Below are 72,089 nucleotides of genomic sequence, written 5' to 3'. Positions count from 1 at the left end.
AAATTGGTATATTCTTTCAGGATGGTGTTCTGGTTATATGAACCAAAGGTATTAAAAATACAATCGTGTGCTGCATAATGACATTTCGGTCAACAGTGGACTGCAAATAGGACGGTGGTCCCATGAGATTAGTACCATATAACCTGGGTGTGTAGTACACTGTCCCATCTAGGTTTGTGTAAGTAAACTCTGTGATGTTCACGCAGTGACGAAATCACCTCATGAGGCATTTCTCAGAACCCATCGTTAAGCGATGCGTGACTGTAGCGTAAACGTATCTGTAGAGATTTTCGTTCCTGCCGATGAGAACGCCTGACGGACTAAGGACAGAAGATGGAGGAACAGCAGGGTGTGGTACCCACCACTGGAAAAGCATCGCCCTCTCTCTTCTTCTGAGGGGTGACTGGGCCTCGGAAACCCTCTATAGAAGCTCAAGGACTGTCCTTGCCCAGATAAAGACAATGGTGAAAATTTTCCCTTTGTATTGAAAACAGGCATGCCACTGGACCTTTCCTGGGTGACAAACCAGGACAATATTGCGATCAAACTCTGTTGTTTGATTCCATCCATGGCATCTTCAAGCCTGTCACAGAGATTAAAAGTGACTCTAGCACAGATGTTTGCTAAAAACTCAAATGTTCTGGATGGTTCACAGGCCATCCTGTATAACTTGGGGTGTCTCAGCCGCTCCCCTGATGAGACGGCCCAACACCCCAAACTGTATAATGATGGACCAAAATTCTGCACCAACTTGGCCAGGTGACAAAACCAAGCTTTACAGCTGCCCAAGCCAGACTGAGGGCCTCCCGTATCAGATATTTTGTAACCTGTTCTGCTCTTACAGACTGACAGGAGTACCTGGAAAACAGAGCTGTCTGGGCCCTCACATTGCTGGTAGCAGAGGTCATAGAATACCTCCGATCTGGGCAGTTACAGGTTCAACTCCGACCCTATCTTTAAATCACACTGAATTTTTATCTTATGTGGTAACAAGATATATAAAGGGTTCCCACCTAAAAAGTCAGGACAATGTGGACCTGGATATCTGGCTCATTCTGTCACCAAATACTCCACCTTAAGTGCCAACCAGTTACAAACTTGGGCTCTTTTATTCATAAAGTCATGCTGCACAAAATATTGCACAAGAAATCATAAAAACCCTGCTTGGGTGTCACCACTCTAAATTCTTTTCAGTGTTGAAGACCTTATTCCAAGCTTTGGAACTTATGAAATAGAAAGAGTGGCTTTAAATCTTTCCATGGAGACAGAACAAGAGTTTAACACCACCATGCAAACTTTGGAAATACTCCAGTCCGAAGTTAACAGCTTAGCCCCTGTTGTGCTCCAAAGTTGTCGTGCCCTAGATACACTGACTACCCAGCAAGGAGGAGCTCGTTCGATCATTGGTGAAAATAGTTGCTTCTGTGTAAATCAAACAGGACAAGTAGTGTGTCACTTACATCTGTTAAAAAAGAAGGTTAACACTTTCCATCAGATAAATGAAGCAGAGGCTTTTCATTGGACTGATCTATTCCAAGGTTGGGAGACTGGTTTAATGGGTTGGGGGGAAATGTGCTTCAATTTGTTCTTTTCTGTTTGTTCATCCTCATTCTAATCTATATTCTTTTCTCCCTTTGCAGATTTCCTACCACTCAGCTACTAACCTGATCTTTCTCTCCCAAGCCACCAGCTCAGCTTTTAATATGGGAAACTGCCGGGAAAGTTTCAGAGGAGGAAATTGACAGGATCATTACAGACCACCCAAAATATGGACCCGCCCCAAAATATGCCAAAACGGCGTATTGATTATTTTGAATTAAAGTTACTTGAGAAAGTCAGCAAGAAGGACACTATGACGCTCGTCTCTGTCCACCTGAGAGCAGGAAATACATCTCCCACGTGAAAGGTCCCCTCCCTGCACCAGGTGGTAGACAAGACATGCTTAGTGCCAGAGATACAGAATTCAGGGCAGAGGAGGCTATGTAAACAAACTGCTTAGTTTCTTCACTAATTAGCACCCAATCCTAAGTTTCTGTGTCTTGTCAGTTCTTCACAAATTTATTCTTTCTTTGTCTAAAAGGTATATAAAGAGCCTTCGTTGGTCACTTCTTGGGTTCCATATCTATGAGACCTCCATACATACATAATTAAATTTAGTTTTATTCCCTCCTGTTAATCTGACTTGTGTCAATTTAATTATTAAACCATCCAATAGAACCAAGTGGGATAGGGGGAAACTTTCCCCTCCCCAGTGAGGGCGGCAGAACGGCTAGAAACTGCCTGCCTTCAAGCAGCCCCGTGAACACAGGGACTGAACTGACCTCAGTTATTTGGACTGACCTGGGGGAAGGCGGCACTAAACCTTCCCAGTCAGTGGGAGACCGTGCCGGGGCCCTGTCCACTGTGCTGCCTGACCAACCAATGTCCAGCTGGTGGTCCCTAGCAACTTGGCACTCTATTTCCTGGGGAGTTATGTGTGTCCTCTGGGAATCCTGTGTTGTGTGTGGGAAAGGCAGGCAGTCACTTGCTCTCTAGTGAAAACACTGATTTATACGTAGGGACATTAATCAGAAACATTCAAACACTGAAGGAAAGACCCCTTCAGTGCACATAGCCCCCACACATGTACGCTGTGGGGGTTTTACTAAATGGGAGATGTTCCCTTAGGAACCAGTAGGAAATTTGTCCCTGACTCCTGCTGAAGTTATCAACGACCTCACCTCAGCCTGAGAGGCATTCAGGGGAGTTTCAACTCACTGGCTATCGCTGTATGGATAACAGAGTTTGCCGAGCCTTCCTTCCTTGCAGGCCGAGGCCAAGTCTGCAAATTGTTAGCATAGCCAGCTGTCCTTGGGTATGTGCCTTGGACCAGGTAGAAAAGGTTGCTACAGAAACATGAGGAGGAAGCCACCTGGCTTTCCAAGAGAGACCCTAACGGTTTTGGGACTCAGATGCCTGAATCCTAGATCTTGGGGTGTTCTTCTGAGACCAAAGCTACAGGTTCATTTCCTCCTTTTGCTCAGTGTCCTGCTGATCACAGCCCTGATTAAATGTTGCCTGAGGGGCTGGCCCGGTGGCACAGCGGTGAAGTTCGCATGTTCCTCTTCAGAAGCCCGGGGTTCGCCAGTTCAGATCCCGGGTGCTAACATGGCACCAATTGGCAAACCATGCTGCGGTTGGCGTCCCACATATAAAGTGGAGGAAGATGGGCACAGATGTTAGCTCAGGGCCAGTCTTCCTCAGCAAAAAGAGGAGGATTGGCAGCAGGTGTTAGCTCAGGGCTAATCTACCTCAAACAAACAAACAAAAATGTTGTCTGAGACAAGCCAAAAGGATTTGGTGAGCGCCAATGCCAATCTCAGTTTGACAGGTTAGAGTGGCGTGATGTGGCACACGCTTAGGAAAATCCCCCAGGGGCTAAAATTCTTTTAAGAACAAGGGGTAGAATTGTGGGGAAATAGAACTTCGTGGGATTTCTCGGTGATTCTGTAAAAAGCCCTGGCCCTCTACGACTGTTGGTGCAGTATGAGATTTAGATCTGCAGCCGTTTGTCTAGTTAATTGCCCTGATCTGCAAGGATTAATAATAATCCCTAGCAGAACCAAATAGTTGCAGCCCAGAGTAGGTCCTCTGAGGTGCACTACCTCTGAGGTGCCCTATCTCCTTAGGTATTTACATTTCAAGGAGGAATGAGGCCCAGGAAGGTGGAGAGGTCTCCAGGTCTGGCTCCTGGAGAGATTTTATTTACATACCAAAGGGCTGGAGTAAGGCAGAGAGCCTTCCCAGGAGAGGAGGGCAGCTGACCCTGCCCCTTCACAAGGAGCAGGGAAAGTCAGTCTTCTGTCCTTCACCTACTGGTACAGGACAAGCGATCAGATGTCACCACGTCACCCCAGGGGGAAGACTGAGCAAGCGGAATAATGCACTGTGAGATATTTAATAAGAGCTCTGTCTCTATCAGAATGCCTTGGGTGTGCATTCAGGATAAAGTTAAAGAATATGAAAAGCCCAGCCCAGCCAAAAGGAGAGAGTGTCTTGAGGAGATCACTTTATATTAACGCCAAGAAGAATGAGAAATTAAGTCATCAGTGACCTTTAAGTAGTTTCAGGGGAATGGGGGAAAGAGAAGCCTTACTGGAGATGGTGGGGATAAATTGTCAATGAGGAAACGGGCAAATCTTTCAAGAAGTGTGTCATGGGAAATAAGATCATCTGGTACAAGAGAGAGGGAAGAAATAAGGTGAGCAGTTTAAGGAAAGAGTGAAGAAAAGCGATGCTAATTAACTCAATAAAAGAAGCAAGGTCACTGGGCACTGCGTGATCTTCAGCAGCTCTTGGATGTCTGGGTGAAGGTGAGGCGGAAGCATGGCAATTAATCTCCTGTGTAGTTGGGGTTTTGCTGAGTAAGAACATTGGAAGGGCAGAAAGAAAGGAGAATAAAGGATGTAAGTAAGAGTTATTAAAATTTTAGCTTTTGGAATTGTTGGGAAGAAAATATTTCCCGTACCCTCTTAGATTTAGTGATACAGATCTGCAAATTAAATAGACAAAAGCAGATAAGCATGAGAAAAAAACTTTTAATCATGCACTACTACATGCAAGAGATCACAAAGAATGTGACTCAAGGGGGTGGTTAGAATTTGGGGCTTATATACCATTTTTTTAACTTAAAAATTATTTTATTGATGTCATATTGGTTCATAACGTTGTGTAATTTCAGATGTACGTTATTTATCAGTTTCGGTATAGACTGCATCGTGCTCACTCCTGTTCTGTCGCCGTATAAATGTGCCCCTTTATCTCTTTCGCCCTCCCCCTGCCCTCTTCCCCTCTGGTCACCACTAATCTGCTCTCCTTATCTATGTGTTTGTTTATCTTCCACAAATGAGTGAAATCATATGGCATTTGTTTTTCTCTGTCTGGCTGATTTTGCTTAACATAATACCCTCAAGGTCCGTTCATGTTGCCATAAGTGGCACGATTTTGTCTTTTTTAGGGCTGAGTAGTATTCCATTGTATATATAAACCATTCATCAGTTGACAAGCACTTGGGTTGTCTCCACCTCTTGGCTATTGTGAATAATGCTGTAATGAACATAGAGGTGCATAAATCTCTTTATATTGCTTATTTCATGTTCTTTGGATAAATACTCAGTAGTGGGATATCTGGATCTTACAGTATTTGGGTTTTTTTTTTTTTTAAGGGAGATTAGCCCTGAACTAACATTTGCTGCCAATCCTCCTCTTTTTGCTGAGGAAGACTGGCCCTGAGCTAACATCCATGCCCATCTTCCTCTACTTTACACGTGGGACACCTACCACAGCATGGCTTGCCAAGCAGTGCCATGTCCACACCAGGGATCCGAACCCGTGAACCCCGGGCCGCCAAAGCGGAACATGCACACTTAACCGCTGCGTCACCGGGCCGGCCCCTATATTTTTAACTTTTGAGAAATCTCCATACTTAGTTTTCCAAATTGGCTGCACCAGTTTGCATTGCCATTAACAATGTATGAGGGTTCCCTTTTCTCCACATCCTCTCCAACATTTGTTATTTTTGGTCTTGTTAATTATTCTGACAGGTGTAAGGTGATATCTCATTGTAGTTTTGATTTACATTTCCCTAATAATTAGTGATGTTGAACATATTCTCACGTGCCTGTTGGCCATCTGTATATCTTATTTGGAAAAATGTCTGTTCATATCCTCCAACCATTTTTTGATCAGGTTGTTTGTTTTTTTGTTGTTGAGTTGTATTAATTCTTTATATATTTTGGAAATTAACCCCTTGTTGGATACATGATTTGCAAATATTTTCTCCCAGTTAATGGGTTGTCTTTTCATTTTGTTCCTGGTTTCCTTGGCCTTGCAGAAGTTCTTGAGTCTGATGTTGTCCCATTTGTTAATTTTTTCTTTTGTTTCTCTTGCCTGAGTAGACATGGTATTTGGAAAGATACTGCTAAGATTAATGTCAGGGTTTACTGCCTATATTTTCCTCTAGGAGTTTTATGGTCTCAGGTCTTATATTCAAGTCTTTAATCCATTTTGAGTTAATTTTTGTGTATGGTATAAGATAATGATCTACTTTCATTCTTTTGCAAGTGGTTGCCCAGTTTTCCTAACACCATTTATTGAAGACACTCTTTTCTCCATGGAGTCTTCTTGCCTCCTTCGTCTGAGATGAGCTGTCCGTAGATGTGTGGTTTTATTTCTGGGCTTTCAATACTATTCCATTGATCTGTGTGTCTGTTTTTGTGCCAGTACCATGCTGTTTTGGTTACTATAGCTTTGCAGTATATTTTGAAATCAGGGAGTGTGATACCTCCAGCTTTGTTTTTTTTTTTTTTTCAGGATTGCTTTGGCTATTTGGGGTCCTTTGCTGTTCCATATAAATTTTTGGATTCTTTGTTCTATTTCCAAGAAGGATGTCATTGGGATTCTGATTGGGATTGCGTTGAAGCTGTAGATTGCTTTAGGTACCGTGGACATTTTAACTACATTTATTCTTCCAGCCCATGAGCATGGAATATCCTTCCATTTCTTTATGTCTTCTTCAATTTCTTTCAATAATATCTTATAGTTTTCAGAGTACGGGTCTTTCACCTCCTTGGTTAAATTTATTCCTAGATATTTCATTCTTTTTGTTGTGAATATAAATGGCATTATATTCTTGAGTTCTCTTTCTGCTAGTTCATATTAGTATATAGAAATGCAAGTGATTTTTGTAAGTTGATTTTGTACCCTGCAACATGGCTGTAGTTGTTAATTATTTCTAATAGTTTTCTGGTAGATTCTTTAGGGTTTTCTATATTACAGAATCACGTCATGCACAAACAGCAAGAGTTTTACTCTTCCTTTCCAGTTTGGATACCTTTTATTTCTTTTTCTTGCCTCATTGTTCTGACCAAAACCTCCAGTACTATGTTATAAGAGTGGTAAGAGTGAGCATTAGATATCATTTAACAGATGAAAGGGAGGAGGAGACAGACACCTTCAGGAAAACAAATAAGTTCTCACTGAGAGGTCGGGGAGAAAGGCATTTATGGGAAAACAAATGACACTTAGGAGAGATAAATGGGACCTTAGGCGAATAGATGGGAGATATGGTCGTTTTGTGACAATGTTTGAGTTGGTGCTAACTTCTCCTCTTCAATAGGATTAGATTTGCTTTATGACAATCAAGTTCTTTTGAGTTCTTTTGGGAGGCTCTGCTTTTAGGCCAATAAAAGGTTTCAGGAACTCAAATGTCTTCAGCTATAAATAATTTTCATGCCACAGGGGCATTCTGAACCCCTTCAGAATCTAAGTAGGAGGAAGATGAAAATGAAGGCAAAAGGCAACAAGAACACAGCCACTTTCTCTGGACCCTGAATTGTCTGTGACTGTGAGAACATAAATTGCTTCCATTTGTTGGGGCTCTAGAGGAAGTGGTGTCTTAGAGTTTAAATCTAATTTCGGATAAGACAAGAGGTGAAAGGAATTGAAGGGGTTCAGAACAGGCTTCCCCAAGATGTGCCACTTTGGCATGTGGAATATTGTGAGCTAAAGGTAATCAAGACCCTGTGGATTGAGAAGCATTTACCTCTCCTTTAAAGAATTTAAATTGGGAGCCTTGCCCATAATAAGAGTTATTATCAGAAATAAATTTTTATGACCTATCTGTATGGCAGGGTAAACCTCTAATTATTGAACATCTGCTCTTCTAATCATCCTGTGAATTACCCTCCTCCCCGTGAGGCCTCAGCCCCTATCCCATTCCTTAGCTCAAGATGGAATGTATATCTCATTTTACCTTTTTGTCTCTGAACCTTTAAAGTAAGTGAGATCTCTGACCCCCTTGTGTATGTAGGGTTCCCAAATTTATGCAATTAAATTTTATTTTCTTTTATTAACCTGTCTCATATCAATTTAATTCTTAGACCTACCAGGAGAACCTAGTAGGGTAGAGAAAAATTTCTTCCTCCCCCACAGTTGGTGTAGCCATCAGGATAAACTTCCCTGACTGGACATTGTTCCCTCCAGGGATGCTGAAGCTGAGAGAACATGGACATCTGACGAGTGCCAGCAGAAGATAAGAATTCTTGCCCTATCAGAATTCTGGATCTCTGCCTGCTGCAAGGTCTATCGGAAGCAAGAGCGATAAGAATCTTTTTTTCTCTTTTCTAAATTTAGATTAGCAGGAGAAAATATTTGTTAAATTAGTTTCTTGGGCAAAAGCAACTCTGGTCAAGATTTGAGATAAGTACTTCTGTTTTCTGTTGATCTCATTCCTCCCACAGATGGTGGTTGTTTTCTTTCCTCTCAACCAGCCAGATGGTGTATATGCATAAGGCAGGCAGCCGAGACGGCTGTGGCTCTGTGCTTAGGGAATCTCACCTTGTTCTGTTCAAGAGTGGGGGAAGCACATGACTCCCTGTGTTTTGGAATGGTTGTTTAAAACCAGGCCCCTCATATTCACCGCCTTTACTTTCTTAGGCTAACTCTGGGAGTGAACGTTTTGCGTCTTGGGAGGACTGCATCCTTTGCACTCTCTTTTGAGGATGCCTCTTGCGTCCATGGGTAAGCCATAAAAAGGCTTTTGGTTTGAGTCACTATTAAGATCCTACTTGTCAATGGCCAGAGGATGGATCCTTTGAATTGGAAAAACTTCTAAATTGGATAAAAAGATTTTTTGGAGAGCTCTTGTATTGGTATAACAGTGACAAATAGAAATGGCAAGCAATAGGATATATTGGAGTATATGAGGAAGCCATTTGGCGTAAACCTAATTCTGCCTGACTTTGTTTTTTCCAAAAGGGCCTGACTGTGACCATTGAGCACACATTGCATATCTGCTTTAAACATTTCCTATGGCAAGAACAAATGCCCTTAAGATAAAGGAGCAACTTCCCCCCACATTGGCATTTCCTTAGGGATAAGCATCTTTCCTTAGGCTAGGAACTGATTGCTGTGCTCACCTTGCCTTTGACCACCCAGCTCACCTTTGACCACCCAGCTCGAGACAGCAGACCTGCCACCCTGCTGTGTTCACCGAGACAGCAGACCTACCTGCTGTGTCCATCAATCGCTGTGCCGACAGAGCAGTCTCGTGACTATTGTAAAAGGGACATTTCAATCATATGTGAAACATCCTGTTTGGGGGTATATAACCACTCTGTACACCCTACTTCTTTGGTGTCCTTTCTTCCTTCGGCAAGAAAGGCCCCGGGCCATGGTCCTCACATTTTAGCTCAGAATAAACTCACCCAAATTTTCATTTCTGGATTGGTTAAGGATTATTTTCGTCGACAACAGCTAGCCATTGAGATTCCTTTAATAAGAAAGAAGGACAGAAATTAGAACAAAAATCACAGTCAACTCAGACCCCTTCCGATTTGCCTTCAGACATTTGCAGATACTGTGAAAAATCAGGACATTGGAAATACAATTGTCTGGCACTTAAAAAAAAATAATATAACAGCTAGACTTAGGGACTCCGTAACAAGATCAAAGAACAGAAATTTAGGCTTAAAACAAAAATCCAATGTAAAACCCCCTGCTTAAAATCCAGCCCCATCTGCTTGTTTTAGTTTCCCTTTTTCTACAAGATTTACAGAGAACACTCTAGCCCAGTCTCTAAGTGTTCACAGGTCACTCATCTAAATGCTGAAGCCTGGGGAAGGAAGTTAGCAGAAGCGCCTGGGACACGCACTGAGACTCGCTTTGCTGGGCTCTAGGATCAGGCGCTGTCAGCTTCAGGCCTTCCCATGCAATGTGTCCTGCAGATACATCCCAGAAGCCCATCCAAAGAATTTGTATTCCTGGGGCAACAACAGATCTTTTGAATTCTAAAGCCTTTTACTTCCACTTTCAGAAGATCCTACCAAATGTAGACAAGAGTTAGAAAGATCAGTGGCCGTTGTAGTGCCCAGTCAAGAGAGGAAAATGAAATTTAGTGTTGTCCCTTCCTTTCCAAATCCAGATCCATTGGTTACTGAGCCCTTCTCCCCTAGGGATGACTACTGCCTTCTTTCTCGTCTCGTTCTGTGTCCTGAGGGCTGGGCTTGGCTTTCCGTCTGCCTGGGACATGCAGGCTGCTGGTTTTTTCCTTTTGCCTATCTTTGGGAGTGACTCTGAATCTTAGGAGTATAGTAACCTTTGAAGATGCCTCTTGGGTCCGGGGAATTGTTTGATACTGCCAGAAATATTTACTCTTTGTCCTGGCTGAAAATTAGCAAGATTTAAAAAGGATTTTTTTTTTTTTTTTTTTAAGCAGCTCTATGGTCAAAAATTGGCCAAATTGAAAGCTGGTAGTCAGAGCCTGATAGGAAATGTTTTTGTATAGGCCTTTTTCCCTAAGTTAAAATAAAACTATGTAGCCAGAAAGAAAAAAGCAAATTAAGGATAATGTAGTTAGACTGGTAGATCAACCTATGATGTCATTTAAGTTATAACCCAATTTCTGAGCAACTGAGAGCACTGTCCTTATCTTATAAATCTTCAATCTAGACCGTCCCCAATTCCTAAGGCTGAAGGGGAAAAAAAGGGGCAAACAGCTATAGAAGTACCCTTACTCAAAATCTAGCATCTTAATTGTCTTCTCCATAAATATTAGTAGAAAAAAAGCTTTAGCCATCTATGTAATCTTAATTTATTCCATCTGCCAGAAACACAATTTGAACCCAACTATTCTTTCATAACTAGTGAGGTTTGCATTACTGTACTTAATTCATGGCAGTAACTTTAAAACAGTAGCTATGGGGTCTCTATGTATATGTGTCTCTGTATGTATGTTGTAAATGTGTGATATTTTTCTACTTCTGCATGGTTTTATCAAATTTAGTTTAGAAGAGAGCTCTCTTTAATTGGCATAAAAACAAACAAGCACTATATAAATTAAGTACACTCTTAAAAATATAATGGAAATCAACCCAAATGAATTTCAGGATCATGTGATCTAGGAAAATATTTGGTAATGAAGCTAATTTAAGTTTGTTGATTAATTTAAAAAGGCGTGTCCTTAGAGTTATCAGCATTAAATATAAAACTTTTGTCCTACCTAGGTGTATTAAAAGTCAAATAAATTTTTATTATCTCTATTACAAAATTTGGCAGCAAAAAATTGATGGTTGACTTTGTCTAGTGTCTCATGAAGTTTTTGTGGGTAATCTAAGCATAATTGTTGTGAACAAACAACCTAAATAGATATTATAAGCAAAATTAAAAGGTTTTTAGGTGAACTTTTTGACAACAATTGTGTGTTATGGTATGTGTACTTAAAAATAGCTTCCAAAATCTTTTTGGTAACTTGAAACTTTAGAGTTTTGCCAGGTTAAGTTAAATGATGGGAATTTATTCATAGATCATTTCCAAATAAGAGAAAATACTGAAACATTAATTGCTATGGAAGACTAAGTTTACCTACTTTTGACCTCATTAGAGAGAAACTAAAAGGTAGATTTGGGGCTGTTAGCAAACATGTCTTGTGCTTTATTGAAAGACTGCACTATGAAGAAGGATGTTTCTAGAAATTATGAAATTAATTCATAAATTTGCTGATTTAAAGATTGCTGCTATGGCAGATAGTTCATAATGGTTGACCTCTTAGTTTTCACTGGAAATTAAGGTTTCTAAGGGTTGAAATTTCTAATTAATACTTGTAGTTAAAACCACTAAGGTAATAAGGGAAATATCTTAGTATAAAATGTGTGTTTTTAGTGGGAAAAAAAAAAGACAGATGGAATGCCTAGAACAAAATCTGAATGTAAAGAAAAATAAGTTATGGGGCCAGCTTGGTGGCATAGTGGTTAAGTTCATGTGCTCCACTTTGGTGGCCCAGGGTTCGCAGATTCAGATCCCAGGTGCAGACCTAGCACTGCTCGTCAAGCCACACTGTGGTGGCATCCCACATAAAATAGAGGAAGATTGGCACAGCTGTTAGGTCAGCAACAATCTTCCTCACAAAAAAAATAATAATAATAAGTTATAGGTTTATGGAAAAGGAATCCTGAGAAAGAGTTTTATACATAGTCGAGCTGGCTAAGACTGGAATGAATTTAATTAAGTAAACGAGTTTTAATATCAAAAGTAAACTGGTGCAAAATTAGAATTTGATTTTTCTCTCTATTAAAATGACAGGGTTTCCTTGGGCTTTTAGTGTGCTCTTGATAAAGAGATTATGAAAGGTTTTTTTCTTTACCTTTGAGTAGTCTACCTAAAAGGCAGAGGTTCTATGTTTTATCAAAATAATTTCCTGTATTGTTTTTATCAGATCTTTATTTACAAAAACTGTTTTTCTTACAACCATTTAACTTTATATAATGGCCTGAAAGTCTTTAATTGTCACCATGGTTAAATGGATAACTGAGCATTGTTTCATGGTGACTTATGATCCTATTTGACCAAGTGTTTTAAAACCTTTTGATATGTTTGACAAACTTCAATCTGCTGCACTTTCCCTACATTGCCCATGCTGGTAGCTTTGTGGATCTTCCCAAGATCTCTGTCTCGGATGTTGTACTCAGGTCCCTCACACTCCATGCCCATACTGTCCCTCCGCGGGCTGATGGAGGAGCCCAAGGGCAACTTTCGCTTCTCACTGCCTCCTGAGCCCAACGCTAGAGCTATAGATCAGCCAACCAGGTCTTGCCACAACATTCCAGCAGTGAAGTTCCAGGATTTGAAATCTTTCAGCCCAGAATAACTGTAGCCAAGCAACGCAACTAAACACGAGTGCATGTGCGCACCTCAGAAGTCTCCATGGAGTTTAGCCAATGCAACAACAGGAAGCTGTTTTCATGGTTTCAGAGACTGTGGCCATGTGTGTCATCAAGTACAGACCTGGGAGGAGAAACCAATGCTCATCCTCCAGATGAAATGAAATGCATTTCTGCAAGACTCTGAGCCCTCCCCTTTGGACCAACCTTGCCTTTACGTCTTCTTGACTTTATTTTGCTTTTATTTTCCCCCAATTAAATCTTTAATCAATCCAAGATTTATTGTGGAGCATGATATAACATTTAAGAACTTGTTTGCCAGCCCACACACAGACCCATCAGCAGAAGGGAGGGCCTGACTGATGGGGATTGAACACAACCCCTGTTGAATCTTTGGATAATGCTAAGCTATGCAGACACAGTAGTAACCCTTGGGAAGCAAGACTTAACATTTTTAAAAATAAGCAGAGACATCAATGGCTGCATACTGTAGTAGAGACAGACTTCACAAATTTACTGAATGCAAGTTACTCAACAAAACAAGAACAACGCTCTGGGGAGACAATCAGAATTCGTAATTGCTTCATTATCTGAAATTCAACAAGACAGCAAAGAAACAAGTGTGACCCTGACTAAGGAAGAAAAGCATTAAATATAAACAGTCCGAGTATCTCCAGTAGTTGGATTTAGCAGAGAGCAGAAAGCAGCTATTACGAACATCTTCAAAGAACTAATGGAAGTCACATTTAAAGAATTAATGAAAATGTTGATGAAAATGATGCAATGCATGAAGAATGTCAAAAAAGAGATAGAAAGTAGGGCTGGCCCCGTGGCCGAGTGGTTAAGTTCGCGCACTCCATAGCAGGCGGCCCAGTGTTTCGTTGGTTCCAATCCTGGGCGCGGACATGGCACTGCTCATCAGACCACGCTGAGGCAGCGTCCCACATGCCACAACTAGAAGAACCCACAACGAAGAATACACAACTATGTACCGGGGGGCTTTGGGGAGAAAAAGGAAAAAAATAAAATCTTTAAAAAAAAAAAAAAGAGATAGAAAGTATATGAAAGAACCAAATGGAAACTTGGAACTGAAAAATAATACATCTGAAATGAAAAATTTGGTTGATTTGAGATGGCAGAAGAATCGGTGAACTTAAAGAAGGATCAACAGAAATTATTCAGTCTGAAGAGGAGACGAGGAAAGAACAACGAAGAAAATGAACAAAGCTTTAGAGATCAGTTCAACATCAAATATATCAATACGTGTGTAACAAGAATACCAGAAGGAAAAGAGAGAAACAAGAGGGCAGATAAACATATTTGAAAGAAATAACTGCCAAAAACTTCTTAAATTTGATGAAAAACATTAATCTACAGATCCAAGAAGCTCAACAATCCCAAGGAGGAAAACCACATGGAGACCCACACCTAAACACATTATAGGCCAACTCTTAAAAGAGAAGGCTAAGAAAAAAAATCTTGAAAGCAGCAAGAAAAAACCCATTTATCACTAGAGGAGACCAAAATTATAATTAACAGCTGACTGTTAAGTTGTAACATATGATGACGAGAGCAAAGAGAAGGGAAGAAAAGGAGATAGATAGGAATAAAGTTCCTACATTTTACCAGAATTAAATCCATATTATTTTGAAGTAGACTGTGATAAGTTACAATGCATATTGTCATACCTAGAGTGACCACTCAGATATAACTCAAAACAGGAGGACCAGAGTGATCACTTTAGATAAGGGAAAAACAAAAAAGAAATAGCAAAATGGCAGATGTAAAAACAATTCTATCAATACTAAATATGAATGAACTGAACACCTCACTCAAATAATTGAGACTGTCAGACTGGATTAAAAAAAGCAAGATCCATTTGATAAAGTCTTGTGTTCAGAGTACACGATCTTTTACAACACATAAGAAGACAAACAACCCCAAAAAAGGGGTGGCTTCTCCAAAGAAGATATAGAAACGGCCAACAGCATAGGAGAGGATGCTCAACGTCACTAGTCCTAGAGAAATGAGATGCTACTTTGTATCCACTAGTATGGCCTTATCAAAAAGACAGACTAAAAGAAGTACTGTAGACGACGTGGAGAAACTGCAACCCTCCTACATTGGTGGCTGGAAAATAAAATTGTATAGTTACTTTGAAAAGAGTTCTTCAGGTTCTTAAAAAGTTCAACAGAAACTTACTGCATGACGGGCAATTTCAATTCTAGAAGTCTACCCAAGAGAAATGAAAACACGTGGTCACACAAAGATGTATACACACACACACACACAAATATATACACAGAGAGAGGGAGATGCAAGGAGGGAGGAGAGGAGAAAGGAATAGGGGAATAAAAAAAATGGGACAAATGAAAATAATTAGTGAATCTAATCAAGGGTATATGGGAGTGGCTTGTATTATCCTGGTAACGTTTCTGTAAGTTTGAAAGTACATCAAAATTTAAAATTACCAAAAAAAGAGCGAGAATATATCCTGTAGCATGCTCCCTCTATCAACTTCTTCAATGAAGACTATAGATGGCTTATAAGTTATTAGAAAAGTGTAGGTAATTTTAATAAAATCACTTCAAGAATATAATTTGAGGGGTCAGCCCCAAGGTGTAATGGTTAAGTTCAGCATGCTCCACTTTGGCAGCCCAAATTAGCAGCTTGGGATCCCAGGTGTGGATCCACACCACTCATCAGCCATGCTGTGGTGGTGACCCACATATAAAAAAAATTGGAGGAAGTTTGGCACAGATGTTAGCTCAGGGCTTATCTTCCTCATGTTAGAAAAAAGAAGAAGATTGGCGATAGATGTTAGCTCAGGGCCCATCTGCCTCAGCCAAAAAAAAAAAAGCATATAATTTTGTTGTAAAACCAACACAATGTGATTTAAAATAATTTTTCTATTGATTTAAATAAACTCACCTGTAAATCCTGTAACAAGACATGAATATTCACAAAATCCAAATGAAACCTTTTCATTTCTAATTCAGGGTAATTCAAAAGTTCACTTGGAATCTGTACAGTTCATTGACCTCCCCGCCTTCCAGGGACACTGGGATCTGGGGCCTATGAGAAAGAATATGTCTGGGTTCGGGGCCAAAGATGGCCACTTCGACCCTGATCCCAAGGCACAAGTTACTGAGACAATGTCCTGTGTCATGTTCCTTGTCTGAGCTGGCCACCTCGACGGGCACCTGACCAGACTATAGAAACGTCCCATCCGTGGGAACAAGAAGAAATAACTCAAAGTATCTAAATGTCTGAAACCCTGAGTCAGAACCTAGAGAAACCTTAGGGTAAAAGGGAGTCACAGGCATAGAATAATTGCGAGTCTCCCTGAGGAGAGGACGCTTTGCCTCAGACCCGGACAATCGGCACTCCCGCCCGCTTACAAACTGTTGGGACTTCCCCAGCTGCTGGTGGTGTGGATGTTGTAAGGACAGATTTGTTGTTCTTTGTTTCCATGCTCCTTGTTCTGTTGCGTTTTATCAATAAACTCTGATTGCTTAAACAACCAAGTAGCCTTGGCGGTACCTGTCATTTCTTGCCCTTTGCAGCTGTGGACAACAGAAGGGGACTGAGTTTTTGGTTTTATTTTGCTTTTAATACCAACCATAATCATATAATTATTCACAATTTGCGATATGTTACTTGTTATTTAACAAAATACTATTGCTTTGAAATAAATTTCATTAGTCAGAGTGATAGTAATATTTTTTTAAAAGACCATGAAAATGCAAGCTGCATTTGTAAAAGGTTGTAATCATCTAAATTCTGATTTTATCTGTACATTTACAATTCTTTACTCTTAGATTTTCAAAAAACCATTTTATATATGGTCAATGTGGAGTATAATTAAGTTCATCTTAGTGAAGTTTCCACTGATGTATGTATGAATATGGTTTACCAACAGCCAAATAGCATCATTTCTTTTTTTCTTTTTTGAGGAAGATTAGCACTGAGCTAAGATCTGCCACCAATCCTCCTCTTTTTGCTGAGGAAGATTGGCCCTGAGCTAACATCCATAGCTATCTTCCCCTATTTTGTATGTGGGACACTGCCATAGCATGGCTTGATGAGCCGTGTGTAAGTCCACGCCCAGGATCCAAACCCATGAACCTCAGGCTGCTGAAGTGGAGTGCATGAACTTAACCACTACACCACCGGGCTGGCCCAGGATAGTTTCTCTTCTTTTTTTCATATGAGGATGTTATTCTGTTTTTTTTTATTAAGTTCACAATAGTTTACATCATTGTGAAATTTCAGTTGTATGTTATTTCTTGTCAGTCACCATATAGGTGTTCCCCTTTGCCCCCTGTGCCCCCCGACTCCCCTCCCCCTGGTAACCACTGGACTGTTTTCTTTGTCCATGTGTTTGTTTATATTCCACACATGAGTGAATTCATGTGGTCTTTGCCTTTCTCAGTCTGGCTTATTTCGCTCAGCATAATTTTCTCCAGGTCCAGCCATGTTGTTGCAAATGAGATGATTTTGTCTTTTTTTTATAGCTGAGTAGTATTCCATTGTATATGTATATACCACATCTTCCTTATCCAATCAGCGGTTGATAGGCACTTGGATTGCTTCCATGTCTTGGCTACTGCGAATAGTGCTGCAATGAACATAGGGGTGCATGTGTTACTTTGGATTGTTGATTTCAAGTTCTTTGGGTAGATACCCAGGAGTGGGATAGCTGAGTCATACAGTATTTCTATTTTTAGCATCATTTCTTCATCAAAGATAAATGGTACTATCTGGAAATAAAGACAATCCCTCAACAGTTTCACTTTGCTAAGTAAAAATACTTCCCAGGAGCTAAAGGCACAGTTTTTATTCACATCTAGTAATAACCAACCATAAAATCATTACTTATTTTTGGCTTGATACCTGATGGACATTTCTCAAACAAGCTGTTTTCAATCCTCATAGCTCTTTATTTTATTTATTTGCTCTTTGCAGGAGGTGTCCATCATGAGAATAACCAAAATTAGATAACTATGACAAAAGACTGACAAAGTATTTCACACCCTTGAGTGATGTCAAGTCGAGAATGGAGGGAAAGCATTGCAAAAGGAGATTCCTGCAATGCTACTTATCTTCTTGCAATAAACCCAGTAAGGCCTCCGTTCCAAGAGAGCTACCATCTCACTTCCAATTTCTTCCCCTCAAGAATAATCTGAATCTCCTTGGCATCCAAAGTCTCATAGGTCAACAAAGCTTCTGCTAGATTCTTGCGCTCTTTTGCATGAGTCTTCAAGATATGTTTCGCTCGTTCATATGAGTCCTGAAATAGTAGATACGTAAGAGGCAGAAAATTTAGGAGAAGCAAAAACCATAAATGAGAAAAGAAAAAAACTTTATGTACCTTAAAAAATGTGAAATCTACTGATTCCTATTTATAAAAACTAAAGGCATTTACAAACTTGGTTCCCAAATATAATTCTTTCATACTTTCAAGTGTTCTATTTTTAACCTCAAAATCTATCACACAGATAACTGCGGACTTCTTAGACAAAAAGCTACCTAAAAAAAATTAAAATATGGGTTGTACTTGTCTACTTTTAAAATAAGGTCTGCGATCATAAAAATCTATCTTTCTATTCAATATATATGTTAAAAAGGAAAGAAAGTTTGCTCCTTTTGACTCAAGATTTCACCAATTTATTCAATCTAAAATGGCCAGAAAGGATATACTTTTCCATTCTTTTACTTGGTAACACTCACTTGTCAATTGGTGACACCTGTAACACAGTATTATTGCAGATCCTGATTTTCATATATTTGATTTGATTTTTGCAACCCACGTGAAATTTGTCACTTAAATCCTTCAACTGTCTTTCCAAAAGTAAGTTTGGATTAAGTTTATCAGCTCATGATTAATGGCACTAATAATAGTTCATTTTTGGCAATGTCACAACATTTGCCTGTACAATGTCTATGCCAATATTTGAATATTTAATCATATTTTTGCCCTTATAAAATTGGGTGGAAAGTGTAAAAATGAATTTACCAACACCAAGAAGCATAGGTCATATAAACACAACACAATCATTAGACATTCTGAACGTAATCTTTATGTTCAAGTGAAATAATCAAATTAAAGAAAATATATAAAATATTTCAAAGATATCATGAAAGATTGCAACTAAAAACAAGAATAAATTACCAATAACCCTTTAAAACTCTCCTGGAATGAAGTCCCTACTTTGTAACATGTAAGACTACCATCAGGTTTTTATGCTTTTAAATCTCGTACACATTTGAACCTAAAACACTCCTAACCAGCAGTCCTGTCTCCCTCATAATTATGCCCTTTAAGTGGAAAGGTCGCCTACTATCTTTCCAACCTATCATTTCAGAAGAAAAGGATCCAATTTTTGCTATTCTGTTTTCTGAGTTTTTGGAAATGTGTTATAGAAAAGAAAGAGTATTTCCAAGCTATAGGAGTGCTTGCGTATAGATAATTTACTCAGAGTAATATATATAGTATACATAAAGGGAGGAAAAGAGAATGAAGGTTCTGCGAAGGCAGAGATTCTGCCTCTTCTGAAATGCCTTCTCCACCCTTCCATTACATAAACTTTGCCCATCCCTAACCACTCTAAAGCATTTCTTCCACCTCCTTGAATTACTCAAAGCCTGGGAGCCCGCTTCCTCTAACCCCTCAGGGGCAGTTACCTATCGCTCTTATACCAGGTACTTCAGGGTAAAGAGGTAAGCTCTTTGCCCCCATCACCAAATAGAACTCAATTTTTAAAAATGTCTTTAAACCAGCCAACACAATTTGAAGGAAAGCCACGCTTTACAGCCAACCTGTTGTAATGTGATCAGTTCCAAATAGAAGCTCCTCGGCCACTCTTCCTCCCACACTAACATCCATTTGTGCAAGCAGCTGAGCTCAAGTCTCATTCCATCTGTCATTCTCAGGCAGCAGGGACACCTAGAAAGTTAAAAAACAGAGAAAAACCTCAGACATGGGTTTGAAATGTATATTAATAATCAGAACGATCACTGGTCTCTCATGACCTTACTTAACACCATGACGCTGAAAGCTCAAGGACATTTAGTAGAGACGGTCATCGGTGACTGATGACAAAACCAGCAATTGATAAAATAAGGAAAATTCTCTACAGCAAAAGTGCATTTTATAAACAAGAGGGAGATAATATTGCAATAGGACTGCTTTATCTCTAGTTGCACAGAAATGTTTAAAATATCTATAATTAGAAAGATATGGGAATGAAACTAGTACTTAATGAGAAAAATCTTAGAAAAACTATTGTTCTAGATCTCCAGTTTACTATAAAATATAAAATATAAATATAAATATATATAAATGTAAAATATATAAATATAAATAAAATACAAAATATAAATATAAAAATATAAAATATATAAAAGGATATAACTTGGGCATAGCCAGATGGGAGAGATGCACAGGGCAAGGTGTGAGGAAAGGGCACAGAGCCTCCACGTCCTCTCCAGGCGCACCACTCAACCTACAGCTCCACGTGTTCACCAACCCCTTTGCTCTCTGAACGCCGTCCTTTTGGTTTTTTATGGAGGCTTCCTAACCTAAGCATGGTTGATTAAATCACTGGCCATTTGGCAATTAAGCTCAATCTCCAGCACCTCTCTCCTGGGCCAAACTGAAATTTCCAACCCTCTAATCACACGGTTGGTTCTCTTGGCACCCAGCCCCCATCTTTAGGTGTATTCCAAAAGTTGCTTCATTAACATAAAAAAGATATGTCTATCACTCTCATCATTTATGAAATTCTAAGAGTTTTAGGAGCTCTGTGCTAGAAACGGAGATGAAGACCAAATAAATATTTCTTAATCACAATATCACCATATCCCCCGAGGCCCAAGGGACTTGGAGGGAGTGGTCTCCAGGACCTGGAGAGAGAGCAAACTAGGAGCAAAGGGCCCTGTGGCAGCACCTGGGATCTTGCTTGAGGGAAGGACCCAGGAACTAAGTGCTGACCTCTTGCTTCTCCTCATCTCCTACTGGTCCCCTTTGCCCAAGCACTACCAGAAGTCAGAGAGGAGGGTGACAAGGGAGCCTGAACACATTGTGGTCTGTACAGGTCAGCCGTCTTGGCAGAGGGCAGGAGGAGGTGGAGAGTGGATCTGGAGTAGAGATGGAGAACACACAGCACAAGGACTATAGGACCAAAAAACCCTACAAACACCATGAAATTTCCTAGACGAGACCCTTATCAACCAAAAGAGTATTGCCATATGTTCAGCCCCATATTGCAAAAGCTCCTGGAGGCAAAGGCAAGGAGGCACCCTCAAGCGTGGCGAAACTGCGTCTGTTCAAAGCAGCCAAGGACCATACGGGTTGCATTTCCAAAGCATGTTCTTAGATGCAGCTCTCAAAAAGAAATTCCGTATTACATGAACAAATGATTACCATAGTCAAATAAGTTCAGACGTTTCTGAGCTAAATTGGTTTTTCACTTCAAAGTTTCTGAAGTCCTTTACTACTCCTGTGTACAGCGGTTAATTTCCGAAAGGAAGGGCTCTGGGCAGCATTCTCTGGACCAGTGTGTTCTCTCCACTACACCTGAGTGCTGAGAACGGGCTGCTGCAGCTCGAGCTAGAATTCAACTCCGCCGCTGCCTGGCGCTGTGGGCACCGCAAGCCACGTAATTCCCTTGGATCTCGTTTTCCTTGCGTGCCCGAGTTAAGGAGCTGATCTTAGACGTTTATATTTTTAGGATGCAGTTGTCTATCCCAGAGTCAGAGTTAACCAGTAACTCTGAATTTCTCAGAGCAAAAAGGCTGAATCTTTGTGAGAACCTCAGAGCAACAGCTTCCTCGGAGGGCTCGCTGGTGTCTGTCTTCCCTTCTTGACCTAAATCTTAGTCCTGAACTCGTTTGTCATCAGTTACGCACAGCTCTGGTCCCTGGCACTGACACGTGCCAACCCTACAGCCTGCAGTGAATTACTCAGCCTGGGATTCTGGCCAGTCTGGTTCTACTTCCGTGACTCACTCATCTCCTTCTGTGACACTTCACTATTCTCCAAGGTCATCCCGCTGTGCCTGGGATCACATGTCCTTGTGGTTCTGAGCTCACCAGACCTCACCGGCAGCTCCACTCCTTCTGTCCTCAGCAGTTTTCTTCTGGCTGCTGATTTATTTTTCATACCATTTTGTTTATTCCTTATATCTTCCTCTTTTTTCCTACCAATATTGGAAAGAAGTTTTATTTGTCTCTCTTTCTTCTCAAAGCTGCTACTTCCCTCCTTCCCCGCCTCTCTCCATCCCCCGGGGCTCCCCTGTATTCCTTTGGGCAGAAGTTACCATTGCCTTCCGTGTTGGGACCTTGAAATCCATCCATCCGTTCAGCTGTGACACAGTAGCAAGTTAGCTGTCCACTAGGGTGACCACAGAATTTATCAGTCAAACTCGGATACTTTTGAGTGTGAAAGAGGTTGCTGTTAACAACTATGCCAGAATAGCGAGTGTAAAACAGGACTGTCTCAAACGGAGTTCTGTGATCACCCCATTGTTGACAGATAGATGACCTACCATACTGCCGAAATTCCATATAGTTTTCTTTTATGAGATGTGTTTATGTCCTAATCCTGCAGATTTGGAGCACTATTCCTGACACATGGTTTCTTGAGTCACATGTATTGCATGGCTCTGACTGTCCCCTAGACCAGCCAAATTCCTTCTCTAAATGACAAGTTCCCTAATGGATGGTTAAGCCTGCCGTCACATCCACGGTCAGTCACTGAAGTTGCAGTCCAGACAACAGCAGCATCTGCCTCCTTACCTGTTTTCCCTCCCCTTCCCCACGGTTCTTTGATCCCTCCCTTACCCACTCTGCCCCAACCTTCCAGCTGAATCTGATTGCCTTTCTTTTGGTGCTCCCACTGGCACCTACGGCAGCATTCACCAGGACCGTCCCAAAGTCAAGAGAAAGAACTTCTGGGTCATAACTACCCAGATGTTTACTAGCCTGCTTCTGCTGGGAGTTTTGTGTCCCTCTTCCTTGGCAGCTAGATTCTTTCTGTCAAGTGCCCACACTGATTTCAATAGTGTCTGCATATTGTTTTGATGGTAAGAGATAGAACCCCAACTAAAGCTAGTTTAGCCCCAAAGGGGAATTCATTGACTCAAGGATCTAAGAAAATTTTTGACAAGGTGAGGGACAGGGATGCAGCTGGGCCCGAGAAAAGACTGGAACCAGAGATTTGAGTGCCACCTGGCCTCTGCATCCCTCCTCCTATTTGGGGGCATCAGCTTGAGTCTCCCTCCTTGATGACTAGCATTACCATATGCCAGGAAATGTGGTTTCTGAGCTCCCAAGTTGTGCGTCTTAGTACTGTGCAGCCCAGTGTATATTTCCATTGGTTCCCAGGTGGAAACTTGGGGCACAACAACCAGGAGCCCCTGCAGTTACACTTGGCTGGGAGGGCAGAGCTGGTCTAGACAGATCTCCTGTCTGGAATATTGATGAGATCTCTGCTTGGATACGGGAGAGAGATGTCCTAACAGCTTGGTGTCAAGGTTTCTGCAGGAAACAGGTTTATTGGTGATCTATGCACATTGGTGGTTTCTCTTGCATTCTGATCCTTCTGCCAGTTTTTCTTGATGACTGGGTGCAGCAGAACTCCATATTTTGTTTAACTGATGTGCTTGGTGAATGCCTGGCACACCTGAGTGCTTTTGACACTGAGATCACTAACTTCATAGCTTTGAGTCTGCGGTCCGAAAGTCCAGGCGGGAACCGACTTGGATCTGACTCTCCATACCTAAGTGAATCAGCTTGAGCATGAGAGGGAAGAATCGGGGTAGTTTCCAGGAGAATGGATTTGCTGGGCTGGGCGTTCCAGAGGTTCCTCAATGCTGAGTCTCCTGGACCCCCAGGAACTGTCCGCTTGAGTTAGAGAAGTCCATCCAGCAGCTCCCACCTCTAATCCTCCTAACCCCTGGGCGATGTGACTTCTGCCTAGCATGCAGCCCTCCATTGGTAAACCTCATTCTAGCTTCCCTTCACGCTGTTGATTGAGCTTACTTGTGATTATCAGCTGCTAGTGAGCTTATATTATTTTAGGAAGGGCCTTACAAGCTGTCATTGCATAATTACCCCAGGCTAACACCGAACAAGCCAGAAACTGTCCCCGACACTCAACCTCCACCCAGTTTCTTCTAGCACAACAAACAGCTTCTCACTTCCTCCCCCTCTCATGTTCTCCAGTTCCTCCCTCAGTCAGGCTGTGGCCATCGCTTGTTGGCTTAGTCACATGCATGGCGACTTTCAGTTGAGTTTCACCACGTGGGGAGATGTACTCAGCTGAACTCACAAGTTTCCTTCACCTTTGACACCTTTCTTTCTGGCAACTTGAACTCTTTTTTCGGATAAAAGCTCAGGCTTCCTTTTGTCAAGCTGTGTGTATCCTTCTTTGAATTTCTCTTGGGGTCTCTTTCAAGGGCTTTGTTGACCATGGGCCCTTTGATCCACACCCACACACCACCACTTGATTTCTTCAGAATCCCCTTTCTCCTTCTGCCTCTTGTGCTTTATGGATCTAAACCAAGTGAGGCCGTCTTGTCCCCCTCCTGGCTGTCCTTCGCTGCTCCTTGGGGTTATCCCCACGACTTCTTCAGCATTCCTTCACATTTCTTCAGCATCCACTCATCCATCTTCTCTCCTTCCACTCCCATTCCTGCCTAAAACCTCTCTTGCAGGCTTTGCCCTCTATCACCAATGGAGTGGTCCCTGCCTGTCCTCTGGGCAGGTGCCACCGGTCCTGTGTTTCATTTCCCCTCTCACTCTGCACCACCTCTGCTGTGGCCTGCACATGGGTTGTTTATATAAATGTAACTTCCCTCCACCCAAAGGTTACCCCAGCATTTTTTTAACTCAAATCGCGGTTGTAGGCACTATGCTTGAAATACTATTCTCAACTCCACGGTTGAATTCAGAGAGTTTCCTCTTTTTTGTTGCATTTTTAAAACAACAAAGAGGTTCTTTGTCATGGTGAAAATAATACACGGACGCAATAGAAAATTGACAATTAAAATATTAACTTTTTGTTGTATACAGTATGTCCTTTCTGTTGTTTAAAAGGTACTGTTTTAAAAAAATATTTGTAATCGTGTCACACATACAGTTGTGGATCTTTGCATTAGCATTCATTATTAAAACTCGTTCGTCAAATATTCATTGAGCATTTTTGTGTGTGAAGGATTATCTCAGGCCCTGGGGATACAATGCCCCCCACCCTCCCTGAGCTCAAGGTCTAGAGTCGGAAACAGTGGGCAGTTAGGACTCTGTGAGGAGAGCACCGTGTTCTACGCCCCAGTCTGGTCTCGAAGGGCGTGGACAGGGAAGGCTTTTCTGAGTGTAGCGAGGTCCAAGCCAAGATCTGAAGAATTAGCAGGAGTTACCTGGGCGTTAGAGAAGGACTGGCGTAGGCAAAGGGAACAGCAGGTGTGCAGCGTGGAGGGGAAGGGACAGGAGAGGTTTTGAGGTTGATTCTAGGGGTAACAGACCATGTAATCTAGGTAATTGAGTTTGTGCTTTATCCTGAGAGCAGTGGAGACTTCCTTCTGAGCGTAACCAGATTTGCTGATCGCACATCTCTATCTGCAGTAAAGGAGCACAGATCAACTCCTTTGTATATGTATTAACTCTTCATAATATATATATATTTTTATTGATAACAGAAGATCCATAAGTAAATGTACCATAATTTACTTAGTCGTTTCCCTGCCGTTACTGATATTTTCTGCTGCAGTGAATACATTTCTCTTCAGCTCTCCTCTATACAAACTAAACCCCTTTTTGAACTCTAATTGAAGAGCCTCTTCTATGTAATTAACCCTATCTTTTATTGGTTGCAATTCTAGTTTATATTTCATGGCTCCCATCCAAGCCCCAAACTGGTCTACAAATTTAGCAGGGCCTATTAGGAATAGCAGCTAAATAGGAGCTCACACCTGGGCAAGACCATCAATGTTTACCTACCCACAGCCACTACCAAACTTCCCCGGGGCACTCAGTACCACAGGAGAGGTCCTCAGTGCGTGTCACATCACAAGGAAAGCCCCACGGACTGGATGGCCTGTGTTTCTGAAAGGAGTCGGGGGTCCTAGTGGAGAAGAAATAGCAATAAATGGACAGTGTACACACTGACCTAAAACATACTGAACACTCACACCCACAATTTTCACTCACTTCCTCTTTCTTTTGGACCTTTTTTTAGTTATCCCAGGTTGGTTCTTAATTACCATCAGTGAGCTTAGAAGAGGAAGGAAGCAAATACCACCCTTCTTGAGTAGTTGGACTATTTTAGGTCAGACGTGATGGATCCACAATTGAAGCTTTGAACTAGAAGCTCTGTTAAGCTTCACGCCGAAGTCGTAAATTACTTCACCCCATTTCTCTGGTTTGGGCGTGAGAGCCCAAACGTGTGCTGGCGATAACTATTTAGGTAAGGTGGCATCCTTCCTTTTTCTTGTTATTTTCTACTCATTGAAACTCCTCTTGCTATTTTGTCACCTTTCTTGACCACTTAGCTTCCTCTCAAATTAAATTTTATTTGTTAAGGAAATACCCTGTTTTCATGGTGTGTAGTTTCTTGCTAACTAGGCTGTGTACAACCATGACATTAAAGGCCACACCAAAGTTTATAAATCTTCCGGAAAACATACACTCATAAACTATTTCGTCCCTGGGACCTTTTTAGTGTATTTTTAAATCCCTTCTAAGTCTTATTAAAATTCCACATGCCTCTTTGTGCAGAAGGGGAGTTGCCAGATAGAAAAGTCCTTCATTCACTTATTCATTCACTCATCTGTTCCAGAAACGTCCATGAAAGAGCCCGCTATGCACGAGCTTTGTGGTGACCCCTCTGATCCACCAGGATCGGGCTGAAGCGAAGCAGGAGCCAGGTCCTAGCCCTTGTCTCAAACTTTGATCAAGAGTTCAGATGTTATTCAATGTTCTGAATACTCAACAAAGACAGACCCCTTTGTACAAGTTGCAAAGACGACCCTATCACAGTAGCACACCTACCATAACCCCCAGAGCAGATCATTTTCTAACACCCCCTTCCTCTATGTGACCAAATTATTTTCAGTCATGATTGTGAAACAAGATAAATAATAGCTGTGACTAGAAAAGAAGTACAGACGATGAAATGCTCTGTCATTGAACTTCAACTGTATAATAATGCCAGTAAAAACTTAAAATTAAAGTAAATACTACAATTCAAAAAAGAAAATGTAAAGATAATTGCATCAACTTTACAAATGTTAATTGCAGTAATGTATTTTAGAAAGAGAAAAAACTATCTTTTTTTCCATTGCAGTAAAGAATAATAAATTACCGTTTCTGTTCTGCAGCCGTAACTCCTGCAAATCTGTCAATGGCAGATTAATTTCTGATCGATTGTCTTTGCATGTTCATATTCAATCCATTCTTTCTTCACTCATAGTTGATTGAAGAACAATGCTTATTTTAATTTCAAAAAATTCCTTTCACATGAGTTAGGAAAAGAATAAAGTTTAGCTGTGATCCAAGTAAATCTCATTTCCCAATAAATTCCAGAAATTGCCAGACTGTCAATGTTTTTGTTTCTTGGAGACTGATTCCACTGGCTTTCAAAAGACTTCACGTTCAAAAAATGTCCATTATCTTCCAAATATCTTCTCTAGAAAATTCACCATAGATTTCTTCTCTATTTATTAAAAACGTCCATAGTTTTTCTTCTTCTACAAAAATCATAGAGTAAACATTGACATTATTTGATCCATTCCTTTAGAATGTGATTTAGAAAATTCATTCATTTAGAAAATGATTGGAGCATTGAAACATGACCCTTTGAGTTTTCTTCTGGCATTGTAAGGCAGGCATCTTTTCTCATATCTATGCTTTCTTCTTCAAAATTTAGTTCTATTCTCTACGTCAAACTCACTTGTTTATTTATATTTTGTTGTTGCAGAGGTAGAGGCCTTCTTCTTAAAATCTAAGACGATCCTCACAGCTTGCAAGTTGGGGTTGGTTTTTCAGAATCAGTCTTTGCGGTGTGCACAGCTTCATCTGAGCGCTCCATCTTCCCAGGGAAAGGCTTTTGGCTTGTTTCCTACAGTCTGCAGCATTTTTCACTGATGAGGTGAGATTACTAAGAATGAATAAAATGTTTTCATAATTCCAAAAACATCACCCATGAAGAAACACGCCCAAAAGAGTAAACTCTGCAAAGGTGCAGAGAGTGACTTGCAGAAGAAACGTGTAAAGACTTGATCAGTTTCTGAGATCTTTGCTGGACGCCCCCATGGACACTGATCGGAACTACAGTGTTGTCATTTCCTTGACCATGGCAGAGGTTTATGCTCAGTCCATCTGTATCCAACTGTTTCACAATTTCTTTGATGCCTTCAGTAGCAGTCTTCCCAGAAATAGAAAAGATGCCTAAAACTGATTACTTTAACTTGACCATCTTCAATATGGACACATCTGATCACTTCAAATGTTCAATAACCATGAAAAATATCAAGAGTGCTATAAAAAGAATGTCAATGTATTTAGCTTTTTTTAATGTCTACCACTATTTTTAGTTTGATGTAATTTCCCAGAAGATGAATGAATTGATTTTGAATTTTGGGGAAATATGCATGAAATAAAACTCTCTTCTAAAAGAATAGTATGTTTCATTTTTACAAAATGTTCTTTCAAAATCAGATAGCAATTTTAAGTCTATTTCCACCAATGCCAACAAATTTCTTTTGATTCCTGATCATATATCTGCTCTTTAAGTATAGAAAGGATTCGTTTGGCTAAAAATGTAATTAAGCCCAAATGATGATATAAAATTTCTCACTGTTTTTTCTTTCTTAATCTATTTTCGTTTGATGGATTTTAGGAGTTTCCATTCCACTGCCAGGATTTTCCATTTATCTAAAGCAAGAGAGATATGATTCAGCTATCTCACATTCAAGGACTTGAAGATTAAATTTCTACCAGATTTTAAGGCCAGTTATAAAGTTGGACATTCCCTTTTTTTTTTTTTTTTTGCAGGGGAAGATTCTCCCTCAGCTAACATCGGTTGCCAATCTTCCACCTTTTTTTGCCTTCCCCCACCCCATAGCCTCAGTACATAGTTGTGTATAGTTGCAAATTCTTCTAATTCTTCTATGTGAGCTGCCACCACAGCATAGCTGCTGACAGACGAGTAGTGTGGTTCCATGCTGGAGAACTGAACGCGGGCCGCCGAAGCAGAGCATGCTGAACTTTAACCCCAAGGTTAGGCCATCAGGGCTGACTTGGGACGTTCCATTTTTTAAAATCTTATCTGCAAGCAGTCTCCAACAAAAACAAAACAAATTAAAAAACATTCTAATAAACTCTCTATACTTCTCTGTACTTCTGTCCAAATGTTTACTTGGTAAACATTTATGAAACCATGAAGTTGTCAAATGTCAACTGATTATTTCATCTTTTCTCCTGTCTGTTGAACAGTAGAGAAAGGACCATCTTTATTGTGAGAGGCTCATTTTCCCTCTTAACCAGGTTATTGCTCAAGTCATATGAAACGGGTATTGGCCAAAAAAAAAAAATTCTATTTTCTTGATTCGTTTTTAGTTTGAAAACTAACAATTAGTAATTAAAATAGAAACCTCAATTTTAATTTTGAAGATATTACTCAAGTTTAAAACATTTCATGTATGGGCCAAAGTTTACACTCACCAAACAAAAATATTTTATCTCACAGTTGACACTCTATTTTACTGTTTCAAATTTTAAACACAAATAGGAACTCCACGTGGTCACATAGAATAACAGAATGGAAGTGACTCAAATTCTGTTTCTTCTTCTCTAAAACCCCTGGGCTATCAATCACTGTTCGTTTTGAATCTCCTGTTTAAACATAGGGATGTGTAAGACCAGAAGGGCTGGAGACACCAACCACGCCTGACTGAACTTTAACAATTAGGTGCCATTAAAAAACTTACTCTTGAAACAAATTCATGTGGCTGAGTTCCCTGTGGGGGTAACTTTGTAGTTAGTTCCCCAAATCAGCCACCATACAATGTTTATTAAAGGACCAGGGATGACTCCACGCTTACCAGGTCCTTAGAGCAGTCAAATTGACGCAGTCAGAAAGTAGAATGGTGGTCACCAGGGGCGGCTGGGATGGGGGATGGGAAGTTAAAGGTTAAAGGGTATAGAGTTTCAGTTTTGCAAGATGAAAATAGTTCTGTGGACGGACGGTGGTGATGGTTGCACAACAATGCAAATGCACTTAATGCCACTGAACTGCACACTTAAAAAGGGTAAATTTTATATTTTATGTGGTATATTTTACCACGATTTAAAAAACTAATAATTTCTTTCAAAAAACAACAAAAGGATAAGTAATTAACAGTGGCAACTTTAAGCTTCTCTGTATTATTAAAAGTCAACAGTAGCCACAGCAATTGTTTAGAAATTAGACTAACAAAAGATTTTTTTTTAGGAAGAAGCGTTTTGGCACCAAGTAGGGCATAGTCACCTCAAAAGCACATCAGCTTTGGGTGCATTTCATTATGGTTTGTGAGTTCTCTGTAGACACTGCACCCCCTCACTCCTACACTCTGGAAGACAGCTCCCACTGCCCCACCCTTGGTATGTCACCACTCTATCTTCCCATAGATAATAACCTTGGTCACACATGTCAAGATTAGAAAAGATGATTAAGTAGTGGGTTTTCCCAATCTCAACATGTCCTAACCGAAGCCCATGATCGCCCCATCCCGACCCCGCCCTAGATGACCTCTCTTCTCACCTCGCTCTCTCTGTCCCACTCACTGCCATTTCTTCAATCGTCCAGACTCAGAAACTTATGTTTCCCATCGGCTCGTTCCTCTCTTTCATCCCCGCATCCAGCAATATGCAACTCCTACCAGTTTTCCCAATGAAGCACAGCTTATGACTATCCTCTACCATATTCAAATCCAGGCTTGCATCACTCCTTTGCTGTATTTATTTAACAGTTTCTCAGCTAGACTCCCTGAATCCCACTTCTCTTTTTTCTAAAGTGCATGTATTGTTCTGCCTAGGCTGATCTTGCTTAGTGCTGCTTTCATCTCTAGACCTTCAATAGAAACTTCTTTCCTGCCACACCAAGGGGACACTGACCTGTCTGCTTTCAAGGCCTTTCAAAGTCAAACCCCACCTCACCCGTTTGCCGGTATTTCTCACAGTTCTTCTACTTCTGTTGGTCAGGACAACACCCTCAGTGCTCCACAAACCTGCCTTGTCTTCTTGCTCTTGGGCATTTGTCTACCTTCTATCCTGGCCTGCGGCAGCTTCCCTCTCCCCGGCCACATTCTACTCACCCTGCAAAGTCTCTCCTGGTGCTATAACCTTGAACAAGCTATACCGTCTCTCATCTAATTAAAAAAAAAAATAGCAGGAGTGAGAAAGACCTAGAGCAGGTGCTCTCTTGGACCCCATGTCAGAGATCTTCCAAATGCCCCTCCGGATCCAAACTCCTTATTTCTCCACCCAGTTCTTAGCCCCTGGGCACTGACCCGCATGAGCTACATGGGTAGACTGTTACTCTCTGGCTTCTGATTGGAGCTCTTACCCTCTTCTTTGTAAGATGGCCCTAGAGTTGGCCATTGGCTGTGCCCCTTGACCAAAGGTCATTGTTCGTTTGAAGGTAACCTCTTCTACATGATTGCACTTCTGAGTTCAGTAACTGCTCTTGTCCCTAAATTCCTCCAGCCTGGAGCTGGTAACAGTTGGGCTGCTACTAGCCCAGAGCTGTCGAATTAGCCCCCATGGTTCCCCTATAATGCTGTCTCTGGAAGAGTGCCACTGTGAGTGAATTTTTGTCAGATGACTATTTCTCTTGAATAGGATACCCTAGACTACCCTATCTCTTGGAATGCCCCATCTCTTTTCTTTTGGAACTCTGAATCAGATATCATTACACACCTCCTCAGATTCACTTGACCCCACTTGTCTCCTGCACCCTTGGATGCTTACTCATGGAGATCCCCCTCACTGCTGCCTATTGCCACGGCTGCCACCATCACATCTGCCAGCCCTGATCATCTCCAAGCCTCCACGAAGAGGAGTGCAAGCTCCAACATGGCCTGCATCGCTCCTGCTCTCGTGAGAGCCACAGCAGCTCTGATGCCCAGGCCTGACAGGACCTAGGTGGCTCTGGTCCCTCCACTCACTTAGGCATTTGGACGAAGTGCTAAACTGCAGCACTTGGAAATGGGCTTCCCTGGCAACCGCCCAGAGGTGTCTGGAGGCACAACCCAGAAGTTCAGGGAAGCTATCACTCATAGGAAAACCTTGACCAATAAGACAGGGGGTAGGAGGGAGAGAGAGAATGAATCCCTTTCCCTCCGTCCCTTCACTGGGCTGTTCTGGGACCTTGTGTTCTGTATGGGCTCTCCAAAGATATGCCATGTGTCTAAGCAACCAGCTGTGTCTTTTCCTGAAGTTGTGGCCTGTCCAGTAACACATGGCCTTTTATTTGCTTCCCATCCTTTTCTGTTTCACGTCCCTCTTCCCTCGCTCTCGCTGTCCTGGAATTGTACCTCCCATTAGCACTTAAGCTCTGCCTCGTGTTCCATTTTCTGGGAAGCCTACTCTTTCTAAGAAGGACTAACTGGTGCAGACCCCTTTCCAGTGTTATGAGTTATCACAGCTCTTCTTCCTTTGCCTTTGTCTTCGGTATGAACTCATACAGCACTCCATGCCACACAATTATGTCCTTAATTATGCTGAGTGACCTGGTTCCTATTTTTATGGGTCCTGATATTGTTGTACAACCAGATTGTAAACTCTTTTATGAGCTAAGACCACATTCTATACCTTTCTGTTTGTATTGAAGAAGAGGATACGGCCCAGGGACAGACATTATAATTCAAGTCACTTCATTTCTAGAGGTGGGAATAATATAGGAGCCATAGGATTTGGACTCCCCTCACAACAAGTTTTGGTAGGAAGCTTCTTTCTCCTCTTCCCTCCAGTGACATGGGGAAGAGGCAGAGTTTAGTGGTACAGGAATGAGCTTTGGAGTCAGATGGACCTGGGTTCAAGTCTCGGGTCTGCCATGAACCGACCGTGTATCTTCACATTACTTACCCAAACTGCCAGAGTCTCGGTTCTCTAGTTTACTAATGCTGTATACGTCAAAGTGGCTACCACAAATATCAGTCGCAACATCAGTGCTCAGCAAATAGTCTCCATTTCCTCTGAGCTTGCTCCCTTGCTTGACAAGATGAAACCTCCTATAACAATGGCTCACCAACTCTTTGGCCACTTCTAAGGGAACAGACTTTGCAAATCCCAAACACAGCCCCGCTGCCCAGGCCTGGGGTCTGGCTCACAGAAGACAGGTCTGACCCATTGTGGCCTCTGCTATCTGAGCCTCAATGATCAGAGCACATGGCGACCAAGGCGCATGAGGGAAACTAGCCCTCCCCAACACACCTGCCAACTCTTAGGTTAAGATTAGTTTGGAAGAGCTTTACTTTTAGGACATTTGGCATCGCTGTGCTGAATTCGCAATTTGCTGTGATTCTATCCATCCTAAACAGAAATAATAATGCCCAAACTACAGTACAGCTTACGTGAAAAAGAGTTTGATTCCCATAGTTAGCTAATTGGAACATGACTATATCTACCCACAAATGTACCCCACATTCTTGAACACACGGCTGGTCCTAGCAACATTCTTTGTCATTGTTAACTTTAGTGAGCAGCTCATGACTTTATTTTCTTGTACCAAATGCCATCAATTCTTCTGCTTTAACATCACCTCGATTTTACCTCCATGTGTAGAATCTCTTCTCCCTCCATCCTTTACCCTTGAGCCTATTCTCACCCACATACGTTACATCTCATGAGATCAACTGGAGACAGGATCAATAGAAGAGAAATTGATCAGTCTAGCCAAATAGTTCCTATCAATTCCCCCCCCCCCCCCAAACCTAGCATGAGTGTTAACTGCTATCTTGCTTTGCTTCTGGGATTTCCCAGGCCCTCGATAGCCAAGAAGGAAACAGTAAGTGGCAAACAGTAGTGTGGTCTGGAGGCAAGATCTTCATGTTACAAGAAGTCAAGGGCTTTGGTTCCCATCCCTGCTCTGTGAACAATTAAACGTGGACCTTAGCCAGATCTGTAAACCTGTTGCCATCCAATTTCCTTTCCTATAAAATGAATCTGAAAGATTCCAGTGGCTAGAAGCAGACCAGGAAGCCATTTGGTGCCACCCCTCAATTTCCAGTGGAGGAAAGGAAAGTAGGAGTAGAGCCAGACTAGCGCCCCCACTGCATGGCAGGAACGTCTGGGAAAAGGCTTTGTCTAAGACAGATTCAAGACGCGTGTTAAATAACATCACTCTTATGAATCACTTCTGTAATCACTGGGAAATATTCTGTAAAAGAAAAAGATGCAAAACTATGTATAAATTATGCCACCATGTGGGCGTGTTTTGTTGTTGTTTTACGTAATCACATATGTTTGTATATGCATAGGATATCTTTGCTAGCAGCAATTGTTTCTGGAGAGCAGAGCTGGGGAACTGGGAAGGGCAGGGGTGTCAGGAGGGAGAGGGCGAGGCTGAAGAGATAAATGAGGAAGGCGCTTGCCAAATCCTTCCTTTGGCTCTTACCTGCTGGCCAGACGAAAAAAGGAACTTTGGGTTTCAGTGAGAAAATCTGAACCAATTACCTGTTAGTTCTCTTTCTCTCCTGTGTAACTTAATTAAGATAGAAACAATTGGGGCTTTCTAGCTTGCTGGCCCTGGCAACGACTAACAAATAAGTCCACACAAGGAGGTTGTGAGAGGTACACGGAGTCTCCTGGGCCCTGAGGCGCCACCCAGCCCTCTGTCCTATTGAGAGCAAAACTTTGGCAAGACTCTAATTTCCAATCAGCAGAAACACCTGGCGGAAAGGGGGAGTTGTGTCTGTATGAAGTTATGCCATTTCTCTTTCACACAAGCACAAAAGTTGGCCAAAGACCTCATTGGCGCCAAGCATTGTCGTCCTGTAACCTCTCTATTAGCATCACTGCCTCTGGGCTCACAGTCCCCATGGGCCGCACAGGCACTTTTGTGAGAAGCAATGTTGAGCCAGAAGTCACCTCTACTCCTAGCTCCAAGCCTTCAGCAGTGCCCAGGAATCCTCTTTTTCCTGAAAATATTCTTCTTCCTTTTCATCTCCTTGATGCCTTGGAAGAATGTTGAGTCTACCGGAATTTATAAAAGGACCCCTATGGGGACATGTTCCAATGAAATGCAAGACAATTCCCGCTCGCTGAAACTCTACATTCATGTGGGGAGATAGAGCTGAAGCATATTAAGCTTCGTAGAGAGAAAATTTAGTATGAATTAAGGACAATGATAGTAGCCCACATTACAGAGCAATTCCATATCTCCTCTAATCTTCAGTGTTATTTGTATGATGAGCAACTACCAGGCTGACTCAGGGTGCCTCGGCGCAGGCGTAGAGCCATGATGAGAGAATGCTGTGCCCTAACATGTTTTCCCGGTTGCTTCCCTTGCATGATCACCAGAATTAACAGGATCTCATGAAATCTCCCATTGTGCTCTAGGCAGCCAGATAGCCAGCTTTTGTCACTTCTATCTCTGTAATTTCTGAGGAAACAGATGTCTCTGAATTGGTTAAGTACTCAGAACTTATCCCAGCACTGAAAATAAATGAGGCGTATGCCCTGTTCTCATGGGCGGTAGCTCTGAGTGGTCGTCTCTCACTTTGATTTTGAAGTGAGACAAAACAGGTTTCCCACATCTAGGTGAAACATAGGTAACCTGGGAAAAAGTGCAGTCCTGCCAGAGGGATGAGCCAAGCTCCAGCTGGCGTGGGGTCAGCTGCTGCTCCCGGGTTGGGCCGGGCCGAAGGCTTTGAGGCGTTAGAGTAGGGAGCATGACTGCATGGGGCCCTGTCCTCTGTCTTTAGCTGCTCACCTGCGCACCCTCCCCAGAGAGAGCGGAGCCAAGATCCTGGTGAGAGTGCGTGCAGGTTTGTACCAAAGTGCTTTGTATATGGCTGCTTCGCATCTTTCCTCTCTCCGGCCCAAAGTGGACTTTTGAAACCTGATGTGGATGCCCAATCCATGCTATTGTAATCATAATTTTCTTGCACATTTGAGATGAAATCGACATCTGAAAATCTAGCTCACAGGCAAAAGGTAAAACTGCAAGTAAATGCTTGGCCAAAGTCAGCCATGACATACATCAAAAGGAAGAAACGTCTAACAATGCGAGCGTGGTGTGTGCTTCCTTTCTGCAGGGACTGAATGAGTCAGAGGGGCTAGGACCCTCTCTTACTTGTGTCCCCTGCAGAGGCCAACACAATTCTGTGCCCAGAGTAGGTCCCCATAAGACTTCAACTCTCCACCAAATAGGCCTGCTCTCCCACTGGGCACGTTCCCTCCTGGCTGCCCTCAGGGGTTGGCCCTGGACCTGTGGCATCAAGCAACCAATCACATTGCAGACCATGAAAAAAATCCCCCAGGCCCTCCAGAAAACACTGGCTTTCCTGTTGAGTTATACCACAAAAATCTGCCATCAATAAAAGATTGATTAGGGGCTGGCCTGGTGGTGCAATGGTTAAGTGCACACGTTCCAATTCGGCTGCCCGGGGTTCACCGGTTCAGATCCCGGGTGCAGACATGGCGCCGCTTGGCAAGCCATGCTGTGGCAGGCATCCCACATATAAAGCAGAGGAAGATGGGCACGGATGTTAGCTCAGGGCCAGTCTTCCTCAGCAAAAAGAGGAGGATTGGCGGCAGATGTTAGCTTAGGGATAATCTTCCTCAAAAAAAAAAGATTGATTAGCTTTGGTCTGTCAGACAATGGACATGTACCCGAAAGGAATACAAGGAGCTGACAGAAATCAGTCCCACTGAATTCAGGTGCTACTGTGGTGCTTTGTGACATGGCAGACATCCAGTGGATGGGCAAATCCTCAGTAGGGCTAGCAAATCCCTGGTAGGCAGACTTCGTCACCTGTTTCAGGTTATTTTAGACCTGAAGGCAAACACAAGGAGGGTAGTGATAATCAGAAGAGGCGGCTCCAGTGTTGGCCATGTGACCACCAGCAAGTATGTCTATGTCCCAGTGTAGCTAACAGGGGGGTTAGACAAGATGATCTGTGAGGCCCGAGTGGAAAGGTCCCACCTGTCTTCCATCATGCATTCCAATGCCCCACACAATCAGAAGCCCTGCTCCTGAAGCGGGAATTATCAGGTGGGCAGAGGGAGGTTTCAGGATTTGATTGTTATGTCCTAGCTACACACAATCCTGACAGCCCCACTGCTCATCTTCTCAGAAGGAGGTGGGAGATGGGTTCCCTCGGAACCCATCACGGCCTCCTTGCTTCTCTTAAGCAGATTCTCTGTCTGGTGGTCCATCCTTGGCTGCAACTCTTGGCTTCCCAGGTCAACAGCTCTGCACGTCTCCAGTGTACAGCTCTCAGCCCTGAACGTCCCCTCGTGGCGCTCATGACCACTTTCTCAGCCACCACCACTGCTCATCACCTCTCAGCAAACAAACATCCCCAATTCTTTCCACAAGAGCTCCAATTTATTTAAAAGGAATGGTTTTCTCTAAGTGGAATTTCTTAACTAGAACTCCATTCTTGTTAACCAGAACATTTTTCATGAAAATCTTCCAAAGTTATGTATCTTGACCCAGGGGCAGGTCCAGGTTTGTCGGGCCTGATCTGCGGTAATACAAAACTAGGCAAAGGGCCGTGGAGGGGTCCATCAAGTCAGGGGCCCTGTGCTGAGGCTGCATTAGCTTTGTGGTAAATCCACCTCTGCCCTTAGAGAACTGAATCCCAGAGGGAGCACCGTGCTTTCTCTGCAGCAAGACGATCCATCACTTATGAGCAGCACAAGATGAGAAACAACATAAGCGCTGGAGTCAGAAAGCCGTGGGTTCAAATTCCAGCTCTGTCTCTTTACTTGCTCTGTGATCTTGAGCATAAAGTTACCTAACCTCACATTGCTTCAGTTTCCTCCTCTGAAAAAAACCAGAGGTAGCAATGCATCTTTCATGTGTGTGCTATGAGAATTACAGGGCTGGTGTGTTTTACATAACACATGTAAAAGCCTGTAATACTATTCACTCAGTGAATGACGGATCAGATTCCCATTCAACAGTTTTCACTAGAATTTGGTGTATGTGACTGAAATCTACCTTATACAAAGGCAAGTTAGTTATTAACGTCATAAAAAATAATAGGCACAGAGCACACAAGCATATATTCAAAGGTAGTATAAATGTATAAAAACAAGATGCAAAATAGGCCCACACTTAGCCTGACCCACTGGCTAACAATTATTTTTCTACCTCAATGTACCAGAGGAATGCAACACAATCCAGATGACAATAATGGCTTGATACAGCAGCAACAGAAGAGGAGCATACACACAATTTGCAAAACTCTTGCCTTCTTGTAATTCGCGTTCCCCTCCAAGCTATATCTCAACCCCTGTAACCCATCCCCGGTCCCGGTGAGAATCACACTCTCCACAATAATTAAGGAAAAATACTGAATTTATTCACTTGGTTGGACCCATCACATTGGATAAAAGAGTTGGTTTCATTTGCATGATGTAAAAACATACTCTAAGTAGGAATACTCACATACTTTACAATGTTAAAAATATATTTATATAAGAAAGATTCATGAAGGCATTTGATATAAAACATACACAGTATGCTATTTTAATATACAAATGCTTAAAAGAAAATAGAGTCTTAAGAATTATAAAAGTAGCATCTTTAAAAATTTACAAACGTTTCTATTTGTCTTAAAGGTCACATTCTCATCCTTTGGGATGTACAGAAATTATGTGGTTTACACAGTTTTATCCACATTCAAAACATCATGTTTTAAATGTTTTAAGCATAGCATGTACAGTACAAAATATTTCCATAGGAACATAACAGAACCTGTCACTAGGGGCCTGCTGCCAGACGGCTCCCAGTTAATCAGCCATTTTTAAGACGCTAGTTCAGGTTATTGCTACAATATTCAAGTTGTTCTATTCACCCAAAGTATAATGACTTTCATTTCTACTAGACTTTCCCGACAAAGGCTCAAAGAGTTATCATATAATATACACCAATATACATAAAACAACTATTCTGAGTTAAATGCAATTCCCATACTTAAATTAGAACCAAGAATAGTAATTTGAGGCTATTATCCTCGCAATTGGTATTTTTAAAATTTTGAGCAAAGTGCACAGTGAATGGAATCAGTCACCAGAAACGATTCTTCTCTGAACGCTCAGCTTCCTTCCTGTGAGATGAGAAATGAGAACCTTCAGAGTTGGCGGGTAGCAGGGCAGCTTGACAAATCAAACCCACAGGGGCCACATGGAGTCACATTCATGAGTCGTGGAAGCCCATACCGCTGGCTCATAAATGACACAATTCACTATTTGGAGGCCCTGTGCAGAGTCAGGAGAACCAGCTTCCAAGAGATAAATGCTGAGTCTTAATTTAGAGCAAACGGTGTCATTAATCAGCCATATTCTAACGTTGGTGGGCCCCGAACAAGGTTGAAATAGCCAGCCAGGGCTCCAAGGTCTATGTAGAGAGAACGTTGTCTCTTCAGCATCTCGGATTCTTCGGTGCTTGCTGTGCATGAAGAATCTGAAAAGGGAAACGTCGAAAAAAGGAAATAAGTGACCAGGGGACACGTTCAATAAATACCTTCTGCGAAAAAAACACTTTGGGCCTAATGAAACAGCATTCAGCTCTGGTTTTAGTAAGAGCTACAGACTTGAACGCTATGAGCTAGTTTATGTAACACAACAGGGACAAAAAAATCAATGACAACAAGAAACTAGCTAGAACTCCTGGCATATTTTCCAACATCCCAGATGGTTCTCTTTAAATACAGAAAAGTCAGACAAGAAGCAGGGAAATGAAAACAAGCATTCCAGGCTTGACATCTGGGTTTGGACCAAAATGGTTAAGAATGCCATAGATTTTTAATGATAAAAATAGAAACCCCTCTCCAAGCATATTCTATGCTCCTGGAATGCATACTGACTTTCTTACCCGGGAAGGCGTCAAAGTTTGGAAAGAGAATTTAAGCAGAGGAAGATAGAAATGCAAACTGACTTCAAACTCAGTATTTTATCTGTGCAATGACTGCTGTGGCTTATCATAATTGAATTAAACAGAACCCCGCTCTTTACCAACAACAGAAGTGTCCTGCTTGACTTGTTTTTAAAGGCAAATGATTCTCTGTTGCAAAAAAGCAAGTTGGAGGCGATTCTCAATGACTATGTTACCTACATATGCGCTGAAAACCTGTTATGACTGGCTCGTAAATTAGTCAATTTTTTTTTTATGCTTTTGCTGACATTCTTGCTGAAATTTCTCAAACAACTTACGGCATTCAAGAAGTCACTTCATTTTTTTGCAAGTGTTTTCATGAGCTACATGAGAGGTTTGACGTAGATGGAAAAGAAGGGAAGTAAGAGGCACTGCCCACGTAGGGCGTCCCTACCGGCAATGTTCTCAGGAAGCTCCAGCTCCTTCCTGCTCAGCAGCCTCTTCCTCTCAAAGAGGGCCGAGTCCAGGCTCTGACAGCGTGGCTGGTCCTCTCTGGGGGGGTTCAGGGCATCATGCTTCAGCAGGTCCGCTGCCCTGGGGCGGTGATTGGGGTTCCTCTCCAAGGCGGCCTCCATCAGCTCTCGCATGCTGGGACTGCAGTCAGCTGCGATATCTTCTAACGGAGGCGCCTGCTTGTGGATCTATCAACAAACAATCTCTCAGCATCACTGACATGGAAATACACCCTCAACAGGAAAAAGATTCTGATAACAAGACCTGGAAAGTCATCTGTTTCCTACCACATGCCCTGCAGCAAATGACAAGTGTCCCTTTAGTCTGCTAAGGGCACCGATGCTGGGTTTGAATAAGCAGTGACAGCATTATATATGAACAGTGGCCCAAAGGTCATGGCAGAAGTCTATGCTGCTGAATTTCTCAATGGTAAAATGAGAGTTGCACGTTCCACTATCTGCCAGGCTGCCATGGGGACCTATAATCTACTATCATTTTTTTTCTTTTTTGAAAGTGTTCAAAGAACATATACAACTTCCTTCGCTCAAAGATTTATGCTACCCTGATGTTACTAAGTGGCCATTTTTTATTACAGCTATAATGGAATAGCATATAATTTATACCCAATGTACATTTCAGTAAATTTCCACTAAAACAGCAATGCCTCCTTTGCAAGAATGGGGCTTTCCTCCCTTTGGAAGAACCTTCAGCTTCCTCTCATGGGTCACTGGTTCACCACCATCCAGCTCGGGATGTGTGAGCATTAGAGGTGGTAGAGCAGCTCTCCCCCCTTGCCTGTGGGGGACCCCCACTTACTATGTACAGATAGGAAGGATAGGCTGAGCGAGGGTAGCGCTTCACCCAGGGTGGGGTGCCCGTCTGCATGTGGATGAGCGTGGCCCCCAGGCTGTAGATGTCTGCTTTGGTTGAATGGCCCCTGCACAGGATCACCTCTGGGCTCATGTAAATCTGAAAAAGAGGTTGGAAACATCTGTCTGGCTCCCCTCATTTGTCTGGGTTTCCAGTCCTGGAAGCTGGCTCATCCACCTTTCCCCTGTTTACTGCATGCCTCATCCCTTCAGAAGAGCATGTGATCGCTGTGTTCCCTTAAGGGAAGGAGAATAACACAGACACACACTCAGGGAGCCGGGCATCTCTGGCATGAAGTGCCCCTGCAGCCAGGAACCCACCCAGGACTCTCACTCATCAAAGTTCTGCAAAGCATCGATCGAGGCTTCATTTTTTTATTAAAACACCAATTCCTTTCATATTTAAATGCACACTTCAAATGTACTTCTTCACTTCACGTTTACAAATTGCCAAACCTCTAAAAATCTGCAGTAATAAAAGGCGGCAGAAATCCACAGGGTATTAACACAACTCACTTGGAAGAGAAGAACTTAAAACTGTAATGTTGTAAAAGTGAAACCAATTAGCCATTTCTATGAACTACTTCTTATTTCTACCTACCACGCAGCCAGTGACCAAATATTAAAGGCATGCCATATTAACATGTATAAGTTCCATCTAGTTTCATGAGTTAATGCTGGAAAAGCAGGGCTGGTTTTAGAAATAGTTTCTCTAACAAGTGTTTGTTTCTAAACTCCAAAAAGAAAGGAAAAGAGAGCAAACACTGGTGACCAATGATTTATATTTATAGCTGGTACAGACATATAGTACTTAATATCCTAATTATCAATATTACTTTTAAGAAGTTTTTATACTGTCTGTCATTTGACTATGGAAAAGGGGGCTAGCGTTCTTGGAATACAATTCACAGTAAATAAGAACTGGCTTACAAAAACTGGGGAAATTGCCCAGTTTCCCCATCCTAACCACACTTCCGAGCTGGCTTTTGCTCTTGTTCTCTCTCTCTCTCTCTCTCTGTCCCAGCAAACAGGCTAAACCGAGCTCCTTGTTCTGAAACTTTCCCTGAAGCAAAGACAAGGCATTTGAATCCTGAAGGACTTTCTTACTAAATATAATCACAAAGTTAAACAATAAAAGCAGTCAGTAGGATCAGCCGTCAAGAGAGGATTGCCTGCCTGTCTCCTCCTCCCGCCCTTGCAAGGATTAATCCAAGCCAGGATTGGGCAAAGAATGTACTGTTGGTGTAACCAAGGCAGCTGTGCACCCGGGGCTCTGCAGGCCCTACGCGACCCCACAGCAGCATCCTGTCCACCTGGTGACTGGCTGCTGCCCTCAGGCAGATCCCCTGAGGGAGCTCTGGGGCTCGGAGCTCCTGCTTCCTCAATCTCTGCAAGGGCCAGAGCAGCGGGGCCTGGTGCTCACGGACTCCTCAGGCTGGCTGACTGCAGGCATGAAGCAGGCCTGGGGCCACCCACGCGAGGCTCTCTGAGAGGGCACACCCTCAGGCCTGGGCACTGGAGCAAGGGAGTCTAGAGGTCGGGGGTCAAGCCCTGCACCTCTCAACATGTTTATCAGACAGGGCAAGACTGTGTGTATGTATGTGTGCATGTGTGTGTGTGCGTGCACACACGCACACACATGTGATGATTACATGTTAACTTAACAAGTAAGACCAAACACAGACTCAGCAGAAAATAAGCACTTTTAGAAAAGGACCATGCTATATACTTTTATATAATTATAGCATTACTTTATTACAGAATTATTTTATTCTAATTAATTATTTACATTCATTATTTATTCTTTCTATATATCATGTAATTCAAAAATAATAGATTAAATATACGCTGGATTAACCCTGTATATGTATTATAAGCTTATAACATAATGCTCTGAATATGAACACTGAGAGAGAGATCAAACACAGGTGGCAGTGTTTGTGAGGTCTACCGAGGGATCAAAAATCATCCACAGCCATGCAGTGGCCAAGCGATCAAGTCCAGTGGAAAGCAAATCTGCAAGGTCAACCCCGACCAGTCACATCTTATTGGCTCTTTAGGTATGAGGAGCAAAGCGAGCTTGCCGAAAGGGTCATTGCTGACTTACAGCCTGGCTCACTATCCAACTTCAACTCATGAGGACCAGACAGGGATTAAATGCAAGTGGATTAGAAGAGCTCATAACTATAAACACCAAAGCCAGTTTAGCATTTCATAAAAAGCAATTTACATTTGGTGAAAAGAACTAATCCAAACACGTCCAGGAGCCAACACCATGTTATCATCTCATCCTCAAGCACACATTCTCCTTTTGCTAGAGAATCCCAGAAAAGTCCTATCTTTCTCTAGCCATTGCAAAATGCTCAATTTGATCACACTGCTGGGAAGAGAAAGGTATTTTCCATCTTTAATACCATAAATAGTTTGTTTCTCAAACTGGCTCCAGGAAAAGGGGTAGAATGTCACATATCTGAACTTACGACTAATGCCAAAAGATGCTGAAACATTTTCCAAAAAAAATGTCGTAAGCATTAAGTCATATTAGATTTTGTGCTTTGGTGAAGGATTCTATGGTTTTCTCTTCCAAATATTATTCTGTTCAAAGATGACTGCCCAGAATCCTCTCTCAAGTATTTTCCAGAATAATTTCAGTAATATCAGCAAAAACAAGAATTTGATCTGTTGCCCAGGAGGGTCTTTGCTTTGAGAGAGTTAAGAAAAGGCTTAGAAAATCTTGGTTCAAAATGAAGATAATTTTTTTTTTCACATTGCAAGTGAGGTCAGTGCAATACATCTATTAGCTAGTCTAAGGGTTCCCATTTGGTTGAACACCAAGACTGACCTGGTAATCCTGAGGCAAAGGTGCCACCCGTGCCCTCTCTCTATTTCCTGGGGGCACTTCCGGCAGAGAGCAGGGCATGGGGCTGAAAGGCTGGGACAGTGAGCATCCCACTGTAGGGGACATGGGCAGTGAGGCAGCTTCTACACTCACTTACCTTCTCAGCTGCATCCAACCCCAGGCCCATCACAACCTACTGTGAACTAAATTATTGGTTGTTTGATAATTCGGGTAAATTTAAAATAGGTTCTTTCACCAAAGAGTGAGGACTGATGCAAACCACCGAGGGCATGATCCTCGTGGGCCTGGTCCAGTGCGCTGTCCCAGGAACCTGCAACAGCTACTCTAGGGCAGATGCTCAACAGACGTTCCCTACTTGAATCAAATCAACTATGCAGCCTAATAATGGGAATGTTAAATTAAACAGGTTATTGGAAAGCCCACGAATGCATTTCTCTAAATCTCATTTAAATTCCGGAAGGTTTGGTTTTTATTTTGGCCTTGGGTTTTTTTGCTTCACAAATGAGTCCAACATATAGCTAGTTTATAACTTCAATAAGATTTATTTGTGCTAGATAATACACTTGAGGTTTATTACAGGATCCCAAGGATTAAGGATCATCCTGAAATGTTGTCACAGCTCTCAATAAATATTATCAGTGACCATGAAAATTATGGTTGTAATAGAACCAAAATAGCAATATTAGTTATACTAAGACTACATGTATTATTTATATCAAAAAGTTACATAGTAGTTACACCTTAGACTTTAGACTCAGAGAAAACTAGGTTCAAGCCCCAGATGGATCAATAGCCAAGTAGCTCTGGGCAGTTTATTTTAACCTCTTCAAGCTTATTTCCTTAATGTAAAATGGGAATCATGATAGTACCTGCCTACGAACTTACCAATTTACCAATAACAGGGTTGCCATGAGGATTAAACACTATAATTCATTTAAAGCACTAAAATGAGTATCTGGTGCAGGGCAAGGGCTCATTAAATACGTTCCAATGGTCATAATAATGTAATGCAATGGTTTTTCTCCCCTTTTTTGTCCTTTCTGCAGTCAACACTAGAACATTTTTTATTTATACTCTTAATAAATATTGACCACTCTTGTGGGAACATAATTACCTCTGTTCCGCGGAGGTCCTTAGGAAAATAAACATCTTCAGTCATCTGAACACTTAGGCCAAAATCCACCAAAACAGCTTTTGTGGACATGAACACAATGTTGCTAGCTATAAAGAGAGGAAAGTTTTTAGCATAAAATTGTCTATATACCCATAAATAATGAAAACATTACTTAAAACGAGTCCCAAATCAGAATAATTGAAGTGCTTCCCAACTGAGATAGACACAATATGCTTAAACGAGGAGGAGGAATCTAGTGAGAGTTTAGGTGGAAATCACTTCAGGTATGTCAAGAATTCAGCCAACGTGGATATAAATGATTGTAACCACTAATAATGCTCAAGATACAATAGTTGACATAGAAACCAGCTAAGTATCCATCGATGGACAAATGTGATATATGTGTATGTATATATAAAATGGAATATTATTCAACTGTAAAAAAGAAGGAAATCCTACCCTTTGTGACAACAAAGATGGACACAGAGGGCATTTTGCCAAGTGAAATAAGTCAGACAAAGACAAATACTGTATGAGATGATTTATATGTGGAATCTAAAAAAACCTGAACTCATGGAAACAGAGAACAGATTGCTGGTTGCCAGGGGCAGTGGGTGAGGGTGGGGAAAATGGGTGAATGAAGGTGGTCGAAGGGCACAAACTTCAGTTAGAAGATGAACAAGCTCCGAGGAGGTAATGTACCCATAGTTAATAATACTATAATACTATAACGTATATTTGAAAGTTGCAAAGAGTAGATTTTAAAAGTTCTCATCAACAAAAGCATTGTAACTAAGGTGATGGATATATTAACTAATTTGATTGCGGTGAGCATTTTGCAATATATACACATATCAAATCATTACATTGTGCACCTTAAATTTACACGGTTATATATGTCAATGATATCTCAATAACGCTGGAAAAAATATAATAATGCTCAAGAGCTTGAGGTTCAAATTCTAAGATAGAAGCATACTGTTATCAAGCTACTTTCTAAAAGAAAAAGTAAAATACCCTTTATTTTTCAGTAAAAGTGAGGCTAGTCCAATTTGCCATGAGATATTAAGGGTTCATCGTGGGTCTCTCTTGTGTGTTTCCCCATCATCTCTTACTCTGAGAAAGCAGCCAGCGAAGGTTTGTTTAATGGACTCTCGCCAAATTGATGCTCAAAATTTAAAAGCTATTTGTTTCTCAAGAATATGTGAGGGTATGTGTGTGTGTTTTAAAGAAAATTACCATTTTCAAGTCTTATTAACAAGGGCGTAGGCAGTACTTAATAGATGTGTGGCTATAATCTTTTCTACAATTGGATAATCATACTTCCTTATGACTTGGAAAGCGCCAGTAACCTGGCCTGATTCTAAGCCATGTTTCAGGAGCACAGCGGAGGGAGGTGGAAAGTGCTCTGAGGGAGTGTCCTCCCTGCCACTGAAGATCTTCAGACTGGAGGAAGGAGCCTACGTGCGGCCTGTCTAACCAGTCTCGAAGCCAAAAAGGTACATATCCGAAGACAACTCACGTTTAATATCGTGGTGAATCACTTTGTTCGAGTGTAGAAAGTCAAGTCCCTTGAGAACATGCTTTGTCACCCAAATAATTTCAAACTCTCTCATCGGTCCACAGCTCTCCAGTTTCTCCAGAACAGAGCCTCCTTCGCCTGCTTCCATAAAGAGGTGCACCGTTTCACCCCACAGGACTACGCCATATAACTCAGCGATGTTCTCGTGCCGGAAGCAAGCCTGGATTTCCACGTCGGATGGCTTAAACTGATCGACTGGGATCTAAAACACAAAAATCCAGTAAGATTCTAAACAACCCCAGGACAGTGAATAGTGAAATATATATATATATATACACATATAATGTAGGTCAACCCACAAGCCAGAAGGCAAATAATTGCCCTCAAGGATACTCTGATTATGAAATTGTACTGCCGAGTTAAGAAAATGTTTACTCCAGATCTGCCTTTACATTATGTCAGCTTTAGGTAAACAACTCAAAATAAAATAAAAAACAAAGAAAATGAAATATTATTTTCATTTAGAACGTAGAAATCCAGCCAAAGAATTATTTACGATTGAATCAAAAGAGAGAGAATTTCCTATCTATTTTATGTGTAATTTCTATGGCACCTAGATTTTAGGTTGTATTTTCTATATTTCAGCTTGTCTTGAAACAATATTATGTCTTTGGTCCCACGGTCTATGCTCTAACAGTGCATTTAAAATAAGCACCGGCCATCCATTCTACAGAGAACCAGGCAGGTATTAATAAAGAAGCAGATCTTTCACAGTGCATATGGACATGGGATTTCTCCAAAATATAGTGTTAGATGAAAAAAACAAGATGCAGAAGTACATATTTTATGTTCCTATTTGTAAAACATTTTTAAACTCTACATACATATGTCCATAGACATTTTCTTAAAGGACACATAAGAACCCATTATCAGTAGTGACCTCAAGGAAAGGGATCTCATTCTTCACCTAGACCCTTTCGAATCTATTCAGGGTTGTTAATCATTTTATATGTTTTTCTGTTTTAAGAAAAAATACAGTTTAAAAATTAAATATAAGTACTAAAAGGAAAACAAACCCACAAAGCTGTTTTCCCATGCCTTTTGAGATGAAACTGAAAAACTAGACACTTTGGTTCTAAGATCTTTCTAAAATGTCATCAGATTGTTTTTAAAAGAACTTAAACATGTCCCCTCTAAATGCAAGCTTTAAATGCCTGACTATAACACTTCCTTTTTTTCTTTTAATAGCTGATATTCTAGCAAATCTTTATGAGGGAATTAATGAGGTCAAGATATTATTGACCTTTTAATTAAAAGAAGAAAGACTAAGATGATATTCAGCACTTACTTTGCATATTATTTTTGGTTAAATCAAGTGATTTTATTTTATTGCACTTTAAAGTAAAACAGACATAGATAAAAGTGTAAAACTGCTTAACTATCAAACTCAGTGAATTATCAGCTGAACACGCCCATGTAACCATCATCCAGATCAAGAAACAGAACCCTACCAGCATCCCGGAAACCCCCTCCTGACCCCTTCCAGTCACTGCTCTTCAAGGGGACCCACTAATCTGAGTTCCACGCGCCTGGATTTGTTCAGCTCATTTTGGGCCTTTCTTTAAGTGGAATCTCATACCATAGATATTTTGGGTCTGGCTGTTTTGGCTCAACAAAATGATTATGAGATACATTGACATTACTGTAATTGTAAACCACTTCTTTTCCTTGCTGTACGGTATCCCATCGTGTAAATATACCACATTTCAGCATCTGGAAACTTCCAGTTTGGGATTATTACAAATAGTGCTGCTAGGAAGGTTCTGACACATAGCTTTTGGTGTACACGCCCGTTGGGTTTGTACCTACAGGAGTGCAATTGCTGGGTGAGAGGGTGTGTGCATGCTCAGCTTAGGTAGATATGCCAAAGAGTTTTCCAAAGTTTGGAGCAATGATTGTTTAATAAGAAGAGATGGGGTCTTTTCAATAATTCGTCTAGTTAAACTCAGCTCTTTAGTTTGCAGTCCTGAGGAGTCCTGCAGCCTTGCCAGCTTCTGCTTCCCTGCCTGGCTCCCTCCTCAGTGGGTGGCATTAAAGAAACAGCACACGGATTTGCTCCTGCAGGAGAGCTCCCCTCCACCCCGCCCCACCACAAGAGGGATGATGTTATCCAAGCTGGTGCTAAATAAGCCAGCAGGACTGTCTTTTTCATCAGGGCAAACCAGATTAAAATCAACCCCCCACTTAGACCAAGGGGCTGAACGCTTCCAGGTAGCAAGCAAATCCATAAAACACAGACAATTTGGACAGGGTACCCTCAGATAAGATCCAGTCAAAGGGTAACAACTTTGAGTAATGCAAACAAACAAACAAACAAAAGCCGCAACGTCAAACATGCAGTGCACGCTGTCTGGTTATAAAGTACATACCAATTTACACGCCATCCTTTTCTTAGTCTTTATATCTTGTGCTAAGTACACTTTTCCAAAGGCCCCCCGAGGAATGAAATCAGAGCCAATATTCCTATATGTCAGCTTCCAGGGGATGAGGAGAACATCTGAGTCTATTTGATAGCGTCCATTTTGGGGAGTGATCACCTACAACATGATAAAGATGCAAGAGGGTGAGAATTTCAGCAAAGTCCTTTGCTAAGACCCACCCTTTAGAAACTGGTTACTTTAGATCAAATTCCTATACACAGTGCTTGAAAGTGATGTCACTGTGTATAACCCTAACAGTGTACAGAGACTGTATTTAGAGCTTCAGCAAGACAGAGAAAGCATGTAACAGAAACACGTCCCTGGGCAGACCTGATCATATTATTCATGAGTAATTAATTGCTAAATAGAACTTTAAAAATTATTTATCTAAGGGAGTATGACGGATCTGACCAAAAGGCTGAAAATAAAGATTGCATAAATATAAATGCTGCCTGCAAGTTGACTTGTTTCCAATTAAAATGTGCTAACCTGTTAGTCCACATAGCTATTACTCACACTTGATGCATACAGAGAGAACATGGAAATTAACTGAGGATCATGAAGGAGTGTGGAAAACAATGTGTTATGCCAGAGATATGAGCTGACAGCGCTACATAAATAAAGTAAGGGCAGAATTATTTCCCACCTTCTTACTCATTTAATATATATTGAGTACATACTGCGTGCCAGGCACTGTGCTAGTGCTGAGGAGGCAGCTACGAACAAGAGATAGATGACCTCTGACCTCCAAGAGTGCATGAGCAAGCACTTTAGAACAAGAGATTTCAAAACCAGTCGACTCAAAAATGAAGAGACGTACCCTGACAGCAGTGTGGGTTACAAGGGGATGTGCATTTGTCAAAACTCATCAACCAGAAATTTAAGATCTGTGTATTTTACTGCATATAAAGTATATCTCGATTTTTAAAGAGTAAGCAAGTTAGAAGGAGAAATAATTAAAATTAAAACAAATTAACAAGGTAGTCCATGGGAGATATGACCTGGAACACATGTGTAAAAAATGTTTGAAGTGGGGGCCGGCCCTGTGGCCGAGTGGTTAAGTTCGCGTGCTCCACTGTGGCAGTCCAGGGTTTCACCGGTTCGGATCCTGGGCACGGACATGGCACTGCTCATTAGGTCACACTGAGGTGGCATCCCACATGCTACAACTAGAAGGACCCACAACTAAAATATATAACTATATACTTGGGGGATTTGGGGAGAAAAAAAGCAGGAAAAAAAAAAAAAGAAGATTGGCAACAGTTGTTAGCTCAGGTGCCAATCTTTAAAAAAAAAATATTTGAAGTGTTCTTTCAAGGAATAAAAAGTCTCAAAAGTCCAAGTTTTCCTTCAATGTAATTAGTAATATTACGACTTCAGATTATGAATCCAGGAATTATGAAACTATCAAAATGATGTCATTTCAAGCACAGAAGAAGCTGAGGGGAATGTGGACCACATGGGAAAAGAATGATGGGCTGATTCATCTACCGATGCATGGAGCTCCTCACAGAGTCATGTTACGGGAATAGTTCTAGAAACTACCAGGGTTATTCATTTGGTCTCCATATTGCTAATCTTAGCAACCCCCCCGCAAACAGATGTGCTCACTATTAGTCAGGGAATGAAGTAGAGAACAACTCCAATACCTAGAAATGTGAAGTCACTAAATTTAAAAATTAAATATTTACCGAGCGCTCCCTCTGTGCAGTGGAAATGAATGAGTACAGGACCACGGTCTTGACTTGTTTGAAATATGACCTTCTTTCAAGAAGTGTGTCACCTCAAGTTACTGGAGGTCTCTTTTGATAGCATGCTAAGAATGTGATGAATTTAGACCCTTTCCACATTTAGACAGAACCGTATTGACAGCACTCAACTGCACTAGCTTATTGCCTCTCTCTTGTTATTAAATATTTACAGACGCAATGTCACCATTTCCTCTCAGTTATCAACTTCAGTGTTTAACTCACGTTCGTGTAAGTTTTGCTGTTGTCTAACCCAGTTTGACCCAGTGTCCTCTCAGTCTATCCAAGGGATGGAGAATATTAAGAGCCACACACTGAGTGCGCATCACCAGCCAGCACAGCGCTCAGTACTTGAATACATTATCTCATCAAAGTCTCATGACAGTGCTATGAGATAAGTACTATTTTTATCTCCATTTTACAGATGAGGAAACTGGCTTCAAGAGGTTAAGCAACTTGTGGGGCAGTAACAGCGTCAGGATTTGAACTTAGCTCTGTCGGACCCCAAAACCACAGGTCCTGTTCTTTAGATAAGAGCCCTTGAGCTTCCAGAAAGCTGTAATTAAAGCTGAGCCATGATCAAAACCCAGTCATTAAAAGCCTACATTTCCACATCATGGAGTACCCTTCTCCCCTTTAGATCAAATACTGCAAGTTCCTTCCCCCCTACTTTACAATCTCCCATCTCCTGGGCACCCTCCTCGGAGCGCCCCACAAGGTCTCCACGGTGACCTTTGATGATAGGCCCTGAAGGGAAAGTGTGATATGCGAGCGCTGACCAGTTGCAGTTCTGCAAAGACCCTGGTTCTTCCCCAGCCCCAGGCCTTCCCTATTTGGGTTTGAGATAAGTTTTTTCCCTCCTTCTTCTTCCTTTGGGGGCCCTCCCAAATAATCTTACAGAACTCTATGCTGCTTATCTCTGCAATTCTTCCACTTACCAAAGCCATCTTCCAGTGCAGACATTATAAGCATGCTTTCGATGTCCTCGTCCAGATCACTATTATCCATACTAAACAATACTGGGCCCAGGAGCAGCACTTGAGAAAAATTCTTAGGTATTTTGGTAAAAATAAATTCCATTTTATTGTGGAATATAGTGGGCTGTGGCTGCTGTGAAATGCATGTGACCTTAGGCTATGTTCAAAGAAGCATATTGTCTAGAACAAAGGCAGAGCTGGCCGTATCCTACTCTGGTGGTCACATAACGACTGGACCGCCACATTCAACTTCTGAGCTGTAGGACAGGCATGGCACAGGCCTGAGCTGAGGGCGCTATCCAGATGACAAGGAGAGTTAACACCCCCATGCACAAGCAGCAGCAGATACAATTAGAAGCGTTTGTGAAAGAAGAGAGAAGATGTGGGGAATCTGCAATTTCTGGAATATTGGAAGGACTGTCAAAAGGGGGGAGAGTAACAATTGCATACAACAACAACTACCACAATGATTTGCATTCTTTCAACACTCGCTGTGTGTAAACAGGTCACATGCAGCCATGATTTGTTCCCAACAACAACGGTATGGAGTAAATGCTATCATGTTACCCATTTTACAGATGAGTAAACTGAGGCACAGAGAGACGTAATAACTAGTCTAAGGTCACACAGCCGACCCATTCTGAGCTGAGGTACATACACACTTATTTCATTCCCTGGCATTTTTCACCACTATTCATCATATATACCTGTCTATGGCCAAAAAGTAGAATGAGGACTAAGAGAGTCAGAGATGGATTTTAGTCCTATATAAGGAAGGATTTACTTACAGTCAGAACTGGCCAAATATGAAATGAAATGCCCCAGTGTATGATGAACTGTTCATCACAGGAGATTTTCCAGCACAGACCAAAATGCACCATCAATTACTGGAGATGATGAATGGGGTGATTCAAGCACTAGACAGGGGATTTGACTCAAGTATCTTTAAGGTTTTTTCAACTCTGGGAAGCCAGGACTCCATGACTAAGCCCTGAGGAACAGCATTCAGCATCTCACACCCACGTCTATGCGCGAGCCCTTTGGGGCCCTTCAGCTCTCCAATAATCACCGAAGACTTGAGTGTATGGAATCCATTTTGGGTTATTCATCTCCAGATCAGGTTATGAATTTGTCTAGACTATAAATAACTAGTAGCACTCTCACACAAAGCAACCCCTACATCAGTCTCTCAAGGTTCTCCCCCAGGTCCTGCTGGACGTTGGTGGAATCTTTATTAAATGTTATTTTTAGGAAAATAGCACACACGCACACACACAGACCACCATTTAACATGCCTATGCTTCCGGATAGTTTTTGAATTCTTGGTCCTCCGTCCTGTCTAATTACCTCCATGGATGTTGTGGTTGTTGGTTGCCTGGAACACACCACGTGTCCATGCCTCCAGGCCTTTGTACATACTCTTCTCTTCATCTGGAACACTCTCCATTCTCCATCCCCTTCATCTGTCTAACTCCAAGTCAATAACTTAGGCGTCAACTCCTCTTGGAAGCCTCTCTGACATTCTCCCTTGCCCAGACCCACCCGCTTGGCTATGTGAGGTATCCTGCCCCACATTGCCCTAGCAATCAGGGCGTAGTTGCACTGGGAAGTACCACACTGCATGATAATGGCCTGTTTACTTGCCTCCTGCCTTCACCAGGCAGTAAGCTACCAGAGGGCACAGACTGTGCAACACTTGGAAAAGCACCTGATACACTGCAGATGTTGGAGTCATGTCTAGCAAGTGAAACAGAGGGATACTTGAACGAAAGGATTTGGCCCATATGTAGATAAACTTCATAGATCAATTTTACCTTGGAATTTATTTATTTGGTAGATATTTGCTGTCATTTTGTAAAGCAGAGAGACAGAGAGCAGCAAACGAACCCAGAAGAGAAAAGTTTTGATAGGGTATTAGGTGGAGGATGGGGAAGAGAAAGGTTCTGAATGCAGGATGGTTCCAAGGAGAGCATCACGTGAGGGTGAAAGAGAGCCAAAAGCAAAGCTTGCTTCTTGTAGCATCTTGTCTCAGGCTGGCTATGATCAGCGACGGCTCCTCGCAACTCCCATGCCATTAGCCATGGACCACAGAGCTGCGATAGGTCACTAGCAGTTGCAGGGTTGTAACAATCCTTCAGGTCAGTGACAGGAAAGGCAACCACGGCCCCCAGAGCCATCAAACACTGGCTTGATTTGTGGATTTTAAACTTCTCCTGTTATCTTCAATTCACTTTTACCTCTTCCTGCTTTACATGTTATATTCTTGATCATTTTTAAAATACAAATCCTTTAAAAGTTTTAAAGATCCCTGCCCTTATATGTCCTGTTCTTAAATTTTCTCCTGAATATGCATCTATCTGTCAGCCCTCCATGGCAGGACTGCCAGCATTTCACTCTTACCCTTTGCTGGTAAAATTTTTACTTCCTTTATCTCCTTTTTTGCACTAGCATTTTGTTTTTACTCCAAAACCTTCAGGAAGCTATTGCTTTGTACTCCTTATAGTTTTCCTGAATTCCCTTCTGTACACTCCCAGTGAAGTTCTATGGCCCATCTCTCATCAGCCTGATGGCCCAGGGGAAATATACCTAAGTCTCTACATATTTACAAGCAAGAATAATTTGTTTATTCTGCATGTTTTCCTTAAAAATACCAATTCATATAAGAGACAGAAATACATAAACCATTATGTTTCTGATCACAGACATATATATTATTTTGAACCAGAGTTGTCCAGCTATATTTTAGCTAAGAAAATCAGGCATTGCTCCTAGTTCAAATTATTACCTCCCATGGATAAGAAGAAGTACTATTCTCCAGGTAAAGTCAAGTCAACTATTAAATACAGTTTGGTATATCCAGACCAAAGCAAGTCACGTGACCGTGCAGAATGTAATAACACCACTGGCTTCTAACAAAACAATTCACTCCATAGCTGACCTAAACTGCTGTGTTGTTTTTAATTGAATGAACATGGTATGCAAAAAAAACCAAAATAATTACAAACTTTGTCCAGACTCTTTACTTGTTCAGCAGTGACCTTCCCCCATCATTAGCCATTTTGCCATTTAGAGACACCAAAGGAAAGGGGTCACTTTCATGAATAAGCACGTTTTGCAAGCTACCACCCACTCCTTTGCAAATTGTTCTTTTCTAAAAAATTGGATCACCTTTAGCCAGCACCGCTGTTCACCTCTGACATACTAAGAGATTGACAGAATCTCAGGCACACCTAAACACATCACCTGATCTATGATTGTGGCAACCAAGTATTGTCACAATATTTTGGATTATTTACATACTTGGGATGACTAAGCAAATATATTATTTGTCATTCATACCTTGCCAATTAAGGAAGGTGAATCTGTGGATAGCTATTTACTGCCTACACATCACATTTCTGCAAGAACCATATTTAGCCAATACTAATATTGTGACATTTCAAGATGTGACAAGAGAGGAGCAAAAATTTCAGCTTCAAAAATATTAAAGTCTTTCTTCCCTCTCAGATAAAAAATTCTCATTAAGCCTTTCTCTTCTGCCTAATTGATGATGAGCGTTTTAACGAACAGTTAAACTAAAATACACTCTTCTGAATTACTTGTTTGTAAAACTACTACTAAAATATGGAAAAGATTCTTTAAATGGACTTTTAATGAAGACTTTTTTGCATCTTTAACATGAAGGGGATTCTTACAGATACTGCATTTTTAAAAACCATACCTGGCAGCCAGGTTAAAGCAGGTGTGAATGCTACCCTGCGTTAAATGAAGCTGCAGTAATAAAGCTGAACACACAGCACTCAACTGCATCAAGGAAAAAACATACCATATTTAATAAAATTCCAGATTCTTGTGGTCGGTGTCCATAAAAACGCTTTGCAGTATTCGATATATGGTTTGCAAAAGCAAGCAGTTCCTCCACGGTTCCACGTCTGACCGACGACAACGAAGGCACCTCTTGGCCACCGAGTAGCAGAGACTCTGAGCGCTCCTCATTTTGATTACTATCTTGACACATGGTCATTAGACTGGGTTCGTAAACTGGTGGCTCTTCACTTGGGTAAAGATTTTCCATAATGTCTATTATATCAGACACATTCAAATGTTGAATTAATGAATCGAGTTCTTCTTTGTTGTCACTGCCAGTGCTCATGTACTCCATTACTGTTGTGCTTTGTAGAGAATCTGCAAAAGAAAACACAAATACTTAGTTTGCTATATTTGTATTTGCATTTTGAGATTCATGGGAACTGGACATAAACTGGGAATGGGCCTCTCTATGCCCATGTCTACAAAACGAGGGCCCTGCGTCAACAGTGTGTGTGAATTCAAGTTGACAGACAGTGAAGAAAGGGACCTTAACTAACCATTAGTCCGGCTGCTCACTTTGCAGAGGGAAAACCCAGAGAGCTTATATGTTACTCACTCACTGAGTTGATGGCATCAGCTATAGCCACTGAAAACAAACTTTCACCAAATATAAACATAAATAGGAGCAGCTCAGAAATCTGAGGAGCTGAGGCTCCAGGCTGGTGCTTTACAGCTTCCACCCTGCTGCTCCGCCAGGGGACAATGCTCCCCACACACAGGGACAGAGCTCCCCACAAACAGGGACAGTGCTCCCCACACACAGCTCCGGTGGCTTTTATGCCTTGGGTGACTTTAAAGAAAAAGAACTACTTTAGCAAATTCAGGAGCTAACTTGGCAAATAAAACTCAAGCCCTGAAGCCAGAAGCACGTAAGATGGATTTTAATGGAAGCAAATCTGATGCTGATAGGTCAAACTGCAGGAACAATTCTGATGCAAATGAATTTAACAGCTCATTTAGAAGGGGGACAGGAAGCCTCAAATCCCTGTTCTGCCAGCGAAGAGTATGAGAAAGAAGATTCATTTAACCTGTGAATCAGCTGTCCCCTTTGGGACTAGAATTCTTTAACAGTACAGAGCATAGATTTCAAGGGTCCAAAAAGGTTAATCTAATATCTAGGTCAATAACTCTCCAGAAGTCGTAGAATTACAAAGAGGCCAGGGAAGCTAAATCTATCCCAAGTAAGACACATGTGAGACCAACGAACTGTGTTAGCCAATATCATATTTCAGTTCTTACATACAAAGCAAGGGCTACACCTGGGGATCTGCCAATGAGAACAAAAAAGGGTAGATCAAGGGCAAAACATGACGCTGTTACTCAGGACTTTAGAACAAGTCCATTCCAAAGGATTAAAGACAAAGGATTTAAGACATCTCAGAGAATTTGGAGGCATGTATGCCTACTTAAACTATTGCGCTCCTGAACGCACAGCCTCTCTCTGAAAGAGGTTCCAGGTTCTTAAAAGCAAGAACCTTTAACACATTCGACACTCAGTGCTGAAAGCCACAGGCCTCCATCAACCCGGAGCACAAGGGCAAAGCTCCAGGAAACGTTCCACCACGGGGCCACCTGCAACGCATGACCCAGCCATCAGCTGAGTGAATCTCATTTGAGAAAAGAACCATGCAATGTAGTGCCCTCGTTAACTGACTTGACAATCACTTGCTGACGTAAGGAAAGCAGTCTAGCATCCTGGAGTCTGACATTCCATCAAGACTCAGACTGCCTGGGGTCAAATTTTGGACCCTCATCTACTGTCTGCGTGACCTTGGGCTAGTACTTTGATCTCTCTGCACCTCCACTCCCCCATCTGTACAATGGAAGCAGTGCTGAGCAGCACCTACCTCACAGGGTGGGTGCGAGAGTTAAGGAGGTCATGTGCAGAAGGTGCTCGTGCAGTGTCTGGCCCACAGTAAATCAGTTGTGTCATTGGAGTTGCTGTTATGAACTTAAAAGAGAGAAGTACAGAGTCAGACTCCTGGCTTTGCACACACTGCATGAGACCTCCTTCCTTATCAGCAAAAGGGATGTGGCTACCTATTCCCCCAACTTCTTCACAGTAAGGTTTTAAAGATTGCATCCAAGACAAGAGACAGCGAAAAAAGGCAGAAACCTATGCACACTGCTTTGATAGCTGTTACCACCAGTTACATCCAGAGAGCCAGGAAGCTCCCTCTCAGAGATCTTGCAGCTCTTGGAGCCTGTGGGGTTATGAAAGGAATTTCCTAGGTTAATAGAGGAACATTCGACTTTGGTTTCATCGAGCCATTTTAGTTGCAGTTTCTGCGTGTCGAATTTACTGAAAAACAGAAGCTAAAACAAAAAGAGCCTGATTTAGGACCCTACTGGCTCAAAAGTTCCAAGGCTCCTGGACTGACTTATGAAATGGCTAACTTGAGAGAAAATAAAGTTCCCAGTAGCAACAGGGCTCAAGAAAGAGAGGGAGAAGTCCATTCCGACGCTTTACAGCACAGTCAGCCGACCCAGAGAGGAAAGACAGCTTTTGGTCTTTCAAACCTGTAGAAAGTCTCAAGCATCTCAAGCATTTATATGCAAAACCGAAGCAAGAGGTTAAACACACACACCCCTAAACTGCGTGCTGGGGGGCCGGGCGGGAGGAGGAGAAGAGAAGGAGGGAGCAGGGGAAGGAGGGCGGGGGCGCGGCGGAGTGTGGCTCGGGGGCAGTCTCCGGATCCGGGCATAATTCCCTAGCAACGCCCGGCTCCTCTCACGCCCAGCAGGCTCCCGGAGCAACCTGGTGACCAGCCCGCCCCCTCAAATGCCTCCGCAAAGCCCCTCAGCACTTTCAGGCCGTAATTAAGCAGACAACACGCTAATGATTTCCGCGTTATTCATGATCAGTAGCCATCTAGAAAAAGTGTGGACTGTGAAGATATTCTAGCTCAACAATAGAGACCCTTCCTCATACAATTTACCAAAAAAAAAAAATCCTTATAAAATTCCTACTTCTTAACGGAGTAGACGAGGATGGCAATTTTAGAAATGGAGAAATGGGCAAATACAGTCGAAATTATTTGCTTCAAACTGTTTCAGGAACCAGCAATAAAATCAAGAGGAAATCCTATTCCAAAACATTAATGTCACACTCTTGGGTACTTGTATCTGCATAAACAAACGTTGAGGGTTTCCTGGTAAGTGTGAGTGAAAACGGCCAAGATTTCAGGGATCAGCTTCTGCCTAACAAAGGACGATTATACCTTGCGGTACTTCCCATTTAAAAGATATTTTCTGCCGAAATAGTACATTGCCTCCCAGGGCACATTTCTTATTATATTTTTGTTCTCAAAAGGACCCAGAATGACACAGTCTAGCTGAATAGAAGCACAGCGACTCTACTTCAAGACATCTAGAGGCCTCATCTATCCGATTCTCCTTATACGAGCAAGTCCTTAATTAAGGGCCATCTGCCAGAAGTCCCGCACGCAAACCTCAATCCATCAGAGAGCTGGGGGCGTCTGTCGGAATCAGATTATATTCCACTTGGCAAAAACCTAAGACTCAGGCCACAGACATGTAAAGTAACTGTATTTGTGTTTTTTCCCGTTTTTTATCAGGAGCAGTCCTTTATTCTGGGCCAAAATACGTCTTTCCAAAAGTGAAACAGACATTGCAACGTTTCCCTTAAAGACAGCTCACGGCCTTCGCTGTTAACTTTTGGGACAATCTCTGCACGCCCAGCTTCCTTCCCAGCGTCGTTCTCCGCCCAGAACCAGAAGGATTACGGAGTCCTGATAGCACATTCCTACCGGGAAACATCTGTAAAGTATTATTTTTTCCCCTAGCATTCTTTCTTAGACCCGAAGCCCAGCATTTGTGTTCTGCTATAACGACTCATTAGTCACAGAACAGCGTCCGAGTTATAAGCATGAAATAAGTTTCAGCTAGTCAAAAGGCTGTCTTGCTCCACCAACCCCAACTCCCTTCCTCCAGTCCTTACAGCCAGCAGACCCTGAAAGGGTTTGTAAATTATAAAAGCACCCATCATTTGGGCGGGCGGCGGCCGGGTCCCCTGCCTCCGAGGTGCACTCACCGGGGCTCGGCAAGGAGAGTGCAGCCGTCCGGGCGGCGTACGCAGCGGGAGGCGCGGTGACAGCGGGTCCCTGCTTCCCCGCGCATTGCCCACACCCGAAGTGCTGGTGCGCTAGGGATCCGGGAAAGAGGAGGAAGGGGGAGGAGTCGCGATCTGCACTCGGTGAGACCCTTGCGCAAGGTGCTTTCCAGCTGTGCAGGCTGCAACCGCGACACGCGCAGAGGACGGAAGCGGAGCAGCGCGGGTGTCGGGCACGCCTCCACCTCCCCAAGTCCCGGAGTTCTCCCCTCTGCCGCGGGGACCCTCCGTTTCAGAATAGGAACAGCTAGGGCACCCAGAAGGGCTGCGATCAGAAAGACACCCCAGAGTCCCCAAACTGTGGATTACCTGCGGCCTCCGCGCGCCCCCGTGGGCCGAGCGCTCCAGCCGCGGCCTCCCGACGCCTCGGTGCGCAGCAGGTGGCCGGTCCTCCGGAGCCGGGCGCGCCGTGGCACCGAGGTCCGACGGCAGTAGAAGCTGGAGCCAGGGCGACCGGCCCCGGAGCGTGGCGCGTCGTCCAGAGCGCAGCGGACGAGTGAGCCCCAGGCCGGGCCGCCCTCGTCGGCCCCTGACTCACGGCGTCTGAGCCGGCCGAGGGGCGGCGCAGCGGACGCCAGCCGCCGCCTCCCCGCCTTTTCCATTTCCCCTTTCTCTCCGTAAACAGAAAGAGACTGCCGGGTTGCGGGGAAGCCGGAGCCCCCGCGCTGGGAAATTCCGTCCGCCCCCCCTCCCCGTTTGCCCTCGGGGCGCCCGGGCGGAGCAGAAGGCGGGACTAGGGAGGAGCGGGGAGGGGCGCGGGCCGAGCGCCGGAGAGAGGCTCGCCGCGCCATCTGGGGGGCCCCCGGACAGCAGCTGCCTCTCCAATTGAGGGCCTGGTACACCTAGGAGTTTTCCCTCAGGACCGGACAACCCGGTGGTAGAGGGCGCCCCAGTGGCGGATTTGTAAAGGGAGACTGTGCCCCCGCACCCCCGCCTGGTTCCCGGAGGAAGATCGTGTTTCCTAAGTGCTCGCGCCCGCGGCGCTACTCGGGTGTTCCAGGCCCGGGCAGGGGGGGCGCGCTGCGGGCCCCGCGCCCACCCCCCAAGCCCTGCGGGCACAGGCGCGCCGCGTGCTGTCTCCGCCGCGCTGCAGGAGGCACAGTGAGCGTCTAGTCTTCTCAGAACCGCACCCAGCCGCGATTACGGGTAGCGCGGCCTGCCCTGCCCAGATTTCGATTCAGGTCCTCACACAATGAGTGTCGTGATCCGTGGTCCGCACGCACCGACTGCGGTTTGAAGGTCTGGGAGAGGCCGCCGCAGAGTGGGCGGGCAGGTAGGGGGTGAGCACCTGGAGACCCGCCAGGGTACTCCGCCAGCAAACCCTGGTTTCCCCTTTCTAGTCTTTATTGGAACGGGTTATTTTGTGGTACCGCCCAATTAGGAAGTGTGTCTGCACTGATGTCCAGCTGCGAGTCTGGATTCTCTGGTCTCCTTGGGAAGAAGATCAGAGTTCGTTTACAGGTTTCTTCTTGAGTGGAAAGCGTTTACTCCAGGTGAAGCCGGAAGTGAGTTCTAGGGAAATAGCGCCTCTCTCCACGAAATCCACTTTGCCAGGACATTCCCAAAAGCTACTGAATTGTGGGGCACCCTCTCCCCCCCTAAATTTCCCTAGTATCGAGCACTTACTAGGAGCCAGACATTTTGCAAGACAGCCGCCAGGAGAAGGAGAGAGACTGTAAGGTAGACAGACATCCTCTCCATCTTAGCCCGGGACGTTGGGCGTGCCAGGCAGAGCTCAGATTCGAACACGCTCTGACTGAGTCTACAACCTGCTCTTTCCAGTGCCCAAGCTCATTTCCCTCCCGCAGACTCAAAGCTGCATCGGACACGCTCTAAGGCTCTCCAGGTTTCTTCTGTGAAAAGCGCATTGTTATTGCGACCTAAGGAAGTCATATGAGAATTGCTGGCGGATATAGGCTAGATGCGGTGAGAAGCAAGGCCCTTTTGCAGGACCTTAACTCCCATCATTTCTTTGTGCCTCTGGTCACGCAGGGACAAAGTGATTGACAGTCACCAGAGGGCGTCAGTAAAAGTGAGCCCAACTAGCAAATAAAACGGCGAGGGCTGATTCGGCGCTAATTCACCGCCCCCAGCCCCCGATTATTTTAAATACTAGAGCTAGGCGAGTGTTGTGATGTGAGTGACGCGGGACGTGTACCATCCAGGCGGTCCCAGACCGTGGAGGAGTCCCAGGTGCCTCGAGGAAGAGCCTTTCTTGGGGACCGGGCCCTTCCGGTCCTGGACGGAGAGGGTGCAGCTTGGACCAATCCTGCCGCAATGACGGCAGAGGCGGCCAGCGGCGGACTGGGAGAAGCCTCGCTGTCCCGGACGCGGACTCCCTGGGATTTGGCCCTGGCTCAGAGCTCATGATCCCACTCTCCACTCTCGGCTGAAACTGGAGTATGAACTCTTCCAGCGTTTTCTCTGGAAACCAGGTTGTGACCTCTAATTGTAACGTGAGAGACGTCTCTCCCTCATCTGTCGTCTTTGAACAACAAAGGATGATCTTTATAAGCATTTTAAAAATAGAAACATGGAACCACTCCCGCCCCCACCCCTTGAATGAGCTCATGAAAACCACACCTAATCTTCTGGGAACTAAGAATTAGCCTTACTTCCTACACAGAGGTCTCCCAAATATAGCTGTGTTTTAGGGAGCTGATGAAGTGGCTGCTCCCGCAGGGTTCTCTCTGGCTGCTAATGACTTAGGCAATAGCAGATTTCATCAGGGTGAATTAAGAGGTTTCTCTCAGCAACATTTTTAAAGTCTAGCAAAGATTAGGTCTGCTGACCCAGAGGGAAGAGACTGAAGAGAGCACAACTAAAACAACAGAAAAGGTTGACAAGACACCTTCATTTTTCTCGGTCAGGACTTTGTCACACAGGCTTGCAAAAACAATCCTGCTCTTTTAGGAGCATGCTAGCAAAGTGAGGTTTCAACTTGCCGCCCAGAAGCGCCTGGTGCCAGTGTGCATGACCACAGGGGAATTATTCAAGAAGCCCGTAGGAAGGACACTGAACCAGCTCTCTTGAGGCTGTTTGCAGCCTACAAAATGCACTGTAAGACTGAGTGGCAACCGGTTGCAGTCGACTTGAAGAGCCTTTCTCCACTCACAGGTTGGGACAATAATGGGTTTGTAGCCTGTAGTTTGGAAATCAGAACTTATTTACTCACGAAAACAAAATGATTAACAATGGGTAGGTGACCCAGTCAGCGCACCAGCCTATGTAACCCCAAATGGGGCTCTAGGCTAAGAAATGTAATATAGGACGCTGCTGTCAAGTCTTTTTCATATTCATAAAATATGGTATTTTAAGAGAATACTGGAATAAACTGAAATAAGTTGGGGGATAGCTAAGCTGTATGTGGACTGGTGAAAAATGTGTTTCACTCTCTTAAATTATAATAATAACATACAAAGTATTCTGGGAAGATAATTAAAACTGAATTTGAATAAAGCCTTAAATAAGCTATTTTTAAAGTTAAGAGAAACTTGAGCCAGATTTCATGAGCATAACTTTTTTCCACATGGTTTTATTGTAACGACTATTCATATTTACCAGTTCAGATGTTTGAATAATGATGTCATCAAACTTCTGATAATAACCTTCAGGTGAGAAACTGTACAGACATGTGGGTAGTACATTTAAAACCATTATAATCTTTAAAAATTTTAAACCGTTGAAATTGTATTTAAAAAATCCAGTAGCACTTTTTCTTTCATTGACACATGTAAATTTCTTACGCTAATGTGAGTGGATTTCAATTATAATTCAACTTTTTCATATTAAATCTTTCAAAATGAGAGGCTTTAATTTCCAGAACGTGCATGCGCTGTTGGAACAGTTAGTATGAACACCACTAAAAAGATACGTCAACCCAAAGGATGAGCTATCCAGTGGAGAAGGAGATTCAGGGCTGCCTCCTGGATCTGGGAACCACCAGCCCCACCTCATGTCCCACCCCCACCACTGACACCTCCTGTGCCCCTTTGGGCGCCAGCCTGAAACAAGCCGCCTGCAGCTGCTGGCTGATGGACCTGCTCGGCCTCACTCAGCATCTTGAGGTGGATTAGGGATGTCTGTCAGACCTATGGGGACCACAGGGTGCATTATTAAATTCTCCTCTGCCCCAGCAGCACCCCAAGGCATCCCTGATGAGATTGCAGAGGCAACAGGCCCTGGAGCTTCCAGCCCCACAGCTGAGAGTGCAAGGCTATGCCCTCAGCTCCTGCAACCCTCTCCTGTTCGGATCCTCCCAAGGACTCTGGGGAGGACAAACAGGGATGAAAGGGACAGTCTCCTCTGTGTCCTCCTTCCCTTTGCCTCTCGTCACCTTTTGGGGCATCACTGTACTCACCAACTTTTGCCATCACCGTGCAAAGTGGGAACAGCAACTGAAGGAGGGAAATGGGGCCTGGGGCAGAGATAGAGTCCTTACGTGGGGGGAAAGGGAGAGAAATCCCCCAGCAGCCATGGGAAGAGAAGGGAAGTTCCTAAGTACTCTCAGCTGCCGCCATTGTTTATCTATGAAGGCTGTGTGTCAATGGGGCCTGGATGTGACTCAGAGACCTGTTCTCACGTGCAGAAAGCTAAGTCATAGGTCTCTCAAAGCACCTAAATTGCACTATTCTGTATGATATATATGATACTTTTAGTAATTGCTTTGTGCTGTGACTTCCCCAAATTTGAGGTCCTTCAACCACACTTTGAAAACAGAAACTACTGCTCTGTGCTTCTCTATTCTACCTCCCAAATGGAAACTCCTGGTACAGCGTTTCTTCATCTTGGGCTTCCGAAATGACCACGTGGCCCTGGATGCCTCCAGGAACTGTGCAAGGCTCTGTCCTCGGGCCAATGCAGTGGTTTTCATTTTTCACATTTTGAGAGGGGGAGAAAGACTCAGCAGCGATGCTCCCCAAAGTGCCCAGGGCCAAATGTCCTGGAGCAGTTGTCCCAGGTGGGTTTGTGGAGGGTACCCACGAGCAACCTAAGGCCACCTGCTACATGCCTTATAAACCTTGGTACCTCAGTCCCCGCCCCCCCATCCTCTGCATCACCTGCAAATGCTGCCTAGAAAGGGCACTGCCTATGAGGTGAGGGATCCGTTGGCAATGCATTGGTTGGGTGAGGGGAGGAATTGTTTAAAAAAGTCAGTACAGTGATCCCCACCCTGTAACTGCAAATGTAAATGCGTAGATAGAGAAAAAAAAACCCAGAATAGCACACTCTCCAAAGATGATCATTTCCTAGCCTCTTTTGAAATGGTATTCTTCACACGCAACATGTTAGGAAACTGGTCAGATTATTTCAACAGCCTAAAAAAGGTGTGGTGTGCTTATCTTCACGTGACTTGTTTTAAACCAAGTGAGTTAAACACATTCTGCTTTTTGCTCTGGCAGTGACATTACAATACTGAAAACAGTTACCAGCAGATTCCATCCCTTTCATGTGAGTGGAGAGATTTCTTTCTTTCTTAAAGCCATGGATTCCTGTTCATCAGAACCTTTTTTCTTAATATCAAGAAACCTTGATGGGTGGATTTCATAATAAATAAGCATCATTACACACTCCAACCACATTAAAAATAACAATAAGAGCTATTATATTCTGAGCACTTACTAAGCCTCAGGCACTCTGCTAAATAAACCCTTTAGATGGATCATGTCACAGCAATCGTGAGGTGGACGTTAGTATCCCCATTTGCATGTGGGATTTACATGAATTTAGAGAGGTTAAGTAATGTATCGAAGGAAACCAGATTCTAACCCATGTCTGTCTGACCCCAAACCCAAATAAATATGTTCCTGCGTCTACCTGCCCGTGGTTGCCTCCCACAGCAAAGGCAGCTCGGTGCACAGCTATTTGTTGGTGCCTGTCGGAGGAAAACAGGACTGACCACGGGCCAGTTGTGAAACATCGCGGACAGTTTTCCCATCCCGGCCATTCCTTTGCAGGTGGCCGCCTTTTCAGGCTCCAGCCTCTGGCCCCCTCCTTTAGACCTGAGTGAATTTCAGACATACCTCCACCAGGTCTTTATATTTTTAACCTTTTATCTCTAACCATGAGGGAAGAGGCTCTGCAGGAATTTCGACTATCTCCTTGTGCGTAGAGATGTGGGGGAGGGAAGCCCCAGACATGGAACACTGGTTTTGCTTATCCTTAAGACAAACTAGTTTTGATTCCTCTTAAGGACAGCAGGAACCCACAGTGACGTCCTGGCCCCTCTGGCCCTGCTTCCAGGTGGGATGATGGGCATGTGCAGGTGCTGCCGGAGCTTAAGGCCTATTCCTAAGATGTTCCTAAGAACGCTGCGGGCAGGCGGGCAGCTTTTCCCGGTTTCCCAGCCAGCTGTGGCATAGATGCACAGCCCTCCAGGCCACTGCTCTCTCCAAAGCCAGAGTCCTCCGCCCAGACTCCTACAGGCAGCACCATGCCGGGCAGAGCCCATTTTTACCCTCTCACAGAGCCAGTATTAAATTTTTCAGCGTCTGTGAGAGCTGGTTGCTAAGCATAGTCATTGTTAAAAATAAAATTATATAAAACTACAAGTAAATAAAATATATTGAAGACAAAGGTAATATGTGCTAGCAACTGACCACTTCCTGATTGTTTTGTTACATTTTGTTTTCTACGTTCTTGAGGTTACTCATGTCTACTATATCTGTGTAGTGGAAATACTACAATATGATGTGCTCCTGTGCGTGTCTTTCCGACTCTGCATTCGGTGGCCTCACATTGGTAGCTTAAAATAGGCCATGGTGGGAGTATTTACACCACGGAAACCAGCAAATGCTACAAACCAGGGCAGGCTTTTCAGAAGGCCAGGTGTTAAATATTTATCAGCACACTGCCACCTACAGGTAGATTTTATGTTTTCAGGCACTTTGGACACATTTTAGTTTATTAATTTTGTTTTCGTACTCTCCCTTCCCTTTTCTAATATTCAGTAATACATCTGTACATCTCTTATTGTTACCCAAGTAGCAAAATCTCTGACCTGAGGGGTGACCATGGGCCTCCTTAGAGCTTCACCCGTATTCTGACAGCTCAGAGCCACGGGAAGGTGAGAAGGTCATCAGAGGTAGGTCCTGAGCACCAGGCTGCAGGCCCCGGAAAGCCCGAGGGGGCAGAGTGCCTGTGTCCCCCAGGCAGTGGGAGGGGACACATTCACTCATAATCTGAGCTCCCACACTGACACTGGCTGGCTGCGTTCCCGATCAGTTTCTTTCCCATTGCCTCATAGGAACCACCTGGGGAATTCTCCCTCGGTAGACGGAGGCTGGGGACCCTGAGAGCTGAATTTCAGAAAGCTTGAGGGGGATGTTCCTGGGAAATACTGGGCACATTTTTGGAATTTAAAACTCTGCTCTGCCCCTTCCTGTCCAGGTGACCTTGGGCAAATCACTGAAACTCACGGAGACTTGGTTTCTTTATGTAAGAAGGGAAAAAATAAAAGCTGCTTTGTTTCCATTGTACTTTTTATAATATCAAAAGTTGTTAACAACCCACACAGCTTTGACATTAGGAGAAAAGTTAAATCAATTATTACATGTATTTATGCTGTTCTAAAAGACTTGAAAAACATAATAATACTTTCATTCACTTGGTAGCTGTTATCACTAATACAATAACCCTGAAAGTTGCTATAATTAGCCCCATTTTACATTTGAGGAAGATGACATTTAGAGAAAAGCAACTTGTCCTAGGTCACTTGGATGTATACAGAGTCAAGATTCAAACCAAAATTTGATTTCAAAATCATGTAGCCATTGGATTACTATAATCTTGGATTTAGTAGGTGCTGAGTCACTCACTCACTTTCAAGAGACACTTATGGGAATCGACAGGCTCCAGGAATTGCCTGAGATACACTCCACCATTGTTGCCAACTGCTGCAGTCTATCGTCAGTGAAGCCATTGGCCAGCCCTCCCCACTTCAGCCTGCAGTCCTGGTCTCAGGGTCCCCCCTCTTTGCTTGCTCGAACCTGCCACTGTGGGTGGTTCTCGCAGAGTGAACTGCTGCCTAGTCAGCTCCCCCAGCTTCACCCATCAGATCCAAGATTCACGAGCGTAGTCCGGGGCATGGGTCTCCAAGCGGGGGGGAGGCCTGGAATACTGAGACACATCTCAGCTCCAGTTAATTAAAGATGGGGAAGCTCCAGACATACCACATGGTCCCCGAAGCCCTCCGTCTCGATGCACAGGTTACAGATTTAATTGCCCCCAGAGGAACACTGAATTAGAGACCACGCCAAGAGTCTGTACTTTTTAAAAACTTAAATCTGGTTGCAAAACAATTCACATCAGTAAAGACATGCTGGAAATTAGAGGTAATGAAATTTACTCCCAGTTCCAACACTCAGATCAGCGATAATTACTGTAAATATTTTAATGAACATCATTCTGATTTTCTTTTTAATGCATAGAAATTAAGATTCTGTTACCTTTATCTCTGGTAACTACTTCTAAAATTAACTTTACAAGGGAGAGGATAAAAATCACCACCACAGCATTTTAAAGGCAATTTGCTCACTCATTCGTTCATTCAACAAATATTTGAGTGTGCTCTGTTCTCATCAGGGTCCCATGTGCTGGGAAACAGCAGTGGAGGAAACCCCATGGCTTTTAGGGAACCCAGAGTTGAGTTGGGGGGAGAGACACCAGACAAGTAACAAATACGTATCAGTACAACTTGTGACAAGTGTCCTGAAGGAAATGAACAAGGTAGAGGAAGCGAAGGGGTGTGGAGAGATGCTGATGGACTGAACCTTACTTAGATCAGAGAGGACCTTTCTGAGAATGTGCCCCTCACATCAAAATAATGATGTAGATTACAGCAACCTGGTATGGGTCAAAAGTGAAATAGCTGTTTGTCACTTAAATCCATGCTTTAATTTTGTTATTACTTGATGTGGACAGATTCTCAAAGTAAGCAAAGATCTTAGAGGTGATTTACTCCAACACTTTCACTTTATACATGATGAAAATGAGGTCAAGAGGGTGACTTAGCCAAAGTCACATTACTAGCAAGTAGCAGAACCAGGTCCGGAAGCTAGCTTTTTTGACCCACAAATCCCATCTATTATTACTGTAACATGCAGCTCCTTGTAGAAAAGAGTAATATAAAGAAATGTTGGGGTCCGGCCCGGTGGCTCAGCAGTTAAGTGCACACGTTCCACTTCGGCGGCCTGGGGTTTGCCGGTTCAGATCCCAGGTGTGGACGTGGCACCCCTTGCTAAGCCATGCTGTGGTAGGCGTCCCACATATAAAGTAGAGGAAGATGGGCACGGATGTTAGCTCAGGGCCAGTCTTCCTCAGCAAAAAGAGGAGGATTGGCAGCAGATGTTAGCTCAGGGCTAATCTTCCTCAAAAAAAAGAAAAAGAAGATAAATGAAAGTAAATTAAAAAATATATATATAATCCATTATATGGTATTTTTATCTTTCTTTCTCTAATGGAAAGTCTAGGGTGAAAGAAAGAATGTGGGTTTTTGTGTTAAATAACATCTAGGTGCCCTTTTTTTCGCCTTTTACTAGCTGTGTGATTTGGAAAAGCTACTTAATCCCTCTGAGCTTTAATTTCCTTACTTGTGAAACCAAGACGGTTAGTAAATGTGGTTATTATTCCAATGTGTAAGTGGAGAAAACAGTCAGTGGGAGATTATAGGGAAAAAATGGCGTCCACAGAGTGCTACAATGTAATGTCTTCAGTGTAGAGGAAATAGCGTAGAACTTGTTAGCGGTTGGGTTTTTCTTTCAACTGCATAGGACTCAAGTTAGTAACAGAAACCCGGTCAGTGTGTTCAGAAACCCGGCTAACCAATTCAGCAGGTCGAAGACATATTGCTGTGGTTTTTCTTTTGAAGATACCAAACCTTCTGGTTTTCTTTAGTGCCTTTTTATTACACTTACTTTATTCATTGCATCATAAGCCACATGGTGGTAGTTTCATTTTTACCATGTGAGCTGGATTATTCCACTGCAAATCTCCCTATGGTTCTTGGAAAAATATCTGAAATTGTTAAGAAACAGGACGTTTTAAAGGAAATACCCAACTAAGAAATTGTCGAATGTCTTACATAGTTTGCAAAGGTTTTAGGGAGATCTTGACAGTCTTTTTAGAAAGGTCAATTTAGAGGCCTATTTTTATGTCTCAGGGACCTGCATAGAGTGCTCATTTTTTAGAACACTAGAACAGATAAGAATAAGCCAAACTTTTTATGTCTTTGAGCCTTTAGTTATGAGGCTCCTCAGGCAGCCTTCTCTTTTCCTAACCCAGCTGGGTTGCTGCAGACCAAGCAGAAGTGGCTTGACCCAGGGAGAAAATGTGGGTTCCCTCCAGAGGAGTGGCATCAGACTGTCCCCAGATACTGGTACCTATCCAGCTAGAGGCTGGTTTTCTCTGCCTACAAGAAGATGGTATTGTTGTAGCTTGGTGGCAACAGCATTTCCTGAGGGTTGGGCAAGGCAGCCAGTGACAGGTGGTCTGAGAGGGACAAAGGAAACATGGTAAAGCAATCTCACTTCCTTCTTGCCTGTTCCAAGGATCTTTTTCTTTTCTTTCTTTCTTTCTCTTTCTCTGTCTCCTTCTTTCCTCCCTCCCTCCCTCCATTCCCTTCCCTTCCTTCCCTTTCTTAAAGAAAAGAAGACATGAGTTAGTATTAAATGTGCCAAGAACAGAAATGAGTATTTCTGTACTGCTGACTATGTGTCTGAGTTCATGGACTTGTTGGGCTCTAAATTTACAGAACTCGTTATTAAAGATAGGATCACAATTAAAAATCACATATAAGTGAATCAATAAAGCTTTGCAATCTAAGTAAAAAATTAGTATCAGCAAATTTAGCAAATGGAGCAAATGTTATTATTATTACAAATATAGCAAAAAAAGTCATGAACTTGTTCTCCATGGAGAAAAGTGCTTAAGTCCAGCAAAAACTAGATTAAGTGAGATGTTTTTCATGGGGTGAAACCACCTCTTCAGAAAAGTGTAGAGTCCCATGGGATTACCCACACAGATAGTGATGGCCGTCAGCAGTGCTTCTGAAGTTTTAGCATACCTAACAGCTTGTAAACAATGCAGATTCCTGAATCACAACGCTGATAGGCTGATTAAATAAGTCTAGGGGTACAGCCCAGAACTTTATATTTTAGTAAGCTCACCGAATGCTTCTGCCGCAGGAATCAGGTCTCTGAATTTTAGAAAGCCTAGCCTCCCCCAAAGAGGAAGAAACAGTGTGAAATATACAGAGTAAAGGAACATTGTGTCACATTCCAAAAGCCAATGTTCACATTTTAAAACATTTGCTTACAAGCACTTGTCTGTGACTTTAAATCTAACTGACCATCCGTTTTCCAAAAATGGTAGCAATTGCTTAGAAAAAAATCAGAGGGGAAAGAGAAAAGTTGTCGCAAGCTGTCAATGTTTACATAAGCATCTCAGAGAGTAGTGATTACTTACAGCTTTGTTTTTTAACCTTGGACAAGTTATTTAATCTCTCTGTGCCTCAGTTGCCCCTCCATACATGAAGGAAATAGTTTATTTTATCAATTCTCAGATGAACAATTTTTCCCATAGTTTAATATCTCTGAAATCAGTGTGCCTGTCCACCGACAATGAGAAAGCACTGTGTACCACATTAATTGGCAGCATTTTTCTCAGTGGTGCATAAAGGAGTGTCTTAACCTAGATGAAATATGGTAATAATACCTATAACCTAGGGTTTTGTGGGGGTTAACTAGTAAGATACAAAATGCTTAGAACTGTGACAGGCTAATATTAAACACTTAATAAATATTACCTATTAGTATTTTAATCTGTGGATGGATTGTAAATTAACTAGTCCCCTATGTTGGACCTTTAGATTGTCTCCAGTATTCCTACCATTATATACCTCATTGAATATCCTTGTATGTAAACCTTGATGTGCTTCTCTAATTAGAAGTGGAATTACGACAAGGGGAATTACTACGTCAAAATATATTGAAAGGATGGACTTATAATCATGGTGACTAGAAAATCATTCAAGCTTGGGTTAGAATCACAACTTACTCTATGACCTTGGTCATTTTGCTTACCCTTTCTACATCGGTTTTTGCATCTATAAAATGGGAATAATAATAACATTCACAGGCGTATTGTGAGATTTAAATAAGATGATGCAGTTAAACACAATACAATACTAGCCCATAGAAAGTTCAAAAGCATTGTAAGCT

General features: G+C 42.7%; 1 protein-coding gene and 1 long non-coding RNA gene across 9 annotated transcripts; both read right to left on the bottom strand.

Moving 5' to 3' along the window:
• Positions 1 to 17,515: 17,515 nt before the first annotated feature.
• On the bottom strand, positions 17,516 to 27,272 carry LOC103541519 (uncharacterized). Its single transcript, XR_011535004.1, has 4 exons — positions 27,061 to 27,272; positions 25,698 to 25,821; positions 19,518 to 19,644; positions 17,516 to 17,988 (listed from the first exon to the last, which is right to left on the bottom strand). It is a non-coding gene; the product is annotated as an uncharacterized lncRNA (long non-coding RNA).
• Positions 27,273 to 38,250: 10,978 nt separating this feature from the next.
• Positions 38,251 to 61,038, bottom strand: MAP3K8 (mitogen-activated protein kinase kinase kinase 8). Of its 8 annotated transcripts, none has more exons than XM_008508358.2 (9): positions 60,181 to 60,515; positions 57,587 to 57,690; positions 55,696 to 56,054; positions 49,094 to 49,261; positions 46,665 to 46,926; positions 45,143 to 45,249; positions 41,116 to 41,268; positions 40,241 to 40,487; positions 38,251 to 39,375 (listed from the first exon to the last, which is right to left on the bottom strand). In XM_008508358.2, exons 3-9 carry the CDS (start codon positions 56,029 to 56,031, stop codon positions 39,245 to 39,247), a joined length of 1,404 nt encoding a protein of 467 aa, XP_008506580.1. In that variant the 5' UTR covers positions 56,032 to 56,054; positions 57,587 to 57,690; positions 60,181 to 60,515; the 3' UTR covers positions 38,251 to 39,244. The 8 variants fall into 8 exon arrangements, with proteins under 8 accessions (XP_008506580.1, XP_008506578.1, XP_008506576.1 ...); XM_008508356.2 differs by lacking the exon at positions 60,181 to 60,515 and adding an exon at positions 59,794 to 59,917; XM_008508354.2 differs by lacking the exon at positions 57,587 to 57,690 and having other exon boundaries at positions 60,181 to 61,038.
• Between the last annotated feature and the right edge of the window lie 11,051 nt (positions 61,039 to 72,089).

This window comes from Equus przewalskii, chromosome 30 (assembly GCF_037783145.1).
Source record: "Equus przewalskii isolate Varuska chromosome 30, EquPr2, whole genome shotgun sequence".
NCBI lineage: Eukaryota > Metazoa > Chordata > Mammalia > Perissodactyla > Equidae > Equus > Equus przewalskii.
This window is presented reverse-complemented; position numbering and strand designations above follow the sequence as displayed.

Bases quoted from the DNA above. Each gene is read 5' to 3' on its own strand.
- MAP3K8 (XM_008508354.2), bottom strand. From the start codon at position 56,031: ATGGAGTACATGAGCACTGGCAGTGACAACAAAGAAGAACTCGATTCA. The intron at 45,250-46,664 runs GTGAGTTGTCTT...CTCTCTTTATAG, and splicing joins GATTCACCACGATATTAAAC to CTAGCAACATTGTGTTCATG. The intron at 41,269-45,142 runs GTAATTATGTTC...CCTCTTTTTCAG, and splicing joins AGGACCTCCGCGGAACAGAG to ATTTACATGAGCCCAGAGGT.